A 60,948-nucleotide genomic window follows, 5' to 3' on the forward strand; every position below is an offset into this window, starting at 1 on the left:
GAGTCTATCAGGCGTCAGATGTGATGAGCTTGTGACACCTACCATTATACAAGCCCGGATTCACATATGATACGGCTGTAAAAAAAATCAGTACATTCGCAAAAATTCAATTTGGTTCAACATACAATGATTTGTCTTTGGTCGCAATATATATAAAACTTGCTTCCAAAATATCCCGCCATACTAATTTTGTCATCGGTCATATCAATGCTTTGATCATCAGACCACAACATTTTTAATTACTGACATTTCAAGTTGTTTAATTGCAAAACAACTCTTTCTATATATATATTTAAACTAGAACTGTCGCCAGGATGGCTGACTAATACCCCGCAATCTGCACGAGTCAATGGTGAATTGGGACTGTTAATTAGAGGTTATTCTAACTAAGATAACCCAGTAATATAGTGACCAGTTGCCATAGAAACCATAATTTTGAGAAAAAATAAAGTGGTGTGCATATCTACACATGGTCCTCTATATTTGTGTGAAGTTTCATTGAAATCAGCCCTTCGGTTTAGGAGGGGTTGTCCGGACAAACTTAAAGTTATGGTTCTTATAAGAAAACCTGTTTAAAGTGACCAGTTGCCATAGCAACCATAATTTTGAAATATAATACAAAAAAAAAAAAAAATGTTTATACTTTTTTGTATGCAGCCCAACTATCCATACTTTGCTTTTTATTACTTATTGAATAAAACGACTGTTAATTCTAATGAGTGTTCCTTTGAGAAAAAAAGAGAGAAATAGACGTATTAAATAACTGACACATAACTTACAGGAGCTTACGCAAACTTGTGACACAAAACGCAAGTTTATGAAAAGGAATAGAAAAAGTTGTATGATCGACAGCGTTACATATCGAAAATATTTTATTTCGGTATGTTCGATATCGATTGAATTGTCTACTGGTAATTTGTCGTTACCCCAGTTCAGATTGTTGGCATATGTCATTTACCGATTTGATTTAGGTTGGTGTAACACAGTTTGATGTTTAAAGGTGCGATGACCATGAAACAAACAGCGAATTTCACAAATGATTGCTTCCATATTCAAATTGATTTTACAACTATTATTAATCGCCAAGATAGGAGAGTTCACATTTGTACATGTTATAACAATTGCATCCCTTGGCCCCTTGGTATTATCTCCACACACCGATATAACACATGTTTATAATATTGTTTCCAATAAAGCAAAATATGATAACGCTTTCAGAACACCTTGTCTTTTTCCTTTGTTATTTTCAAGTGTCTCCGTTTGTAAATTTATATTTGGTATTACGTTGCTTATCGATTCATGGTATTATGATGGTTTGTTGACAATGTAGTGATATGTAGTTGTTTCAGAAGAGGGGGACCATTACCAGTATCAAACAGCTTACTTATAAAAAGTTTCTGAACTAAAGAATGAACAAATCAACTGTCATAATATGGTTATGCGAGTATGTTTAGAAAATTCCTTATTGTTTAATGACGCTTTTACATACAAGAAAACTTTTGCTATCGGTGTGTTCATTCAATAACGCAGCAATCATGTGGTGAATTCATAAAGATTTGAAATATATCAAACGAATTATCTTAATCACATATGAAATTATTTATTTCTTTTTGTTATTTTCGTATGTTACACGTGATGTCACAAATCATTAACTCTCTTTTTGGATATGGAGGCAATTCTTCAGCAATCCCGCTCATGCTGGTGATTTTGTCATCGAGTGGTTTTGTGTGTACGTCCCTTTTATCTCCAAATCCATCCGGTAGTTGACTACAACGGTTCCGCTGCTCATCTGTCGGATATCCCTCTGACAGAATCGCTATACACCAGAGGATAGGCCAAACAAAAGCAAATAATGCCATTTTTCTGAAAGAATATAACACAAAACATTGGTCTGATATTCATGTTTCAACATTAAAACTGCCCCGCAATAATTTTCCTTTTTTTGGTATTTATTTACTTCTGATCTAAACACAACTGTGAACTCTCATCCGCTTACCTTGGAGAATAAGAGTAACGCAACGTTTAAAATGGAAAATAACTGGCACATAAAAAACGTATACGTTATCGAGAATTAGCGTTTGGTTATTTTCATGCTAAATGTTTTTATAAATATGAAATCTTCTTATTACGAGTTTAAGAATCTAGAGGATTGACCTAGGAACGGACCTTTTTGGAATAACACAGAAAAGTATCATAAGTAGCCAACTTTTAAGCAAATATGAAAAATATATTGTTTTGGAAGTATATAAATTAACGTGTCCAAAATGGTAATTTTCTCATTAACAAGCGTTTTGGCTTCCATCTTCAAAGAAGAAGAAGAAGAAGAAGAAGAAGAAAATCTCTCCTGAAATAGTGTAATATTATGTTAGTTGGTATATTCATGTTGATAGTGTGCACACAATGCACAATGATGAAATAATTGTATTGTAATTGTGTTATGCAAATACTCCAGGAGGAATTAAATAACAGCTCCTTTAACACCCACACAGGTGTTGGTCAAGGAGGTCCCATTTTCCGTAGAGTTAAATCGGAAACTAACTTTTCCAGATTCAAGCTTTCATTTGTCCATACCTTCTTGTATTTATTATATTTTGACATTCCAAGCGGGGGCCTATGCTAATGACAAATCTCCATAGGCGTTACATCCCTCCTGAGGTGAGGATCGAGTTTATCATTCATTTGTTCTTAGTGATAGGGAGATATATCGTTTACATAAAAAAATCTCACGGTTCTTGATCAATACCAATAATGCGGAGTCAAATTGGGATTTTTTTTCCCGCGTACAATCATTAAATCTTTAACACGTTTGGAACTTGTTGCATCACGCCTACCTTAATATCCGTCTATTTTACAATACAGGTGTTTACTTTCTTTGTTTTTATGTAATTTTGATTCTTTTCGACTAAATAGATTGAAAGACGATGACAATACAATGTTCTTATTCTTATGTCTTTATTTTCCTTCCATCCTTCTTCTTTACCACAACACGTAGATTATTGGAAAGGTTCCTGTGAACTCATTAAACGGTGATTTCGTCTTATAAATAGCGAAATAGGTTTGAAATGCCCGAGCTTATACCATGAACCATGTTTTATATATGTTTTAGCTTTTTTACACTGTTTACCCCAATTGGTGTTTGTTAAAAATACTACACGGAGAAAACCGAATGAAGGGACGTGGGTGGATGTGACGAGTCCATGCACAGGGGCATGTCTAGTTTTATATTAAAAAATAGCTAAAATACCTATAGGTACAAAAAATGTATTTCTGGCTATTTTTCAATATAAGACTAGTCATGACCCTGTGGTCCACGTGACGTTCAGCTTACGAGTGGAAACAGGATCTACCGCGTTATAGTGGTATTGCTTTACACGCATCTAAATATTTAACGAAAATGATTACGAATACTTTTAATTTTCGTACAGACAATATTTTCAACAGTGACTTTCACAGTCGTAGGCACCTTAAAATTCCACAGTAAACACATGCATACGAATACTTTTGTAATTTATTTTTATTGTATTTATTACATAGCACAGCAATCATCGGGCGAAGTCAATTTCAACATCTCAGGGAAATTTCCGGTAACTCTCCGAGATGCTCCGAAATGCTGCGATTGGGGGCGAAGTTAGATATATAAACAAAACATCTATAAGCGATGCGATTGATCATATTTCTTTTATTATATGTGACATGTTGCACGTAATGTTACAAGTCATTATTTCCCGGGTGGAGGTAAAACCAATTCCTCAGCAGCCCTCTTCCTGCTACCAAACAAATTCATAGTTTTGACACCTTTTAAACTTCGAGCTCCAACTTCATCCTGCTGTTGTTGATCAGAAGATCTCCCAAAATGATCCTCTATAAAGTATCCCTCTGACACTATCGCTACACACAAGAGGAGAGGCAAAACGACAGTAGCCAATGTCATTATCCTGAAAAAAAAATACACAATATCATTTTATTTCTATACGTTTAATGAAAAAAACATGACTGCTAATTCTAATCTGTGTTATCTTGCCGAAAAGGGGAAATAACCAGAGGCCCATGCGCCTTAACGGCCACCTGAGTTATGATATATTTATGGACCCCCCACCCCTTTTGTTCGGAGAAAACAAATATAGCCTTAAAAAATTAAAAATGCCTTGAGGATATCTCTGCGGCTGCCTAAACAAGAAATAGATTGAAAATGGATGCTGTTCATATCTTAATTTCACAGAAAATAATGAAATTAATTTTCTCTAATGTATGCTCGCGATGATCCCATGTTGTGATTGTCATTTGTGGATTGATCTAAAAACATATATATAATTGGGAAATGGCTTCATATAAGTTTGAAAGCCTTTGCCCAATCCTTTTGTATATATTGATGCAAATAAAACATGTTTTAATCGAATCGAAAAATAATATGGCCGAAAGTTGAAGCTGAATATATAAACGATCACGCACGCGTAACACACTGCGATCTCCGATTTCTGATCCGTTAGCGAAAAAAATGTTTTAAAAGTCTTTTAATTTTTGTTTTAGTCCATGTTGACTTTATTAATTTGGTGTATTAACGAAAAGTCAATAACTTTCTCTACACGAGCAAGTTACAAACTTTCGATATTTTCCTCGCACATGAAAGTCACGTCAGATATAACTTTGAATGCTTCGATGAATTCGTGCAACTTACTCTCTAGAAAACGATCCCGAATGATTGCAAATTTCCGCCCAGGGGGGGGGGGGGGGGGGGGGCTTGGCTTTGCCCCACTGGAACCCCCAGGGCTTACCACGGACGACACACGATCCACAACCACGGCCAAAAGGCGATCAAAATAGACCAATTAATCTCAGGTAACGTAAAACCGGGTCAAACAGGTAGGCCTGATTGGGACATAAAACCTGGGGGCTTGGCTTTGCCCCACTGGAACCCCTTCATTCCTTTAAGAACGCGAGTAATGAAAAATTGGCAAACAAAATGCAAACCCTTTGATCTATAAAGAATCCTTGTTTAAATCATATATAGGAATCAAGGTCGAATCGAACAAAAAATCTACATTTACCTAAAAGTATCATATTTCCCAATATAAATACCCCACCCCCTTTTACGGATGAATATGGAGCCCGGAAAAGGGGGGGGGGGGGGGGGGGGGGGGGGGGGGGGGGGGGGGGGGGGTAATGAAATTCAGAATTCTGAATTGTTTAACAACAACAAAATATTTGTTCCAATATATCTAGGCCTGTAAAAGAAGATAGTTGAAATTTAATTCAATTTGCCCCATTTCGGCCCCACTCGTTAGCTCCTGGATGTCAGTCAGGGCCAATGTGTGCATACCATCAAATTGCCATCCCATACTGATAATGCCAACTAAGTTTGAACAATTTAACAAATGACGATGAAATGTGATTTCCCTATTACGTAAACTTTATAAAGTTTACCATCTCACTAGGGGTAATGCGAGACCCGATGGTCATGAAATTAGCAATTTTAAGCATCTTAAGACCCGTTCATATATGAAGAATACTTAATTCTACCATACAGTATGTATGATCAGTCTATTTGACTACCCTTTTTTATTCCATCACCCAGATTTCTAGGAGGCGGGGGCCATATTATTCACATTTTTGGTTGACCATTGAACATGAAGTCGAAAATGTAAATTACGAGCGTACCACGGACGACACACGATCCACAGCCACGGCCAAAAGGCGATCAAAATAGACCAATTAATCTCAGGTAACGTAAAATCGGGTCAAACAGGTAGACCTGATTGGGACATAAAACCTGGTCGAGAATGAATATTCGATTATGTTCATGAAAAAGTATGTAAAATATAAATGCACATAGTTTGGACACATGAATAAAGTTTCACTACAAATTATGTCAAGTCAGACAAAAGATCAAATCAACTCACCCAGTGTATTCCAGAAAACGTGCGCACGAGAGTCTATCAATCGTACCTGTGATGAGCTTGTGATACCTACTATTATATAAACCCCGATTCAACCTGTTGCGGCAGTAAAACTAAAGATTGTGTAATTTTATTATGTCGGTATTCTCTGATGTTTCTAATTAAATACATATCAATTTTACACAAGGTTATTTGTCTTTGATCACAACACAAATATGGTGATGTTTTCCAAAAATGAACCAGAAATCTACCCAATCGTACATCTAATAGAGCATGATGACAAGTTACCTGCTTTAATCAGAACAATTAACTGAAAATTTAGTTCATGTGATTTTAATTGCTGTTACATCTGTCTAAAAATGAAGGTCAAGCACATACTTGGTCACCCGTAGGAATTTCGATATCTGTATTATAAAATGTATACAAACGGGCTGAGTAATGTTTTGAGGCCCCGTGAATGTTTGAAGACATATAGAATCGTGTCTATGCTACCACAATGCCCGCTATTAACAATGCAACAAAAAGGGATAGCTTACATGCAAACAATATGATAAGTGCGATGATGGCAATTTCCCAAATCATAAATGTTCCATTTGATAAAGCAACATTCCTGCTTACCCAACTGATAGCGGATTCGTGTGTCGGATGATTAACTCAGGGGTTTGTTCCTAACATAACGATTTCGGTGAAATATACCGACTGCTGACAGGAGAACGGAAGCAAGGTGTTAAGGGAGGACGGTAGCTGTCAAGGAAGGACGCAATGTATCAAGGTAGATGGACAAATGTGTCAGGGGAGACGGACACTATGTGTCAAGGGAGGAAGGTAGGTGTCAAGGAGGGACGCAAGGTGTGAAGGGAGGACGGTAAGTATCAAGGGGGGACGCAATGTGTCAAGGAGATGGAGTAATGTGTCAGGGGAGACGAACATTATGTGTCAAAGGAGGAAGCAAGGTGTCAAGGAAGATGGACGCAAGGTTTCCAGAGAGATGGACGCAATATATCAAGGGAAATGGACGAAACTAGTCATAGGAGATAATTAAAGGTGTCAATGGAAACGGACGCACTTGTTTGGTGCTCCGATATATTAGTTTGCTTCTTTTAATGAAGATGAACCACCAATTAAATTTTGTTACGAAAAAAAGATTTTAGACAGGTTTCGTATTATGTGAAATAGAAGTCGATATATGGTATATTGTAAAAATCCAAATGCTGTCGTTGAGCAACGGAGAACAAACGGACATGTCGAGGGCAATGACATGAAGGATTCCGAGAGTTTGGGAGTCCGGTGGAAGTTGGCACACGGAATACCGAGACGGAAATGAACATGTACGTCATCGGAGATTGATTCCAGTTCGTTTGTAGTACCTCAGGATTTTGAACGAATATACTAAAGGATAATTACTCGAAAAGTCGTCACTGCAAAGAACTTAAAAATGTTAGTCCTCTGCAAACTTAGCAGGGAATTAGCAATATTAAAAGAATACACATACTTGGGAAGCAATCAGCGGGTACTTACGGAAAATTTTCCGTGGTAGTTCTTATCAGCAAGATGAAATTGACATTATTTTCATTTTTCTTATATAGCAAAAGTTGTTAACGTTCTGATAATACCACACTCATGACATGAAAAATAATTTTATGTAAAAAAAAATTAAATTATTTTCGTTATCCGAATAGGACAAACTCAAAGTGAAAAAAACAACCTTGAACATCGTATTAGTGTTTCAGTGAAACTTAAGGATTCAGTTTATTTCAGGACTTTTGGATAATATTAGATAACTTTAGAACATATTTTAGATATGGATATAGAGGCTTCAGGCCTGCGTCCATCGTTATCATAACATAAGCATGGTTTTGCATGTTGACGGTGGGAAATAGGTCGACATCATGATTTCGTTGGTGAGAATTCCTTATGTGATATAGGATCATACATATTCGATGCTTGTTAATGGTATGTCTTGGTCCGTCGTCACAAATCATGCTCTTATTCTGAGACCCTCCATTTTCTTATTTGATTTTCCTGTAAAATAAACCGTTATTGCTATATGGTAGAACACGCTATGATATCCCGGTTAAAGACGGGTCAATTGTCCTCGGGAAATGACTCATTATCAGAACGAATGATTTTATATCTTAAACACTTTATATCATGTTTTCAGAAAACATGTTAATGCTCTAGCATTTCATCTAGTTTTTCAATCTATACGAAAGCTAAAGTTGTCTTTTATTCAAAACATCAATATAGTCTAGCATGCTCAATTCAATTTGAAGAGTTATTCATAAGTTCGATAGTTAGTTAATAGATTAATCTACTTCAGAAGCATTCGCATAATTTTTTGGTAAAATGGAAGCTGCGATAAGCTCGTGGCATCCATTTTTTCATAAACCTTGACTAACATCTGACATGGCAGTAAAAATTCAGGACAGTCTCATTAAAACTTACTTTAATTTGTCTTTGATCGGCATATTGTATATGTTTCCAAAAATCTAGTCAAATTTTTTTGACATCTGTCTGTAGTATATATTCCCAGCTAACTGAATCACAACATTTCCAAAGACTAAATAAAACACAATATATAAAACGGCTTTCTCAGTCTATCGGTGGTAGATGTAATGAGCCTGTGACACCTATTATATCAACCTTCTTAAAAACTTGATCACGTATTTGCTACAAGGGAGCGATTGATTTTGTACATCAACAAAAACAGACACTAAAGTTCATTTTTACAATGAAATAACGCAAAATATATAGGACCTTAATATTGAATAACTGGATTATTTAGTTTATATTGCTAGGGGTACACTGCAGTATCATGATGGAACAAGGGCTATCAGTTTGAGTCTTATTTAAGGCCTTCGTTTGACCCTACTTTTAACGCATGATATCAAACTATGTGTGCTTTAATATGCTATCAAAAAACAGAAGATGCCTTTACTCCTTGAACATCAATTCTTATTCTTCCCGAATTCCTTTCAATCATTTTCTCCTTGTTTGGAATTCACATTACAAATCTGTTTTGACGTCTATTTTCTTTTGATTTTATTTAGTATTATTTATTGAGGTTTCTACCATTAATCATATTAATACCAATGATTTGAATCTTTTCATGATATCGCTAGATTTCCTAAATGATCCTGTTACTTCAGAAATATACAGCAGTTGGCAAATGAGTTGTTTTACTCTATTCATCTCTCATTCCGACAGTTTGCATCAATTAATAACTTGCGACAAAATTTGAAAACTCATTATGAAATGAACCAGCATTACGAATATTGTTTCCTCTGCACTTTATCTGTAAGTATGTGAAGTCAATTCATTAGCCTTTAATGATGTCAGTATATGCTATATTACCCATACGAACGTTTTGTAATTAGTGTGCTCAAGCAATAACATAGCGATCATATAATCAAATTAGATATGCTTATATATATATATATACAGGAAAACAACATTTTCAGTTTTGAGATAATTTATTCCTTTTGCTACAAGTCATCATTTCCCGGCCATTGGAGGTGCATTTAATTCTTCAGCAGCTCTTCTCCTGGTGATTTTGGCATCGAGCGGTTTCCTTCGAGGTTCAAAATCAAATCTTCCCTTACTCATTTGTGGTTGATCAGCCGGTCCTGAAACCTCTGTCAAATATCCCTCCGACAATAATGCTACACACAAGAGGTATGGTAAAATCATAGCAACCAATGTCATTTTCCCGGAAAAAAATACAACATAAAATGTCTTGGTATCGGTTTTTGAACATGAATTCTTCCCCTATAGATATTTTGGTTTTTCTTATTTGCTTACATAAATACGACTGTTGATTGTAATATGTGTTACCTTGGCGAATAGGAGAAATAAAAGCCACATTAGATAGAAGGAACTAACTGCCAAATAGCAACGTATACTTGATTGAGAATCAGTGTTCAATATATTACCATGTTCACGTATGTAATTGAAACATAATGTATACGTTATTATTACATTCTGACAGTGTTTGGATACATTGATAAACTTTTACTAAAAATTGGTGATGCCAAGTCATTAAGATAATGAATCAAAACTACTCACCCAGTATAATTATTCCAGAAATGTCCGCAAAGGAGTCTTTCAGTAGTAGATGAGATGAACTTGGCACTCCAAGTATTATATCAGCTGACATTCACATCTGGTACGGCAGTAAACTATAGATCATGGCTGATAAAATTCAATTTGATTAACATACGATTATTTATCTTTGATCACAACACAAATATGGCAATGTTTTCCAAAATTGAATTCGTATTATTGATATTATACAATCGGACATCTAAGAGATCCTATTTGCATGCAACCTGCTTTGATGTGGTAAATTAAGTCCAAATTTAGTAATCGTTACTACATCTACAGCTGTCTTTAAAATTGTCTATGTTTACACCAAAAATATGATTATGTTTTCCAAATAATTCTTGTCATTTGTATTACATTATCTAATATCTAATAGAACAGAGGCGTGATAGCTGCTTTTATCAGATCAATTGTGTCCAAAAGGGTTAATTGTAATTGCTTCTGATAATATAATAAGCTGTCTGATAATTGGTCACTCGTAGGAACAAACAGCAATTTATATATACGAGATTTCATGCCTTCTTAACATCGACAGCTTACAACAAAACTGAAAGGTAGCGTGCAAACGTCGTTTTCCTTAATGTAATTTTTTATCTCTAAATATGTAAGGTATCTGCTTCATCAGTATATGGCTGTGACCCACACGCTGTTTTAGACACTGAAAGATTCCGGTGGGTGAATTTGTAGAGGGGAAGACGGAGTCCAATACAGTGTTTATTAACGTGTAGGTCTATTCAATACAGACCCTTTGATTTAGACAAAATTAGTACAAGCCATAGTCTTATATAGTCTCTAAGTAACAGTAATGGGTGATTGATACAAAGTTACGTATGACAGCTGTCCTAACTCATTGTCATTAACACGATAGGTGTCAGGAACTGAGGAAATCAAAACTTTTAACACAAGGTTTCGAAAGAAGTTGATGACAACAAACGGTAAAAGCTATATACTAGTAATTGACATCCTTATAGAAAGGGTATATTCTACATTGTATTTCTTATTGTCAGTTGGATTGTCTACTGGTTGTGTGTCGTTACCCCAAGATGCAACAGAAGTCTTGTTCCCTTTCTACAATTTCAAGTGTCTCCGTATGTAAGTCTATAGTTTGTGATACGTTGCCTTTCGATTTATTGTATAGTGATGTTATCGGTCCAATTTAGATATTTTCCTGTTACTTAATACTTGCCAGAAAATAAAGATCATTACTAATATCACACAGCTTAATGTAAGCAGTCCCTGAACTGAATAAACTTTAATGAACAAATGAGCTGACATTACATAATCAATGTGACCATTATTCCGTATGACCATTATATTATTTCCATGGAGTCCCTCTCACAATATATCACATAATGTTTCAATGTGGTACCATCAGAAACGAGTCGTGGGAAGGGATAGGCACTTTTTATTCTTATTTTATTTATTTATTTACTTTTTTTTAAATACCGGTTATAAGTTGTGCATTTGAGATCTCAACTTGCATATGGCTACGCCGAAAATCAAACAAAGTATGTGTACCGGGGAACATGTTTCCCGTTTTAATAATGTATGTTTCCACTGAAATGGACGCTGTGAGGTCTGTTATATCATATCTATAAAAGCTCTTCAGCAACAGTGTTGATGGTATGCGTCAAACTCTTTCCGGACAGAAAGAATATTAGTTGCTTCATAAAGATTTTGAATTTCATAACACCAAGGTCGCTTGTTCGCCATAAGTGAAGATTAAATAAAACTGCATAACGGAGAAATGACACTTCGTATTGAGTTTTTAATAAAATAACGTCGAATCTTATTCAGAATTATTGGATAATGTAGTATATATTGCTTGACCAAAAACAAGTTGGAACAAAAGTTTTGAGTTGAGTCTTTGCCCTCTTGGTCCTACTGTTATAACCACGTTAGCACAATGTATGAATAATAATCGCCCTCAATACAGGCTTTATTTGATTAGATCAAACAACCTGTGTCGTTAGTACAGCAGATGATGCTTACACACTTGGAATGTGATTTCTTATTCTTCCCGAATTTCTTTCATTAAATGCATGAGCCTTTTATGACGTCATTATATGCCGTGCCACATATATTCACGCCAACACTTTAAAAATTGGTAAATTAATTTAAAATAAACACTGCAATCTACTATGAATTTTTTTTTTTTTTTTTTATTATTTTGTTTACATGTTACACGTGATGTTACACGTCATGATTTTAGAGGTATAGGCAATTCTTCAGCATTCCTGCTCCTCCTAATGATCTTGTCTGTGATATATTCCGTACGTACTATCCCTGCACATCCTCCGTTTCCATCCTGTAGTTGACTACATAGCTCTATAGCCTATAGTCAAATATCCATCAGACAATATTGCTACACAGAAGAGGAAAGGTAATACTACCACAACCAATGTTATTGTTCTGAAAGAATATAACACCAAAAATGTTATTATTATAAGTTTTGGACTTGTATACTGCTCCATTGTAAATTATTTGCTATTTAGTTATTTCTTATCATCAAGTATGTGAATTCTTAGCTTTGTCTCCTTAGGGAATGAGAGAAATAAAAACCACATTTACTATAAGGAACTAACTACTACACAACGCATACGTGATTGAACATCACTTTTCGATATTTTTTTATGTTCACGTATACATATATAAAATCCTACATTTCGTTTACCAAAATAGGGGATGTCAAACTACAGAATATACCCAGTATATTCTGAAAATGTACACACAGGAGTCTATCAGCAGTACATGTGATGAATTATCCTACCGACCTACCTAAATGAGTCTTGTTTCCGAATCCCATTCGAATTTTTGTTGTATAATTGTGTATTGTGTATGGATGGAATGAGTTAATTAAATTAAGTTAATATTAAGGAAATATGTCAAATATCCATCAGACAATATTGCTACATTGAAGAGGAAAGGTAAAACTACAGCATCAAATGTCATTGTTCTGAAAGAATATAACACCAAAAATGTTATTATTATAAGTTTTGAACATTTGCTATTTAGTTATTTCTTACATCATCAAGTATGTGAATTCTTAGCTTTGTCTCCTTAGTGAATGAGAGAAATAAAAATCACATTTACTGTAAGGAACTAACTGCTACACAACAACGCATACGCGATCGAGAATCACCGTTCGATATTTTTTTATGTTCACGTATGCATATAAAAAATCCTACATTTCGTTTACCAAAATAGGGGATGTCAAACTACTCACCCAGTATATTCTGGAAATGTACACACAGGAGTCTATCAGCAGTACATGTGATGAATTATCCTACCTACCTAAATGAGTCGGTTTAATACTTGTTTCCGAATCCCATTCGAATTTTTGTTGTAAAATTGTGTACTGTGTATGGATGGAATGAATTAATTAAAAAACTTTAATATTAAGAAATATTTAAAAGTCATATCCTTTAAAAGAGATATTTGTATTGAAAATTAAAAACAACAATGAAATGAAAAGTAAACATTTTGTGTTAGAAACAACAAACTTGTGAAAATCCCACGCGGAAGTATTTTAGGTTTCTCTTTTTCACTGTCATCATCAGAATATTTCGCGCAGAAAATGCCAGGCTTGCTTATGGCGCAACGATGCAAGGTACTAATTTGCATGTGTTTTTGTTAACGAAAATACTGGCTTCCATGTACATTTATTGGGGTTCTTTGGTAGAATATTAAATATTATATGCGACAACGAATATGAATAATACGATATGCGATTTCCGGAATGATAAGCGTCTTAAGCTAAATCGAAGTAATTTGACGGACACTGTTTTTACCTCCTTTGTGCAATCTTTCTATTACGATATTAAGAATCTAGCAGAATGAGGGACGGAGCGATTATGCACTTGATCTTACAGGTGGAATCTAATAGTAATGTTTCTTACAACGAATCTTAAAGTAATGAGTGGCTGCCACTGGTAAAGATCCTAAAGAACTTGTTGACATGCCTGGTGAATACGTTTGGTTTTGGTTTTATATTATTTAACGTCCTAACAACAGCTGTGGCCATTTAAGGGCGGCCTCCGATGCGTGTGATGTATGTGCGTGCGTGCGCGCGCGTGTTTTCGGGAGGCTGCAGTATGTTCGTGATAGCGCCAATCTGTATCCAACTCGTAATATGACGAGCGTTGAGCAGGAATAGAAACTACCATTTCAAAAGACTAGTATTTCTCGACCTGTGGACAGAACCCAGAGACTTCCTCACATGGGCGAACGCTCAACCATAGACCAAAAAAATGAGTCAGTCTCAAGGAAGACATTAGGAGAAAGAAACCATTTGATAAGAAGAGAACAATCACCACCCCAGTTCTCAATTTGAGAACGTACGTGACAACATCTGGATTTGGCCGAAATATATGACGATGTCGGCGATCAAGTTTACGGAACAGCTGGTTTATTGTTCGTATCCTTTTCAATTGTATCCGTATACATCTATATTTTGTTCATGTTTTGTGTTGAATATGGTTTAACTTGCATTTTTTCATTAATCTTTTTCATATTTCCATCATCAAGGGCAAATTCTTCAAATATTTTAGAACAAATATTATATAGCAATTATTCGCTTCGTGCTCAGCCACAAATACCTGTTGTCATTTTTTTTCATAAATACTTTTGTTCCAAAATATCGTTAGTAGCAAATATGAAAAATATATTGGTTTCGGAAGTACAGTATATAAATCAAAGTGTCCAAAATGGTAGTTTTCTCATTTACAGGCTTTTTGGGTTCAATCTTCAATAAAAAGAAAAAGAAAAAAAAAGAAAAAAAAGAGGAGAAACAAATCTCTCCTGAAATAGTGTAATATTTGGTACCAAAATGTTAGTTGGAATATTCATTGTTGATATTGTGCACACAAGATTTCCGAGAGTTGCCGGGAATTTTTCCGAGATGCTGCGATTGGGGGCGAAGTTAGATATATAAACAAAACATTATTATCAACGATGCGATTGATTTGATTTCCTTTATTATATTTAACTTGTTGCACGTAATGTTACAAAGTCATTATCATCCGACAGGAGGAGGTATAACCAATTCCTCAGCAGCCCTGTTCCTTCTACCAAACCAATTCATAGCTTTGACACCTTTTAAACTTCGAGCTCCAACTTTATCCTGTTGCTGATCACATCCGCCAATAGGATGAACTACAAAGTATCCCTCTGACACTATCGCTACACACAAGAGGAGAGGCAAAACGACAGTAGCCAATGTCATTATCCTGAAAGAAAATATACAATATTATTTTATTTCTATACGTTTATTGAAACATGACTTCTAATTCTAATCTGTGTTATCTTGCCGAAAAGAGGAAATAACCAGAGGCCCTTGCGCCTTAACGGCCACATAAGTTATGGTATATTTACGACAGTTTATCTTTATATTTTCTTTATCTATTTATTTTATCTTTTTTTTTAACATTAACAAACGTATTATTAAGATATAAAATTAATGTCACAAAACAATACAACTGCCTTATCTACGACCTAGCATATATATAACAAGACTATCTGTGTCTAAACAAGTGAAATGTAGAAATTTCAGCACATCTGAATATTTTGAGCTCCGCCCCACAGCTCCAGCATGACTGGGGCATGATTCAAGTAAACTATTCATATAATCTAAGTATCTTTTTAGGCATATAACATGTAATTTCATTCCATTAAGTACGCGAGTAATGATAAAATTGACAAACAACATGAATGCAAACCCTTTGATCTATAAAGAATTTAAATGATATATACGTACGAATCAAGGTCGAATTGAGCATAATATACATTTACCTAAAAGTATCATTTCCCAATATAAATACCCCCATCAGCTTTACGGTTGAATATGGAGCCCAGGGGTAATGAAATTCAGAATTCTGATATATAAGTTGATCTCGACACTTTTAACAACAAAAATATTTGTTCTAATATATCTAGGCATGTAAAAAGAAGATGGTTGAAATTTAATTCAATTTGCCCCATTTCGGCCCCACCCATTAGCTCCTGGATGTCAGTCAGGGCCAATATGTGCATACCATCAAATTGCCTGCCCGTACTGATAATCCCAACTAAGTTTGAACAACTTAACAAATGACGATAAAATGTTATTTCCTTATTACGTAAACTTAACTAAAGCTTACCATTTCACTACGGAGACCCGATGGTCATGGAATTCGCAATTTTTGCACAGCATCTTAAGACCCGTTCATATATGAAGAATACTTCTACCATATGTAGGTATTGATAAGAAGAGTTTTGAAATATCAGTCTATTTGACTACTTTTTTATTCTATCCCCCAGAGGAGGCGGGGACCATATAATTCACAATTTTGGTTGACCATTAGCCATGAAGTCGGAAATGTAAATTACGGGTATACCACGGACGACACACGTTCCACAATCACGGCCAAAAGGCGATCACAATAGACCGATTATCTCTGGTAACGTAAAACCGTATCAAAGAGGTAGACCTGATTTGCACATAAAACCTGGTCGAGAATTAATGTTCAATTATGTTCATGAAAAAGTATGTAAATAAAACATAAATGTCAAGTCAGACAATAGATCCAATCAACTCGCCCAGTGTATTCCAGAAAACGTGCGCACGAGAGTCTATCAGACGTACATGTGATGAGCTTGTGATACCTACTATTATATAAACCCCGATTCAACCTGTGGCGGCAGTAAAACTATATATTGTGTAATTTTATTATGTCGGTATTCTCTGATGTTTCTAATTAAATACATATTAATTTAACACTGGGTTATTTGGCTTTGATCACAACACAACTATGGTGATGTTTTCCAAAAATGGACCAGAAATCTACCCAATCGTACATCAAATAGAACACGTTGACAAGTTACCTACTTTAATCAGAACAATTAACTGCAAAGTTTAGCTCATGTGATTTTCATTGCTGTTACATCTGTCTAAAATGAAGGTCATACACATACGTGGTCACTCGTAGGAATTTCGATATATATATTATAAAATGTATGCTAACAGACTGAGAAATGTTTTGAGGCCCCGTGCCTGTTTGAAGACATATCGAATCGTGTCTATGCTACCAAAAAGCCTGCTATTAACAATGCAACAGAAATGGACAGCTTACATGTTAACTATATGATAAGTGCGATGATGGCAATTTCCAAAGTCATAAATGTTCCATTTGATAAAGGAACATTCCTGCTTACCCAACTGATAGCGGATTCGTGTGTTGGATGATCTAATACTCAGGGGTTTGTCCCCAGCATCACGATTTCGCTGAAATATACAGACTGCTGACAGGAGAACGGAAGCAAGGTGTCAAGGGAGGACGGTAGGTGTCAAGGAGGGACGCAAGGTGTCATGGAGGACGGTAGGTGTCAAGGAGGGGCGCCAGGTGTCAAGGGAGGCAGTAGGTGTCAAGGAGGGACGCAAGTTGTCGAGAGAGGAGGCAAGGTGTCAAGGAGGGACGCATGATGTCAGGGGAAGACGGTAAGTGTCAATGGAGGGACGCAAGGTGTCAATGGAGGACGGTAGGTGTCAAGGAGGGACGCAAGTTGTCGAGAGAGGAGGCAAGGTGTCAAGGAGGGACGCAAGATGTCAGGGGAAGACGGTAAGTGTCAATGGAGGGACGCAAGGTGTCAATGGAGGACGATAGGTGTCAAGGAGGGAAGCAAGGTGTCAAGGGAGGACGGTAGGTGTCAAAAAGGGACGTAAGTTGTCGAGGGAGGACGGAAAGTGTCAAGAAGGGACGCAAGGTGTTAAAGGAGATGGACTAATGGGTCAGGGGAGACGGACACTATGTGTAAAGGGAGGACGATAGGTGTCAAGGAGGGTCGCAAGGTGTCAATGGAGGACGGTAGGTGTCAAGGAGGGACGCAAATTGTCGAGAGAGGAGGCAAGGTGTCAAGGAGGGACGCAAGATGTCAGGGGAAGACGGTAAGTGTCAATGGAGGGACGCAAGGTGTCAATGGAGGACGATAGGTGTCAAGGAGGGAAGCAAGGTGTCAAGGGAGGACGGTAGGTGTCAAAGAGGGACGTAAGTTGTCGAGGGAGGACGGAAAGTGTCAAGAAGGGACGCAAGGTGTTAAAGGAGATTGACTAATGTGTCAGGGGAGACGGACACTATGTGTCAAGGGAGGACGGTAGGTGTCAAGGAAGATGGACGCAAGGTTTCAAGAGAAATAGGCGCAATATGTCAACGGAGATGGACGCAAATAGACATGGGAGATAATTAAATGGAGACGGACGCATTGTTTGTTGCTCCGATATATTAGTTTGCTTCTTTTAATGAAGATGAATCACCAATTAAATTTTGTCACGAAAATAGATTTGAACAGGTTTCTTAGTATGTGAAATAGAAGTCAATATATGGTGTAAAAAAATTAAAAATCAAAATGATGTCGTTGAGCAAAGGGGAACACAATGACATGACGACGGGCAATGACATGAAGGATTCCGAGAGTTTGGGAGACCGGTGGAAGTTGGCACACGGAATACCGAGACGGAAATGAACATCTACGTCATCGGAGATTGATTCCAGTCCGTTTGTAGTACCTAAGGATTTTGAACGAATACATATAATAATAACTTGAAATGTCGACACTGCAAAGAATTTAAAACTGTTAATCCTCTGCAAACTAAGCAGGAAATTAGCAATATTAAAAGAATGTGCAGACTTGGGAAACAATCAGTGGGTACTACGGGAAAACTTAGACAAATCTTTGTAAATTTAGGCTTTTTAAATTTACCATGCCGTTAATTTTCCGTTGTATGTCTTATCAGCAGGATGAAATTGACACTTTTTTTTTTTATTTTTCTTATAAAGCAAAAGTTCTTAACGTTCTGTTTATACCACAACCATCATCACATGAAAAGTAATTTTAATTAAAAGGAAATTAAATTTTATTTCCGTTTAAAATGAAACAATTGGTGTTTCAGCGAAACTATAGGATTCAGTTTATTTCAGGACTTTTAGATAATATTAGATGACGTTAGATAATATTTTAGATATTGATATAGGGGTTCCCCTTACCCTTACCTTATACGTGGTCTTATTCCCTGGTATTTTGTTGTTATATTGCCATCGTTTCATTAATTGTTTTAGATATAAGCAAAATGGAAATCATCAATCTTATCATACAGCTAATAGAACTCGGAATAGACTTTTTTGATTTCTTTATTTGTTCATTTGTCACGTGACAAGCAACAAAAAAAAACCAAACAAACAAAAAACAAAACAAAAACATCACGAAAACGTTTCATTTTGTTGTACTTTCGTTTTCAGCTGGTCATCAATGCCAGAGACGATGTATTCTAAGCCTTGATAGTTATTTTCAACTAGGATGTCTGACCATTTGTTCAGCAGCCCTAATGCTTCTCCGAATTACCCTATCACGGTTGCTTTCGATACGCTCCATCATTTCAGTTTTTTCCTCATGGTGTGGAGTTGATTAACAAGTCATGAAGCCTCTGTCAAATATTCCTCTGACATTAGCGATACACACACGATGAAAGACAAAACGACAGCAATCAATGCACTTTCTTAAATAATATGAACATAATATCATTTCCATACGTATTCTGGCCATCTAGATCACTATAATTTGTTATTGCTTATTTCTAACACATGTATATCTTAATGAAAACGGAGCAATGTAAACCATAATCAAAAGATAGAAACGGTTCCTGAGAACCAATGCTTATTGAGAAATGATATACATTGTAGATCAGAATGCTTTTCCTATTGGTGTAGGTAATGTGTAGTTCCGTTCAATGAAGACGGATACACCACCATGAGTAAGAAGATATTGATAATAAAGTAAATCTCTGTTATAAATTACATTCCTGAATGTATTCCAGTATAAATTTAAGGATACTGTAAAAAATACACCGTTGCTATATGGTAGAACACGCTATGATATCCCGATTGAAGACAGGTCAATAGCACTAGGAAAAATAACGGATTATTAGAACGAATTAACTCACATCTTAAATACTGTATATCATGTTTTCAGAAAACATTTAAATTATCCAGCATTTCATAGAGTTTTTTAATCTATTCAAAAGCTAAAGTTGTCTTCCATTCAAATATATTTAAACAGACTGATTCATAAATATAGTCTAGCATGTTCAATTCAATTTGAAGAGTAATTCATAAGTTTGATAGTTAGTTAATAAGTAAAACTACTTAGTGTATCGCAGAAAGCATTCGCATAATTTTTTTTTAATTTTTTAATTTTTTTAATTTTTTTTAGTGGAATCTCCGATAAGCATGTGGCATCCATTATTTCATGAACCTTGACTAACATCTGACATGGCAGTACAAATACAGGACAGTCTCATTAAAACTTCTTTTTATTTTACATACGGCAATTTGTCTTTGATTGGCATATTATATGTGTTTCCAAAAATCTTGTCATAATTATTTTAACGTCTGTCCGTATCAGTGACAATTTGTTTCCAGCTGTCTAATCATAACATTTCCAAAGGCTAAATAAGACACAATATATAAAACGGCTTTCTCAGTGTGTTACATTGGTTTGCTTGTTTTTGTTTAACGTCCTATTAACAGCCAGGGTCATTTAAGGACGTGCCAGGTTTTGGAGGTGGAGGAAAGCTTGAGTGCCCGGAGAAAAACCACCGGCCTACGGTCAGTACCTGGCAACTGCCCAAGGTAGGTTTCGAACTCGCAACCCAGAGGTGGAGGGCTAGTGTTAAAGTGTCGGGACACCTTAACCACTCGGCCACCGCGGCCCCAGAAGTGTGTTACAGAAAATGTGAAGCAAGATTCTATCGGTAGTAGATGTGATGATCAACCTTCTTAAAAACTTGGTCACGTATTTGCTACAAGGGAGCGATTGATTAAAATTGTACATCAACGAAAAAAACTGACACTGAAGTTCATTTTTTCAATAAAATAAAATATATAGGACCTTAATATTGAATAACTGGATTATTTAGTTTATATTGCTAGGGCTACACTGCAGTATCTTGATGGAACAAGGGCTATCAGTTTAAGTCTTAATTAAGGCCTTCGTTTCACCCTACTGTAAACGCCTGATATCCAATTATATATGCTTTAATTGGCTAGATCAATCAACAGAATATGCCTATACTCCTAGAACATCAATTCTTATTCTTTCTGAACTTCTTTCAATCATTTTCTCCTTGTTTGGAACTCACATTACAAATCTGTTTAGACGTCTAGTTTCTTTTGATTTTATTTAGTATTATTTAATGAGGATTCTACCATCAATCATTAATACCAATGATTTGAATCTTTTCATAATTTCCTTAGATTTCCTAAATTAGCCTGTTACATCAAACAGAAATATACTGCAGTTGGCAAAGGAGTTGTTTTACTCAATTCATCTCTCATTTCGACAGTTTGCATCAATTAAAAACTTGCGACAAAATTTGAAAACTCAATATGAAATGAACCAGCATTACGAATATTTTTTCCTCAGCACTTTATCTGTCAGTATGTGAAGTCAATTAATTAGCCTTTAATGATGTCAGTATATGCTATATTACCCATACGAACGTTTTGTAATTAGTGTGCTCAAGCAATAACATAACAATCATATGATCAAATCTGATATGCTTAGATATAAACAGCAAAACAACGTTTTTAGTTTTGAAATAATTTATTCCTTTTGTTACAAGTCATCATTTCCCGGCTACTGGAGGTACATTTAATTCTTCAGCAGCTCTTCTCCTGATGATTTTGGCATCGAGCGGTTTGTTATCTACTATCCTTCGAGGTTCAACATCAAATCCTCTCTTACTCATTTGTGGTTGATCAGCAGGTCCTGAAACCTCTGTCAAATATCCTTCCGACAATAATGCTACACACAAGAGGAATGGTAATATAGCAATCAATGCCATTTTTCCTGAAAAAAATACATGTACAACATAAAAATGTCTTGGTATCGGTTTTGAACATGAGTACTGCCCCTATAATTATTTTGGTATTTATTATTTGCTTACATAAATACGACTGTTAATTGTAATATGTGTTACCTTGACGAATAGGAGAAATAAAAGCCACATTAGATAGAAGGAACTAGCTGCCAAATAGTAACGTATACTTGATCGAGAATCAGTGTTCGATACATTATCATGTTCACGTATGTAATTGAAACATAATGTATACGTTATTATTAAATTCCTACAGTGTTTGGATAAATGAATAAAGTTTTACCAAAAATTGGTGATGTCATTAAGATAATGAATCAAAACTACTCACCCAGTATAATTATTCCAGAAATGTCCGCAAAGGAGTCTATCAGTAGTAGATGAGATGAACTTGTCATTCCTATTATTATATAAGCTAATTTTCACATCTGGTACGGCAGTAAAACCATAGATCATGACCGTTAAAATTCAGTTTGATTGAACATACGATTATTTATCTTTGGTCACAACGCAAATATGGCGATACCATTATTAATATTGCACAATCGTACATTTAACAGATCCTATTTGCATGCTACTTGCTTTGATGAGGACAATTAAGTTCAAATTTGGTATTAGTAAAGCATCTACAGCTGTCTTAAAAAGTGTCTATATTTAAAACAAAAATATGATTGTTTTCGAAATAATTCGTGTCATTATCGAATATCAAATAGAACAGAGGCGTGCTAGCTGCTTTATCAGATCATTTATGTCCAAAAATGTTAATTGTTATTGCTTCTACAGCTGTCTGGGAATTGGTCACTCGTAGGAATGAACAGCAATTGATATATACGAGATTTCATGCCTTCACAGCATCGACAGCTTACAACAAAGCCGAACGGTAGTGTGAGGATGTTGTTTTCCTTAATATTTTTTAAGTACAAGACATAGTCTTATATAGTCTCTAAGTAACAGTAATGATTGATTGATGCAAGGTTACAGCTTTCATTCGTAGTCTTGTATAAATCACTCATTTAGAATATGCTAGTATGATTTCATATATAATTTGTAATAATTTTTGACAAAGAGACGAATGAAATATAATAAATTATTTGGAAATTTATTATATATGTCATGGCGGAAATATGTCACAGCTGATTTGATATCGGAAGACTTGTTCCAAATATTACCACTTCCGTGATCGATGGCAAGTTCTGACGGGGTGAAACTTAAAAAAATAAAATTAGTCACTCCTTGGAATTCCATACCAGTATTTAGTGTATGAACGGTATTTTAAAGCTTAAATCCCTTTTTAGGACAGGTCAATTATATCCATATTATCATGAAACCGCTGCCATCTGGAGTGGCTTACAACCGATGGTATCGACATTCCTATTGTTAATTTTAATTACTAACTTTCCCATGCCCTAACTTATTTTCAATAGCACGATTTTCTTGATAGGTGTCAGGAACTGAGAAAATCAAAACTTTAAACTTTAAAGATTCCGGTGGGTGAAATTTGTAGAGAGGAAGACGGAGTCCAATGCAGTGATTATTAACGTGTAGGTCTATTCAATACAAAGCCATAGTCTTATATAGTCCCTAAGTAACAGTAATGAGTGATTGATACAAAGTTACGTATGACAGCTGTCCTAACCTATTGTCATTAGCACAACAAACGAAAAAAACCTGTATAATCGACATCCTTATCGATAGGGAATATTCTACACTGTGTTTCCTTTTGTCGGTTGGATTGACTACTGGATGTTTGCCATTACCCGAAGAAGCAACAGAAGTCTTGTTCCCTTTCTACAATTTCAAGTGTCTCCGTATATAAATCTATAGTTTGGGATACTTTGCCTTTCGATTTGTATAGTGATGTTATAGGTCCAATTTAGATATCTTCTTGTTGCTTCTTGCCAGAAAATGAAGATCATTGCTAATATGTGTACCGGGGAGCATGTTTCCTGTCTTGATAATGTTTAATTTTTCCTTTGATAAATCATAAATGGACGCTGTGAGGTCAGTTAAATGATATCTATAAAAGCTCTCTCCAGCAACATTATTCATATTTACATATCATGATATATATACCTACACTTCAGAACGGATTCCATGAACACATATCAGTTTCTCAAAATGTCAACATTATGTTGCTGGTAGGCTTCAAACTGTTTTCGGACAGAAATACTAGTTGCTTCATAAATGTTTTGAATTTCATAACACCAAGGTCGCTTGTTCGCCATAAGGGAAGATTAAAATAAAGCTACATAACGGAGAAATGACACTTCTGAGTTTAGTTTTCAATGAAATAACGTCGAATTTTACACGGAATTATTGGATAATGTTGTATGTATTGCTGGAGCTAAAACAAGTTGGAACAAAGATTTTAAGTTGCATCTTTGCCCTCTCGGTTTTACTGTTATAACCACATTAGCACAATGTATGAATAATAATCCTCACCAATACAGGCTTTATTTGATTAGATCAAACAGCCTGTGTCGGCTGTACAGCAGATGTGCTTACACACCTGGAACATGATTTATTATTCTTTATGAATTGCTTTCATTCAGTTCATGAGCCTTTCATGACGTCATTATATGCTGTGTCACATATATTCAAGCCAACACTTTTTTAATAGGTAAATTAATTTTTAAAAATACAGCAATCTACTATGGATTTATTTTTATTTTCTATTATTATTAATATTATTTGACGTGTTACACGTGATGTTACAAGTCATTATTTTAGCGGTATAGCCAATTATTCAGTATTCCTGCTCCTCCTTATGATTTTGTCTGTGATATATTTCGGACGTACTATCCCTAAGCATCCTCCGTTGTAGTTGACTACAAAACTATATAGCCTCTGTCAAATATCCATCAGACAATATTGCTACATTGAAGAGGAAAGGTAAAACTACAGCAACAAATGTTTTTGTTCTGAAAGAATATAACACCAAAAATGTTATTATTATAAGTTTTGAACATTTGCTATTTAGTTATTTCTTACATCATCAAGTATGTGAATTCTTAGCTTTGTCTCCTTAGCGAATGATAGAAATAAAAACCACATTTACTATAAGGAACTAACTGCTACACAACAACGCATACGCGATCGAGAATCACCGTTCGATATTTTTTTATGTTCACGTATGCATATAAAAAATCCTACATTTCGTTTACCAAAATAGGGGATGTCAAACTACTCACCCAGTATATTCTGGAAATGTGCACACAGGAGTCTATCAGCAGTACATGTGATGAATTATCCTACCTACCTAAATGAGTCGGTTTAAATCCTTTAAGAGATATTTGTATTGAAAATTAAAAACAAAAATGAAATGAAAAGTAAACCTTTTGTGTTAGAAACAACAAACTTGTGAAAATCCCACGTGGATGTATTTTAGGTTTCACTTTTTCACTGTCATCATCAGAATATTTCGCGCAGAAAATGCAAGGCTTGCTTATGGCGCAACGATGCAAGGTACTAATTTGCATGTGTTTTTGTTAACGAAAATACTGGCTTCCATGTACATTTATTGGGGTTCTTTGGTAGAATATTAAATATTATATGCGACAACGAATATGAATAATACGATATGAGATTTCCGGAATGATAAGCGTCTCAAGCTAAATCGAAGTAATTTGACGGACACTGTTTTTATCTCCTTTGTGCAATCTTTCTATTACGAGATTAAGAATCTAGCAGAATGAGGGACGGAGGGATTTGAGTGACACAGGTCAAAGTGTCTAATAATTATACACTTGATCTTACAGGTGGAATCTAATAGTAATGTTTCTTACAACGAATCTTAAAGTAATGACTGGCTGCCACTGGTAAAGATCCTATAAGCTCATTGTTGGCATTGTGACCTCATTACTAAATATTATTTCTCTGTATGCGATATGAAGTTTTAAATGTTCCATGCTTGTTGACATGCCTGGTGAATACGTTTGGTTTTGGTTTTGTATTATTTAACGTCCTAACAACAGCTGTGGCCATTTAAGGGCGGCCTCCAATGCGTGTGATGTATGTGCGTGCGTGCGCGCGCGTTTTTCGGGAGGCTGCAGTATGTTCGTGATAGCGCCAATCTGTATCCCACTCGTAATATGACGAGCGTTGAGCAGGAATATAAACTACCATTTCAAAAGACTAGTATTTCTCGGCCTGTGGACAGAACCCAGAGAGTTCCTCACATGGGCGAACGTTCAACCATAGGCCAAAAAATGAGTCAGTATCAAGGAAGACATTAGGAGAAAGAAACCATTTGATAAGAAGAGAACAATCACCACCCAAGTTCTCAATTTGAATGTCGGCGATCAAGTTTACAGAACACCTGGTTTATTGTTCGTATCCTTTTCAATTGTATCCGTATGCATCTATATTTTGTTTATGTTTTGTGTTGAATATGGTTTAACTTGCATTTTTTCATTAATCTTTTTCATATTTCCATCATCAAGGGCAAATTCTTCAAATATTTTAGAACAAATATTATATAGCAATTATTCGCTTCGTGCTCAGCCACAAATACCTATTGTCATTTTTTTTTCATAAATACTTTTGTTCCTAAATATCGTTAGTAGCCAACTCTTAAGCAAATATGAAAAATATATTGGTTTCGGAAGTACAGTATATAAATCAAAGTGTCCAAAATGGTAGTTTTCTCATTTACAGGCTTTTTGGGTTCAATCTTCAATAAAAAGAAAAAAAAAAAAAGAAAAAAAAGAAGAGAAACAAATCTCTCCTGAAATAGTGTAATATTTGGTACCAAAATGTTAGTTGGAATATTCATTGTTGATATTGTGCACACAAATAATTGTATTGTAATTGTGTTATACAAATACTCCAGGAGGAATTAGATAACAGCAAGGTGTTAGTCAAGGAGGACCCGTTTTTCATAGAGATAAATCTGAAACTAATTTTTCCAGATTAAAGCTTTCTTATGTTCATACCTTCTTGTATTCATCGCATTTTTACATTCCAAGCGGGGGCCTATGCTAATGTTAAATCTCCTTAGGCGTTACACCCCTCAGTCGTAGGTACCTTAAAATTTCAGAGTATATACATATATAGGATACTTTTGTAATGAGTGTCTGTATTTATTACATAGCACAGCAATCATAGGGCGAAGTTAATTGCAACATCTCAGGGAAATTTCTGGCAACTCTCGGAGATTTCCGAGAGTTGCCGGGAATTTTTCCGAGATACTGCGATTGGCGGCGAAGTTAGATATATAAACAAAACATTATTATCAACTATGCAATTGATTTAATTTCTTTTATTATATTTAACTTGTTGCACGTAATGTTACAAAGTCATTATCCCCCGACAGGAGGAGGTTTAACCAATTCCTCAGCAGCCCTGTTCCTTCTACCAAACCAATTCATAGCTTTGACACCTTTTAAACTTCGAGCTCCAACTTCATCCTGTTGCTGATCACATCCGCCAATAGGATGAACTACAAAGTATCCCTCTGATACTATCGCTACACACAAGAGGAGAGGCAAGACGACAGTAGCCAATGTCATTATCCTGAAGGAAAATACACAATATTATTTTATTTCTATACATTTATTAAAATATGACTGCTCATTCTAATCTGTGTTATCTTGCCGAAAAGAGGAAATAACCAGAGGCCCTTGCGCCTTAACGGCAACATAAGTTATGGTATATTTACGACAGTTTATCTTTATATTTTCTTTATCTATTGATTTTATCTATTTTTTTAAACATTAACAAACGTATTATTAAGATATAAAATTGTCACAAAACAATACAACTGCCTTATCTACAACCTAGCATATATATAACAACACTATCTGTGTCTAAACAAGTAAAATGTAGAAATTTCAGCACATCTGACTATTTTGAGTTCCGCCCCACAGCTCCAGCATGACTGGGGTATGATTCAAGTAAATTATTCATATAATCTAAGTATTTTTTTAGGCATATAACATGTAATTTCATTCCATTAAGTACGCGAGTAATGATAAAATTGACAAACAACATGGATGCAAACCCTTTGATCTATAAAGAATTTCAATGATATATACGTACGAATCAAGGTCGAATTGAACATAATATACATTTACCTAAAAATATAATTTCACAATATAAATACCCTCACCCGCTTTACGGTTGAATATGGAGCCCAGGGGTAATGAAATTCAAAATTCTTAAATATAAGTTGATCTCGACACTTTTAACAACAAACATATTTGTTCCAGTATATCTAGGCATGTAAAAGAAGATGGTTGAAATTTAATTCAATTTGCCCTATTTCGGCCCCACCCATTAGCTCCTGGATGTCAGTCAGGGCCAATATGTGCATACCATCAAATTGCCTGCCCACCGTTTGAACAACTTAACAAATGACGATGAAATGTGATTTCCCTATTACGTAAACTTTCTAAAGTTTACCATCTCACCAGGGGTAATGCGAGACCCGATCGTCATGAAATTCGCAATTTTTGTACAGCATCTTAAGACCCGTTCATATTATGAAGAATACTTAATTCTGCCATATGTATGTATTGATAAGAAGAGTTTTGAAATATCAGTCTATTTGGCTACCTTTTTTTTATTCCATCTCCCAGATTTCTAGGAGGCGGGGACCATATTATTCACAATTTTGGTTGACCATTAGCCATGAAATCGAAAATGTAAATTACGGGTATACCACGGACGACACACGTTCCACAATAACGGCCAAAAGGCGATCAAAATAGACCGATTATCTCAGGTTTACGTAAAACCGTGTCAAACAGGTAGACCTGATTTGGACATAAAACCTGGTCAAAAATGAATATTCGATTATGTTCATGAAAAAGTATGTAATAAAATATAAATGTCAACTCTATTAATACCTACATAGTTTGGACACACGAATAAAGCTTCACTACAAATTATGTCAAGTCAGACAATAGATCCAATCAACTCACCCAGTGTATTCCAGAAAACGTGTCTATCAGACGTACATGTGATGAGCTTGTGATACCTACTATTATATAAACCCCGATTCAACCTGTTGCGGCAGTAGAACTATATATTGCGTAATTTTATTATGTCGGTATTCTCTGATGTTTCTAATTAAATACATATTAATTTAACACAGGGTTATTTGTCTTTGATCACAACACAAATATGGTGATGTTTTCCAAAAATGGACCAGAAATCTACCCAATCGTACATCTAATAGAACACGTTGACAAGTTACCTACTTTAATCAGAACAATTAACTGCAAAGTTTAGCTCATGTGATTTTCATTGCTGTTACATCTGTCTAAAAATGAAGGTCAAACACATACTTGGTCACTCGTAGGAATTTCGATATATATATTATAAATTGTATGCTAACAGACTGAGAAATGTTTTGAGGCCCCGTGCCTGTTTGAAGACATATCGAATCGTGTCTATGCTACCAAAAAGCCTGCTATTAACAATGCAACAGAAATGGACAGCTTACATGCAAGCTATATGATAAGTGCGATGAAGGCAATTTCCCAAATCATAAATGTTCCATTTGATAAAGCAACATTCCTGCTTACCCAACTGATAGCGGATTCGTGTGGATGATCTAATACTCAGGGGTTTGTTCCCAACATCACGATTTCGGTGAAATATACCGACTGCTGACAGGAGAACGGAAGCAAGGTGTCAAAGGAGGACGGTATGTATCAAGGAGGGACGCAAGGTGCCAAGGGAGATGGACGGAAGATTTCAAGAGAGATAGACGCAATTTGTCAAGGGAGATGGACGCAAATAGTCATGGGAGATAAATAAAGGTATCAATGGAGACGGAGGCAATTGTTTGGTGCTCCGATATATTAGTTTGCTTCTTTTAATGAAGATGAATCACCAATTCAATTTTGTTACAAAAAAAAATATTTTGATCAGGTTTTGTATTATGTGAAATAGAAGTCGATATATGGTGTAAAAAAAATAAAAATCAAAACGCTGTCGTTGAGCAAAGGGAACACAATGACATGACGACGGGCAATGACATGAAGGATTCCGAGAGTTGGGGAGACCGGTGGAAGTTGGAACACGGAATACCGAGACGGAAATTAACATCTACGTCATCGGATATTGATTCCAGTTTGTTTGAAGTACCTAAGGATTTTAAACGAATATGATAATTATTTGAAAAGTCGCCGCTGCAAAGAACTTTAAAATGTTAATCGGGTACTAACGGAAAATTTTTCGTTGTAGCTCTTATCAGCAAGATAAAATTGACATTTTAAATTTTTTTTTCTTATATAGCAGAATTTGTTAACGTTCTGTTAATACCACACTCATGACATGAAAAATAATTTTAAGTAAAACGAAAGTTTATTTTCTTTCATCTGAATAGGGCAAACTCAAAGTGAAAAAAACAACCTTGAATATCGTATTTGTGTTTCAGCGAAACTTTAGGATTCAGTTTCAGGACTTTTAGATCATATTAGATAACGTTGGATACTATTTCAGATATGGATATAGAGACTTCAGGCCTGCGTCCATCGTTATCATAACATAAACATGGTTTTGCATGTTCACGGTGGAAAATAGGTCGACATCATGGTTTGGTTGTTAATGGTATGTCTTGGTCCGTCGTCACAAATCATGCTCTTATTCTGAGACCTTCCATTTCCTTATTTGACTTTCTTGTAAAATAAACCGTTATTGCTATATGGTAGAACACGCTATGATATCCCGGTTATAGACGGGTCAATTGCCCTCGGGACATGACTCATTATCAGAACGAATGATTTTATATCTTAAACACTTTATATCATGTTTTCAGAAAACATTTTAATGCTCTAGCATTTCATCTAGTTTTTCAATCTATACGAAAGCTAAAGTTGTCTTTTATTCAAATCACCAATATAGTCTAGCATGTTCAATTCAACTTGAAGAGTTATTTATAAGTTTGATAGTTAGTTAATAGATGGATCTACTTTGAGTATCGCAGAATAATTCGCATTATTTTGTGTTTTGTTTCAATGGAAGCTGCGATAAGCATGTGGCATCCATTATTTTATAAACCTTGACTTACATCTGGCATGGCAGTAAAAATTCAGGACAGTCTCATTAAAACTTCTTTTTATTTTACATGCGGCAATTTGTTTGATTGGCATATTGTATGTTTCCAAAAATCTAGTCATAATTATTTTAACATCTGTCCGTATCAGTGACAGTATGTTTCCAGCTGTCTAATCATAACATTTCCAAAGACTAAATAAGACACAATATATAAAACGGCTTTCTCAGTGTGTTCCAGAAAATGTGAAACATGATTCTATCGTTAGTAGATGTGATGAGCCTGTGACACCTACTATGACATCATCCTTCATAAAAAACTGGATCACGTAATTGCCACAAGGGAGGGATTAATTGAAATGGTATCTCAGAAAAATGACACTAGAGTTAATTTTTTTTTTACAATAAAATAACGTAAAAATATATAGAACCTTTATACGGAATAGCTGGATTATTTAGTTTATTGATGGAACAGGTGCTATCTGTTTGAGTCTTAATTAAGGCCTTCGTTTGACCCTACTGTAAACGCATAATGTCCAACTATATATGCTTTAATTGGCTAGATCAATCAACAGCAGATGCTTATACTCCTTGAACATCAATTCTTATTCTTGATGAATTTCTTCCAATAATTTTTTCCTCGTTTCGACAGTTTGGAATTCACATTATGAATCTGTTAAGACGTCTAATTCACATTCTTCCTGAATTTCCTTCATTCATTTTCTCCTCGTTTGGAACTCACATTACAAATCTGTTTGGACGTCTATTTTCTTTTGATATTATTTAGTATTATTTAATGAGGATTCTACCATTAATCATATTAATACCAATGAATTGAATCATTTCGTAATATCGTTAGATTTCCTAAATGAGCGTGTTACATCAAAAAGAAATGTACAGCATTTGGTAAAGGAGTTGTTTTACTCAATTCATATCTCATTCTGAAAGTTTTCATCAATTAAACACTTGCGACAAAATGTGAAAACGCAAAATGAAATGAACCAGTATTACGAATATTGTTTCCTCAGCACTTTATCTGTAAGTATGTGAAGTCAATTCATTAGCCTTTAATGATGTCAGTATATGCTATATTACCCATACGAACGTTTTGTAATTAGTGTGCTCAAGCAATAACATAGCGATCATATAATCAAATTAGATATGCTTATATATATATATACGGGAAAACAACATTTTCAGTTTTGAGATAATTTATTACTTTTGTTTCAAGTCATCATTTCCCGGCTACTGGAGGTATATTTAATTCTTCAGCAGCTCATCTCCTGGTGATTTTGGCATCGAGCGGTTTGTTATCTACTATCCTTCGAGGTTCAACATCAAATCCTCCCTTACTCATTTGTGGTTGATCAGCAGGTCCTTGGCAAATAGGAGAAATAAAAGCCACATTAGATAGAAGGAACTAACTGCCAAATAACAATGTATACTTGATTGAGAAACAGTGTTCGGTATATTATCATGTTCACGTATGTAATTGAGAAATAATGTATACGTTATTATTAAATTCTGACAGTGTTTGAATAAATTAATAAAAAGTTTTACTAAAAATTGGTGATGTCAAGTCATTAAAGGGACTAAATGGCTAGATTTCCACTTAAATAATATATAAAAAAGGGTATACGATTTAAAATGATGTAAAAAGTTAAGCACTTTATGTTAATTATACATTTCAAAAGTGTCCATAACAATTTGTTAAAATTTAATGAAAAAAATAAAATAAATTTGACTAACCTAGTAGTTATTTCATATTATTATTTTTCGATGTGTGTAAACAAATACCTCTGCGTACCTTTGCGCATGCGCGATGCGGGAAATTGGAAACATCATAACAAAAATGGCGAACACCCGATCTAAGTGGAAGGGTCCTGAATCAGTTTTAACCGAGAGCACGAAGAAACGAATAATCGAGAACGTGATTTTAACTTCACAAAGACGAACACGTATCTTAGAGACAGAGCAAGCAGATGGCATCAGTTAAAAAAGACCGAAGGGATTAAAACAGACCCTCCTTTGGCCAAGCTAATGCCTTGAACAGGTTAGTTGACAGCACTGGACTTCGATGTTTCGTAGATCAACTGTCGTGTACGCCCAGATGATGACTTGATAGTACTTGATGATACATAATTATCATAAATGGTAACAACTGATATCGAGATTAAGCTTAAGAAAGGTCACGTAGTGTTAACACGGCATGAATCGCTTGGTATTGGCCTCAACATGTCCTAAATGGGAATACAAATCAAAGGGGGCGCCCAAGAGGGAATTTTGACATTTGTCAAATTAATCGTATTATACCAGAAAGTAAACTTGATGACTTTATGCTTTTGTTAGACTGCCTGTATATTACACATTAAGTTTACATTGTGTTATTAATATTCCGTTGTACAGTTTTGAAAGCAAGCCTGAGATCTAGAGCGTACGTAGATCTGGTCATAAAGAAACTGAAGCCAATGAAGATGACCACAGGCGACATGGAGTACATGCAGCCACTACGGACGACACTATTACTAGTCGCACTTAGGTATTTTTCATAGTTAATTAATTACTAATCCTTGAGGCCATTAATTAACAAATATTTATATAAATCATTAGCATTTGGATGCGAAGGAAGAACATTATTTATTTATTGAGTCGTATAATTAAAAAGTCGTGGAATAGTTTCTGTCGATGCTAATTAACATTCAAAATTCTCATAATTATACAACACAAGTCATGTATCACTGTGAACTGTTATTACGTTATGATTTGCATATTGATATACAAAAAAATGTAGATATATATACGTATATAGGCGTCAAGTTTGATTACATGTTTTGGTCTATAGTATATGACACATATTGTATATAATCAGTTTGAAAACATAACCAATTCCTATACATGTATTGGTTTGTAATCAGATACCACCAACCGATCAATTTTCGATAACAATTTTTTTTTCTAATTAAAATGAATGGATTTGAAATATTGTTTTTGTTTAGCAGCTACCAATAATGGATTTTTTTTGTAATTAATAATTTGAATCAGAATAAGTGAACCAATCAGTTTTGACCACTATAATTCATGCATGAGCTGCATGCATGTGTAGCGGGACTGGACTGAGTCGATCATCAGTGACCAGGTAGCTCAATAGTTGGTAGAGCATCCGGCTGGTGTTCGGAGGCCCGGGTTGGAACCCCGGTCTGGCCGCTTACGCTACATTATCTCCTGATCTCCTGTTACACATGTATCCTCTACTTTTAACACTTGTTGAAAATTGCTGAATTCTTAGTGTATTTGGTAAGATATTGTGCAATTGGAGATTGAAAAACTTCTGGAGTATCAATTTCGTGAATTTAGTATTTTTTTTTTTTTTTGCATTATATATTGATAGTGATTGATTCACCAAATTAATGCAATAACACCATAATTAGTTTAGTTATTTCCCATGGTGTTTTCGGGCCTAATGGCCATCTTCATACGCTTCATTTATTTGACGTCTTGGATACCACATTATGATGTCACATATATACAATATCATGCCTTAAGATAGTCATTAGGCCCGAAAACGTAAGCGAAACACAACATATGTTGTGTTGAATTTACATTTTTCAACTATTGATACTGGTATACATATTTAAGACCCAGCAGAAGCCTTGATTGTGTGTAGAGGCTAATTAAGCTTGAATGTGAGTTGAGAAAATGTTGACAGGCGAATTATTTGATGAAAAATCAGACAAAATATCGTGAAGAGCCATCTTTGCATGATAAATAATGACTGCTATGTTTCAATATAAGGCATGATTATAATATTGCCAATTTTGCACATTTTGTTGGTTTGTGTAACTGGAAATTACATTGATTTTGTGTAAGAAAATATCTTTTCTTCTTCTTATAGATATCACAGGATTTATAACACAAAAGTTCTTGGAGGACAAAAAGTGCCGTACAAGGTGGAAAGGACATACCAACACATCCAGGGACTCATCAATCTGATAGTGGCCAACAGAATAACAGATAGAACTGGAATATCTAGCCAAAACCCTTGCATCAAATAGATCCCAGAAGATTCAAACTCCTAGCCCATGCTCCTCCACCATCTACTGCCCAAATGGTAGAGGAGAAGAAATCCCAATTAAGATGAATGGGAATAATTGACATTTTGAGACTAATCACGTTCCAGAGACTATTACTTTTGAATATCTGTCCTTACGTTTAGTAGCTGACCTGGTCCGAAGGACCAAGGTGAGTATGCCATACTGAGGCGTCCGGCATTCGTCTGTCAACATTGTGAACACAATATTTGAATAACTTGAGTAAATGTCAGAATATACCAAATTTGATAAAACTTTATAAGCAGCCATATATCGACAAGATCTCAGACAACTTCAAAAATAGAAATTATTGGACAGTAGTTTTTGACAGTAGTTTGCAGAGTTATTGCCCTTTGTAATGGTCTTATTATTAACATTTTTTTAGTTCACTGGTCAGAATGGAAACTCTTTTAGAAATTCTACTAGTCCTGAACAATTAAATGGATTTGATGAAATTTGGTCAGGAGAATTATGTGGCAATGTTATATGTTGCATAAATGAAGCGTCACCATCATCTGAGTGGCACCTTTCGGGGCAAAATAAGAGAATTACCTGGTATAGCAAAAAAAAAAAGGATTTAACTCATTTTTTTTTCAAGAATTACATCTAGTCCACTTGTAGTTTGAACCATTGTTGGGAGAGGTAGTTCAAAAGTAGAAAAATGTTTGAAATGTAACTTAAATTTGAGTATTATGTCATCATTACTGAATTATCCAGGTTAGCGATGCAGGCCCTCTGGGCCTTTAGTTTATTGGTATAATGTTACTATAATAGCTTAGCTGTTATCCATTCCATTAATGTCATATGATAATCAGTGCAGCCTTAATTTCAAAATTTATATAATCTCAAGAGACAAACAACATTGTCTGGTCTGAAATTTAAATGCTTAGTCAAAAATGATTATTCATAGCTGTACATGTGTGCACTATTGAAATATTCATGTTAACACTCACAAGTAATTTATAAACTCTCAAAATTCATTGATGTCAACACCCACTAGTGCTCAATAGTCTTTAATGTCAACACACACTAGTACTCAATAGTCATGGATGACAACACTCACTAGTAGTAGTACTCAATAGTCATTTATGTCAACACTCACTAATACTCATGTCATATATGTCAACACTCACTAATACTCAATAGTCATGGATGACAACACTCACTAGTACTCATTAGTAACGTATGTCAACACTCCATAATACTCAAGTCATGTATGTCAACACTCCATAATACTCAATAGTCATTGATGTCAACACTCAATTATCACTGATGCCAACAATTGTCATTGATGTTAAGTCACTAGTCATGGCAGTCAACTTTCTCTAGTCATTGATGCCAATGCTTACATCTGAGCAAGACAATAAATACAATGTGGTAAATTCTTTATTTGCATGTTTGACTTTTCTCAGTGTTTTCTATATCAAAACTATTTGTGAGACAAATTGTACTGTGCATTTACTGTTTAGTGTATTATCAACATCATAAGTCACTGTTCTGTTGATATTCTGATAAATTAGGGTTGGATCTTTAGGTCACCTGAGATGAAGTATGAAGTGACCTATTCTAACTGACTTTTGTCCGTCGTCTTTCGTTGTTTGTCTTTAAACAATTTGTCAGTAAGCTTTCATGGTCAAAAGGTCAACCAAAACTGTGGATTACATAGTCCCAACCTCCAGGGACCTGAGGGGCAGGGTCAAAAAGGGTCAAATTGACTAAAATTTGAAAGATCTTCTCAGCTCGCAGATATGGTAGAATCATATACTGGTGTCTTTAACAAAAATTGTGAATTTCATAACCCTGATGGGGGACTAAATTTATATAGGGAAATCACAATTTTGATCAGCATTTGTTTGATTTCTATTGAAATTCATTCTAACTTCATTAACATTATCAGCATGGGATGACAGCTTGATCGCATGCACATGTTGGCCCTGACTGACCTTCTGGGCGAGGCTAAAAAGGGTCAATTAAATTGAATATTTCAAAACTCAGGTGACCATTAAGGCCAATTGGCCTCTTGTTTTACATAAGCCAGTATCAGTGAAAACTGATGCATATGAAATATGGTACATAAAACAAAAGGTTTCCATGAATTCAATGATGTAATGTAATTTATTTTGATTTTATATCAAACCTTTTCACTGCACAGGTGTCAAAACAACTTCCTTGAAATAAGATAATTCAGCTTATGTGTATGGGCAAACAGACAAAGTGATTACCAATAAAATGCTTAAATTTTCACGATTTCTATATTTTCTTTACTCCTGTCACCTTGACCTCTACCCATATATAATTAGACTGCATGCTCTGCTGACTTGCCAATCAAGATGATATTGAGGTTGACTGAAATACAAGAACATGTAACATATAAATGAACATAATTGTACATGTAGGTAAACTTGAGAATAGTCCAATTCCTCAATCCATGACTGTCATTGAGACTGTCAGCTAATCATTGAATTATTAAAACAGTATGGACATCAGTATTGTGAATTAAATATCTCATTTATATCGATGATAAATTGATATAAGTGAGATAATACATTATTGATATAAATGAGATAATCAACAATACTCATATCCATCTTTTACCATGTATCAGTGTTATCCATTTCTTAACGTACATATTTAATTATATAATTCATTAAATAACGTACAAGGCTTTCAACAACATTTTAACTATAATCATTAAACAGAAGCAAAGTTAAGTGCAAAAACTACTAACTCAATGAAGGTTCCGATTTTTAATTAGGATGTCAATCTGAAAGGCCGAGGGATTCAAACAGTCGAATAAATTACAATTTCTGTGTAAAACTGAATTATTTTTTCTTATATCTAGACCTACAGTTTGTGTATTGCTCTCAGTGCAATCAATTTACAATGTAGATCTCCATTAATCAGATTTAAATCGAATTCACATTTGGGTAGGCCTATCACGTTAGTGATCGGCATTTTTTTTGTATGTTACAACAGAGACATATATGTCTGGTTACAACTGTATAGCTGTTACGTCGTCACAGCACTTACGGTCATACAAAATAGCAATTCCAATTTGAGTTTACACTTCGATTTCTTACATTGGGACGATATTGAATTGAATGAACACTTCAAAGATGAATAATAATAATATTTTCCTACATCACAATAAACGAAACGAAGTCCCCTTTGGAGGCCCCATTGCCGAATGTCAAAATTTTACATGCTACTTCTGAGGGTTATACGTACTTTTATCTGTTTGAGCTCTCAATCAACAATAGTGAATAACGATCGGTACTCCTCGAGACCGTATAAACCATCCGATTGCAAAGTAATCACGTTCTACATCCACGTGACAAAATGTTTACACTTACCTCGATTCCATTTTCGTCGGGTGAAAGCGAGGATACTGAAATCATGTGACGCACTCGGCTCTCTCCGATGTAAACAACAAATGTTGTTCAGCGATAATTCGAAGTTGATAAACATTGCCAATATTTCACAAAAAGTGTCATAATTTTGTAAACAATTTAATTTCAAGTATCACAACGCTTTCCGGAAATCAAATGCATGTAGAAATTATTGAAATCTAACCATTTAGTCCCTTTAAGATAATGAATCAAAACTACTCACCCTGTATAATTATTCCAGAAATTGGTACTCCAAGTATTATATCAGCTCATATTCACACCTGGTACGGCAGTAAACTATAGATCATGGCTGATAAAATTCAGTTTGATTAACATACGATTATTTATCTTTGATCACAACACAAATATGGCAATGTTTTCCAAAATTGAATTCGTATTATTAATATTACACAATTGGACATCTAACAGATCCTATTTGCATGCTTTGTTGTGGTCAATTAAGTCCAAATTTGTTTACACCAAAAATATGATTATGTTTTCCAAATAATTCTTGTCATTAGTATTACATTATCTAATATCTAATAGAACAGAGGCGTGATAGCTGCTTTATCAGATCAATTGTGTCCAAAAGGGTTAATTGTAATTGCTTCTGATAATATAATAAGCTGTCTGATAATTGGTCACTCGTAGGAACAAACGAGTATATATACGAGATTTTATGCCTTCTTAACATCGACAGCTTACAACAAAGCCGAAATATTGCGAGAAAATGTCGTTTTCCTTAATGTTATTTTTTATCTCTAAATATGTAAGGTATCTGCTTCACCAGTATATGGCTGTGACCCACACGCTGTTTTAGACACTGAAAGATTCCGGTGGGTGAAATTTGTAGAGGGGAAGACCAATGCAGTGTTTATTAACGTGTAGGTCTGTTTAATACAGACCCTATGATTTAGACAAAATAAGTACAAGACATAGTCCCTAAGTAACAGTAATGAGTGATTGATACAAAGTTACGTATGACAGCTGTCCTAATTTATTGTCATTAGCACGATAGGTGTCAGGAACTGAGGAAATCAAAACTTTTAACACAATGTTTCGAAAGAAGTTGATGACAACAAACGGTAAAAGCTATATAATCGACATCCTTATAGATAGGGAATATTCTACATTGTATTTCTTTTTGTCAGTTGGATTGTCTACTGGTTGTGTGCCGTTACCCCAAGATGCAACAGAAGTCTTGTTCCCTTTGTACAATTTCAAGTGTCTCCGTATGTAAGTCTATAGTTTGTGATACTTTGCCTTTCGATTTATTGTTAAGTGATGTTATCGGTCCAATTTAGATATTTTCCTGTTACTTAATACTGCAGGAAAATAAAGATCATTACTAATATCACACAGCTTAATGTAAGCAGTCCCTGAACTAAATAAACTTTAATGAACAAATGAGCTGACATTACATAATCAATGTGACCATTATTCCGTATGACCATTATATTATTTCCTTGGAGTCCCTCTCACAAATAATGTTTCAATGTGGTACTATCAGAAACGAGTCGTGGGAAGGGATAGGCCCTTTTTTATTCTTATTTTATTTATTTATTTATTTATTTTTGAAATTCCGGTTATAAGTTGTGCATTTGTGATCTCAACTTGCATATGGCTACGCCGGAAATCAAACAAAGTATGTGTACCGGGGAACATGTTTCCCGTCTTAATAATGTATAATGTTTCCTCTGAAATGGACCCTGTGAGGTCTGTTATATATCATATCTAAAGTTTTTCAGCATCAGTGTTGATGGTAGGCATCAAACTCTTCCCGGACAGAAAGAATATTAGTTGCTTCATAAAGGTTTTGAATTTCATAACACCAAGGTCGCTTGATCGCCATAAGTGAAGATTAAATAAAACTGCATAACGGAGAAATGACACTTCGTATTGAGTTTTCTATAGAATAACGTCGAGTCTTATTCGGAATTATTGGTTTAATGTAGTATATATTGCTCGACCAAAAACAAGTTGGAACAAAGATTTGAGCTGAGTCTTTGCCCTCTTGGTCCTACTGTTATAACCACGTTAGCACAATGTATGAATAATAATCGCCCTCAATACAGGCTTTATTTTATAAGATCAAACAGCCTGTATCGGCAATACAGCAGACGATGCTTATGTCACAAAGGATTTTATGACATTTGTGTTATTAGCGGACATTGATTTAACATCCCAATGTCATACATTTGTAAATCGGATGTTTCAACTGAATACTCATTTAAGTTTCTATCTACAAACTTTTGCTATTTAATCTTGCTCTGTGAAGTTATATATTTTAATTACATCTATTTATCATTTGACTTTGACATATTATATTCCTTTTAGCCATTAATCGGATCAACTCAGTTGCAATATCATTTAATACGCGTGTCCATTTAGCCTTTGAAGTTACGTAACTGATCTGACCAGGTATGACACGTAAGTCTCGGAACAAATATGAGCTAATTATCTCACCGTCTGTTCTGACAAACAATGTTTTGCCTAATATCTAATTTAATGTAACAATTGTAATTTAAGACTATGTATGAAATGTTTGTGAGACAGATAGAATCTGGAGCTCGGACTGTACAGGTTGGTTTTCGGATACTCCGGAAATCGCCTGCCGACTCTTTGAACGTTCGACTTATTAAATTTTACATTTGGACTACTATTTACAATCTTTGGATTTTATATTTTTTTCACCACAAAACCCTTGTGAAAATTGGTGGAGTTATCCGGGCAGTACCCACTTTTAAGCTGGGTACGCTTTCCCGTTATCTGAACTGTCAAGCGAGAGAAATATTCCCTAGTTTACTATCGTGAAATCAAGATGACAACATTCTATCAGAGGCATACATGCACTCCTCAGCGATTCTGGAATCAAGCCGGAACTGGACGAAGCAGCTGGACACAACAGATGAACAGAAATTGCACGCGTTGTGGCGTTATATTTAAATACGGCCGTCTTAACATATGTCCTGCTATGCTATCACAGTGCTTCAAGTGTGGAAAAAATGGACACTTTTCTAGACTCTGTTTCTCTAGAGATAATCGTTTTGAGCGGAGATACGCTCGTCATTCATCGGTGCCAAGTAGAATAAGGTTTGTCGATTCGAGGAATGAATCTCGAATTCAGAACGGCAGGGACGCCGGAATTCATGTTCAAAGAGACGCCACTTTTTACCAACTTTCTAAGACACAGAATCAAATAGAGAAACAGAATAGAAGAAGAAAGTGTAAATCCCGCGCCAAAAAGAGGAGAGACAATGAAAGAATGAAGGCTTTCAAAGAAAGGAAACATCTCCAAGGTATGCTACCCTTTACCACTATTTCGGACAATGAAATACCCAAATTGTACACAACAGGTTTTAGTGCGACTAACAAAATCATAACAAATCTTCGTCAGGAAGTTTCGGACCTTAAAAAAGAGCGCGAACAACTAAAAGGTGATATTCAACAGCGGTCAGGTTTCAAACCATGCGAGCAGTGTCCCGAACTAGGAGAAGAAGTAAATGTGCTACAAATGGAAAAAATATAAATTGCAACTGGAAATCTCAGAAGCAAAGAAAAAGATGGATGAAGCGCTAGTTTATGTTCGCGATACTGATGATATCAAGAATCAGCTTTACGAACTAATAGCAAAACAAAAAGGTGAAATAATGGACTTAACGGCTAATTCGAAGAGATTGGAGGATCTTTCCCTTCAAAACAAAAGTTATGTTTCAACAAATAGCATGCTAAGAGATCAAATCAGTGAACTAAACAGACAACTGGACACAGTGCTATCCCAATCCACACCACCGTGCTGTACGTGCCCTGATTGTAATCCAAGGAATTTCGGACGACCAAGAGGACAAAACAGAAATAATTTAAACGGACGCGGCAGAAATTATCGTTAAACAAGTCGCGGGACGCGACTTTTCCGAAGCCGGAGGTCATTGTCACAAAGGATTTTATGACATTTGTGTTATTAGCGAACATTGATTTAACATTCCCAATTTCATACATTTGTAAATCGGATGTTTCAACTGAATACTCATTTAAGTTTCTATCTACAAACATTTGCTATTTAATCTTGCTCTGTGAAGTTATATATTTTAATTACGTCTATTTATCATTTGACATTGACATATTATATTCCTTTTAGCCATTAATCGGATTAACTCAGTTGCAATATCATTTAATACGCGTGTCCGTTTAGCCTTTGAAGTTACGTACAGTAAGTGGTCTGACCAGGTATGACACGTAAGTCTCGGAACAAATGTGAGCTAATTATCTCACCGTTTGTTCTGACAAACAATGTTTTGCCTAATATCTAATTTAATGTAACAATTGTAATTTAAGACTATGTATGAAATGTTTGTGAGACAGATAGAATCTGGAGCTCGGACTGTACAGGTTGGTTTTCGGATACTCCGGAAATCGCCTGCCGACTCTTTGAACGTTCGACTTATTAAATTTTACATTTGGACTACTATTTACAATCTTTGGATGTTATATTTTTTTCACAACAAAAACCTTGTGAAACTTACATACCTGCATTATGATTTCTTATCCTTCCTGAATTTCATTCAATTCATGAGCCTTTTATGGCGTCATTATATGCCGTGCCAGATATATTCACACCAACACTTTTGTAATAGGTAGATTAATAACAACACAGCAATATACTATGGAAATTATTTATTCCTTCTATTTTTTGACGTGTTACACGAAATGTTACAAGTCATTATTTTGGAGGTATAGCCAATTCTTCAGCATTCCTGCTTCTCCTTACGATTTTGTCTGTAATATGTTTCGTACGTACTATCCCTAAGCATCCTCCGTTTTCATCCTGTCGTTGACTACAAAGCTCTATAGCCTCTGTCAAATACCCATCAGACAATAATGCTACACAGAAGAGGAAAGGTAACACTACAGCAACCAATGTCATTGTTCTGAAAGAAAATAATACCAAACATGCTGTTATAATATGTTTTTGAACATGTATACTGCTCCATTATAAACTATTTGGTATTTATTTATTTATTACATCATCAAGTATGTGAATTATTATCTGTGTCTCGTTGGCGAATGCGATTAACTTTAAGGAACTAACCGCTACATAACAACATATACGTGATGGAGAATCACCGTTCGGTATATTTGTATGTTCACGTATGCAAATAATACATATTTCGTTTACCAAAAATAAGTGATGTCTCACTACAGGAAGGAAAAGCAATAGGTTAGGTGAGACAACTTTGTCAACCACATACACAGTCTGGATTCTAACTGTAGCTGAGAGGTACACGTATGTGTCATCTATATTTACGAAAAAAAAACAGTAGATAAACAAAAAAGGAAAATAGAGAGATGCGTGTCGAATAAATCTTCTCCTGCGTGAGGACACAAATGTATACTTTATTCCATGCCTGCTTTTGATAAATACAATTATTTTGAACCTGAAAAAAAGTGTTGTCAATCATTAAGATAATGAATGAAAACTACTTACCGAGTATATTCTGGAAATGTCCACACAGGAGTCTATCAGTAGTAGATGTGACGAACTTGTCACGCATACTGTTATATAAGACCCGATTCACATCTGGTACGCCAGTAAACTATATATACTGTCTGATGAATTGTTTGAACATACTATTATTTGTCTCTGATAAGAACACAAATATGTATGCTTTCCAAAACGAATTTAAACTATTACACAATCGTACATATAATAGATCATGTAACATGCTACCTGCTTTGATGATATCTATTAAGTCTAAATTTAGTAATCATTACTAAATGATTTTAGTTATTTACTAAAAAAAATTGCATAACAGCTGTCTTAAAAAATGCAACAGAAATATGGTGATATTTTCCAAAAATGAATTCGTATTAGAAGCATTAAATTATTGAATATCTAATAGAACAGAGGCGTGTTACCTGATTTTATCAGATCAATTAAGTCCAAAAATGTTAATTGTTATTGCTTCTACAGCTGTCTGGGATGAAGATTTAATGACTTGGTCACTCATGGGTATGTCCATATACGTATTACATGTAAACAAAGGGACATTATCATACATTACCCTTTCGGAACACTTGGTCGTATCCCTATGTACATGTTCTAGTGTCTCCAAAGTGTAAATCTATATTTAAGTCCCTCAAACAAAGTGTGGGGACTTATTGTTTTTACTCCATTTCTTATTATTATTCTTCCGCCAAGTTTTGTCCGACACGTTTCTCGAACACTGTAAGTTGGATTGAAATGAATCTTTGTGTGAACATCTATGGTAATCTGAAGTGTGCAACGCATTATTTATATTACGATCTGACATCCAATATGGCCACCAGAGCCTCTAATTGGCTTAACTGTAATGGGCTTAAATTTATAGTCGCAACAATTCAATTTGGTTCAACATACAATTATTTGTCTTTGATTGCAATATATATATATAACTTGTTTCCAAAATATTATGCCATAATTATTTTGTCATCCGTCATATGGATGCTTTGATCATCAGACCACAAAATGTTTAGCTGATGATATTTCCAGTTGTTCAATTACAAAAGAGCTCTTTCTATATTTGTTTTTAAACAAGTTTCCTTCATAACGGCACGGCTATAAAATGACTTTTAATTACATTTGTATATAATAGATTGCCTTCAATGTATTTTTGTACTGCAGGAGAACGCAGAAAAGAAAAAAAAAAAACAAAGAATACCGATATCAAAACCAAACCATGATTTTAATCTCAAATTCGATTGAACGAGGGTAAAATATAAACAAATAGACTTGCAAAAGTAAAGTATAATACGATCAGGTGTTCTGGAGAGAGAGAGAGAGAGAGAGAGAGAGAGAGAGAGAGAGAGAGAGAGAGAGCCCTACTACTTCATGGACGACACCCGCCATAAAAATTAGGTCAAAAGCGGGTTAAGTCACAATATCAAACAGGAAATAGGGTGGTGACCACGGAACCACTAGGCATATCGTCAAACACGACTTTATGTAGTAAGGAATGAGATCATGATGCCGATCATAACACGTTTTCATTGTCTTCATCAACCTGCATCTAACGAAAACTTTGTCTTGTCGGCAGTAGTCAACATCTGTAATGGAAATCGCGATAACTGGAACGAATTCCTGAATATCGAATCAACTGAGACATGTAATTGATCTTAATTATTGATATTGCTTTAATCAAATAATGCGTGTATTTGAATCATGATTTGCATCAGTTATATGTTTTAAAGATGTCGTAAACGTTTAAAAATACCACGTATCTTGATGTCAATGTGGTCATTCGGTAGTGATACAGCATCAGAAACATGATTCTCAAACGGTTAAGTTGTCATATTGTCTAATGTGGTAAAACATTTCAACACAAGATATGGCAACGAAACAGGAAGTTTGCTTGTTGGAGTGGTTGGTTGTACTGGCCAGTTTATCGTCAAGTCGACTAGAAGTCAATCTACCTACTACATCAAACAGAAATTTACAGCAGTTGTCAAAGGAGTTGTTTGACTCAATTTATTTCTCATCTCGGCAGTAAATATGTCAGAGGTTGCTAATTTGCCAATGTCATTTACGTCTACATCATTTATGACAAAAATTCCAGGCTGTGTAAAGTTAGCTCAACATACAACATACGACATACGACATACGACATTCAAAATTTCATATCTTGTGTTTTTACCAGCCAACGAGGGAACTTTTGAATGTTCAGCGGCTGAACATTCAAAATATGAATGTCGTATGTCGTATGTCCAGCCGATGAACATTCAATAGTTCCCTCGTTGGCTGTTAAAAAACACAAGATATGAAGTTTTGAATGTCGTATGTCGTATGTTTAGCGGCTGAACATTCAAAATCTGAATGTTGTATGTCGTATGTTGAGCCGCTGAACATTCAAAATCTGAATGTCGTATGTCTAGCCGCTGAACATTCAAAATCAAAATCTGAATGTCGTATGTCGTATGTTCAGCGGCTGAACATTCAAAATATGAATGTCGTATGTCCAGCCGCTGAACATTCAAAAGTTCCCTCGTTGGCTGATAAAAGCACAAGATATGAAGTTTTGAATGTCGTATGTCGTATGTTGAGCGGCTGAACATTCAAAATATGAATGTCGTATGTCGTATGTTGACCCGCTGAACATTCAAAATTTGAATGTTGTATGTCGTATGTTGAGCGACTGAACATTCAAAATCTGAATGTCGTATGTCGTATGTCGAGCCGCTGAACATTCAAAATCAAAATCTGTATGTTGTATGTCGTATGTTCAGCGGCTGAACATTCAAAATCTGAATGTCGTATGTCGTATGTTCAGCCGCTGAACATTCAAAAGTTCCCTCGTTGGCTGGTAAAAACACAAGATATGAAGTTTTGAATGTCGTATGTCGTATGTCGTATGTTGAGCTAACTTCACACAGCCGAAATTCCAACTTCAACTTCAAATTAATCAGAATTCCGATTTTTTAGCCAGTGTCAAATGTTTCTTCATACGATTATCTGCAAGTATATAAAGACAATTCTTCAGCCTTTTATGACGTCAATATGCCATTTTACACGCTTTCCTTAGCAAACTTTTGTAATTGATGTGGTTTATTAATAAATAGCAACCATGTGATGAAATTCCATTATATTTAAAAAAAAATATATATATATATATATATATATATAACAAGAATACATTTGCAGCTTTGATATCTTTTATTCCTTTTGTTATTTGATATTTACAGCTGATATTACAATTCATCTTTTTTCCGCATGGAGATACAACTAATTATTCAATTATTCAGTTTCCCTACTCCTTTTAGTAGGATCTAACTGGCACATAACGTATAACAATCAGCGTTCGATTATTTTCATGTTAAATAAGCAATAATTTATAGTGTTGAAGAAAGGATAAGGCTTTGCCTAGAATGGGTAACGACAAGCCATACAATTGATAAAAACTACTAACCCAGTATATTCTGGAAATGTTACTAACAGGGACAGCTTACAACTAATGATACCAATTTTCCTATTATCAACTTCAATTTTTAAGTAAGTAAACTACCTACTTTCAAGATATATGGCGTAACATGGCCCAACTTGTTTTTAATAGCACGTTTTTTAATAGGTGTCAGGAGCTGACAAAAACAAAATGTGTGACACAAAACGCAAGTTGATGACAAGGAATGGAAAAAGTTGTATGATCGACAGCGTTACAAATGGAAAATATTTTATTTCGGTATGTTCGATATCGGTATTTACCAATTTGATTTAAGTTGGTGTGACCCATTAAGGTTGATGTTTAAAGGTGCGATGACCATGAAACAAACAGCGAAGTTCACAAATGATTGCTTCCATCTTCAAATTGCTATTACAACTATTATTAATCACCAAGATAGGAGAGTTCACATTTGTACATTTTATAACAATTGCATCCCTTGGCCCCATGGTATCACCTTCACACACCCATATAACACATGTATACAATATTGATTTCAATGAAGCAAAAGATGTTTACCCTTTCGGAACACCTGGTCGTTTTCCTCTGTACATGCTCAAGATTCTCCATTTGCAAATTTATATTTTGTATAACGTTGCTTATCGATTCATGGTTTTATGATGATTTCTTGACAATGTAGTGATACTTTGTTGTTTCAGAAGATGAAGACCATTATCTGTATCAAACAGCTTACTTATAAAATGTCCCTAAACTAAAGAATGAACAAATCAACTGTCATAATATAATACTGGGACCCTTATTACGTGTGCATATCATATAACTTCTCATACCTAACATATATGATTGTTCAAGCAGTTAAACTACAGAAGGCAATGCTTTTTTTCTAGAAAACGGATAACAAAATGCGTAATAAATCTGATAATTTTATATTGCGTACAAAAACATATTTATTGATTTGATGCTATATTGTCCTTATGGGAAGATTAGAATTCCATTCATTTCTCATTATTTACTTACACATGTATATAGTTAATTACAAAATTCGTATTATGCCCTTGTTTTATTGAGTTTTATTATCGTTATATTTGGATACATGAAGGTAAACCACCCACATAGACCAAAACCGTGATACTGAAATACATATATGAAGTTGAGCTTACAGGAATGCCTTTTTATAAGAAATCTTATTCTCACCCCAGGATCATATTCAAGGTTTTCTTGAGAACGTGCTCTGGTATCATGGGCTAGAGACCGCTCGATCGTACATGGAAAACGGTCCTACTTATATTATCACAGCTTATCTTCAATATTTATCATATTTTGGGAAACATATACATGTCGGGGTTATCAATTATTGGAAATGTTACGAGAGAACTTTACAGGTACAACAGGGAAAAGTCACAATATCAACCGAGAGTTACGGAGGTGACAAAGGAACCGCAAAGCATATAAACATTAATCAAACAATATTTTACCTTTTAACATATATCTCTTTTCCTGTTTTTAATTTGTTTTCCTCACTGCAGGAGAACGAAGAGAAGAAATAACTAAGAATACCGACAACAAAACCAAGGCGTAATTCAAAGTTGATTTAACAAGAGCAAAATATAAACAAATATGTAGATTAGCAAAAGTACAAGGATAATACGATCAGGTGTTCCAGAGAGAGTAAGCGCTTATTGCTTCATCGACGACACCCGCCATGAAAAAAATCTAGGTCAAATGCGGGCTACTTGATATTCAAGGAGTCCTGTTGTCATAATAACTAATGTGGTTCCATATTGTAGCATAAAATATGGTATAAAAACAGGACGTTTGCTCGTTGGTGTGTTTAGACAGCACTGGTCAGTTAATTGTTAAGTCTGCCAGACATTCATTATGTTTTATATTTTGCCCATATTTTATTGATTTTGAGATACAAATAAGGTTTCGTCTACACGTTTGTATCCATATTTTATCGTAGTCTGGTTGTTTGTCTAGCTTTAATTCATACCCATTTTATAAAGGTTCGTTAAAATTCAAATATTGAAATTTGCTTCGCCTCTCTTTAAAATTTTGATGGCACTTTTGGTCGCCTCCTATGTTCATTTGAGACAACTAGCATCACTGACGAGTCCTAGAGTTATGTGATTTAGTTCATTTTGGCTCTACTTTATCTAACTTGAAAATTTCTTTTGAATTTTGCCAATGTCTGGAAGTATGTGAATCAATTTATTAGCCTTTAATGATGTCAGTATATGCGATATTACACACATGCATGCGAACATTTTGTAATGGGTGTGTTTAAACAATAAAAATAACACAGCAATCATATAACCAAATCAGATATGTTTCGATATATACAATAAAACATTTTCAGTTATGATATCATTGATTCCTTTTGTTACAAGTCTTCACTTCCCGGGTGGTGGAGGAAATACTTCAGCAGCCATCTTCCTAAGGATTTCAGCATCGGGAAGTTTGAGATACACTATCCCTCTATGACTAACGTCCTCTCTTTTTAGATCGGCAAGTCCTGAAACTTCTGTCAAACATCCCCCAGACAGTATTGCTAAACACCGGAGGAAAGTAAAAAACACAGGAACTAATGCCATTTTCCTGGAAGAATATAAAAATGTTCTGGTATCGGGTTTTGAACACGAATCCTGTCCAACTATAAATACTTTTGTATCTATTATTTTCTTACACAAACGCATCTGTTATTTTCAATCTGTGTAACATTGGCGAATAGGATGAATAAAAGCCACATCAAATAGAAGGAACTAACTGCCAAATAGCAACGTATACTTGATCGAGAATCAGTGTTCGAGATATTATCATGTTCATGAATGTAATTAAAACATAAATGTAGACTTAAGTATTAAATTTCTACATCGTTTGAATACACGAAGAACGTTTTACCAAAAATGGGTTATGTCAACTCATTAAGATAATGAATCAAAGCTACTTACCCAGTATATTCCGTAAATGTCTGCACTGGCGTCTATTAGTAGTAGATGTGGTGAACCAGTAACTCCTATTATATAAGCTCACATTCACATCTGGTACAGCAGTAAATTACTGATCATGTCTGCTAAAATTCGATTTTAGCATACGATGATTTGTTTTTGATCACAACACAAAAATATCAATGTTTCCCAAAAATAGAATCGTATTATCGATATTGCACAATAATGTATATAGTAAATCATTATGACATGCTACCTGCTTTTAGAAGATCTATTAATTTTAAATTAAGTAATAGTTACTGCGTCTGCAGCTGTTTCAAATAACTTATCTATGTCAAAAAACAGATATGGTGATGTTTTCCAAAAATGGATTTGTACTATAAGCATTTCATAATCAAATATATAACAGAACAAAGGCGTGTTCCATGCTTTTAACGGATCAACTATGTCAAAAATTATTCTTTGTTGTATGTTTCTCAATCTGTATGGAATAAAGGCTAAATAAATAATATTGCGTCACTTGTAGGAATGTCCGTATAATGTAAACAAAGAACCATTGACATACACAACTTAAAACAAATCTGTACGGTGGCGTGAAGATGTCGGTTTCCTTATTGTTGATTGTTGATCTCTAAATAAATAAGCCCCTCGCTTCACCAGCATATGACGGTAACATGTCACAGCTGATTTGATATCTAAAAACTTGTTCCAAATTTTGGCAGTGATTAATGTCAAGTTCCGACGGGAGGGACTCTAAAAAGATTAATAAGCTAAAAACCCTAAAGCATGAATAATCTTTAGCTGTCTAAAAAGGAGACTTAATACGCAATATTCCGTCACTCCTCTGAATTCCAAGCCGGTATTTAATGTATGAATAGTATTTTTAAGCTGTTATTCCCGTTTAAAGTAAGTCATATCTGTGTTATCCTAGAACGCACTTTTACAGTGTTGCCAACAAGAGTAGCTTAAAACCGATGGTATCTACTTTCTTATTATGAATTATCAATTTCAAAGTAAGCAAACTCTCTACTTTCCCAATACGTGGTCGTTGAATATGTCCTTACTTATTTTCAATAGATAGATGTCAGGAGCTTACGAAAGCAAAATTAATGACACCAGGTTTCGAAAGATACAAGTTGATGACGACGAATTGAAAAAAGTTGTATGGCTTTCTAATTGGAATTACTAATTCTATGTTGGTATGTCGATGTCGGCTGAGTTGCCTTCTAGTTGTTTGTCGTTACCCAAGCTCTGATTCTGAGGACAACCCCTTATGTGTTCGTAGTATCTACATTGTAAAATTACATGTAAATGTGTATATTATTTGAAATCAAAATTATAGCATTTGACTTCAATCATATTCTTCAAGAGCTATATCAAATAATTCAATCGAAATTTCGTAGGAATCAGGAGACAACATAAGGCATTTTTTGGTAATAGGATCAATCTTACATGATCAAAATATTTATTTAATGAATCATAACAGGACAAATCGTGCGGCACGCTTGTATTTCTTCAGAATGTTGTCGCCCGATTTCTTGGTGTACGTTATGATTGAAATATTAAAAAAAAAAAAATAACACATATCAGTTTGTTTATTTGGATACAGTTGTCCAGTAACAAGTCATTATGCTTTCTTTTTCAGACAGACATTTTTCATTATTAAATGCGGTATATACCATTTCCCCAGAGGTCCAACCATTTCTTGACAGCCTTGTCTCTCTTTGTTACTGTTGAATTCCTAACGTTTTATCCCTAGCAATACATCAATATCTCAGCAAGTCTTGAATCTTCTGCCAAATAACACTCTAACAATATCGCTACACACTAGAGAAAGGCAAAACTTCATGTATATAGTTAATGTACGAAGTTCGTATTATGTCCTTGTTGTATTGAGTTTTATTTATAATTACGGTTTTGTTTAAATGTTGTTATTTTGTATACATAGAGGTTACACAACGAGTGGATGTTGGATATGGAATTTATTTCACACTCGTAAGTTATTTTTTAAAAGTTGCAAGAAAAACTCGCTAAAACTCTTGTCTTTTGTAACTTTTAAAAAATAACTTACTCGTGTGAAATAAATTCCATATCCAACATCCAACAATTTCGAGTCGTGTGACCTGTTTCTACCAGAATAATATCGGCTTGAATCAAAGGGAAACGTGGCAAAGTATAATTTCGCGTATGCAAATAAAGTGTACCGGTGACGTCCGGGACCCGGTGATGTGACGTCATTAGATTATTGATGACGTCAATAACAATTGCAGCCTAGGTCAAAGTTCACCGTGTTAGCCAATCAAAATGCGTACAGAGTTTATACCACGTGTGGTATAAACAGATTGTTAATCAACAGCTGTAATGATTAACTGATGGTCTGAGAGTTGAATAACACAGGGTATTGTGGTAGAAATTAAGGTAAATCACACACATCAAACAAAACAGTATTACTGAAGTACATATATGATGTTACGTTCACAGGAATGGTTTCCATGATATGTGATATCCTCGCACAATTCGTCCTGTTTTACAAAAGAGTCGCTCTTCTCTAGAATGTGTTTGTTATCACGAGCTTGAGACGGTTGGATCACAACTGGAAAAGCTGTTCTATTTGCATTATTATCAATAAATTTACATATTACATACATGTTATTTTGGGAAATTGTTACGAGTCAGCAGCCTTCTACCTTTAACTTCACGTAACCATGAATTGAATCGTACACGTAATATTACATTTTACTTTAATATTAACTTATAGGATATATAGACAGGAGTCTATAAGTCGTAGATGTGATGGGCTTATGACATATACTATTATATAATCCAAGATTCATATCTGGTCGGCAGTTAAAGTTCAATACAGTCGCATTATATTTGGCTTGGTTTGATACACTATATGGTATGATTTGATCACCTGTTTTATCACTGCTTTGCTCATTAGACTACAAAAACTTTAATAGCTAACCTTTCCAGTTACTTAATTGCACAATTTCCAAAGACTACATGATATATGTGTATTAAACAAAAGATCCCCTCATAACGGTATGGAGTATAGAAAGAAACGTCTTTCAATTACATTTGTGTAACGTATTTTGCCGTTCAACGTATATAGGCTATATTTCACTGTTTTTAATCATTTTCTTGTTTCAGAACAAAAACAATAAACAAAGCGAACATAATAATCGAACAATAATTCAAACTCAAAATTAATTTAACGAGGGAGCACTTGGTCGTGTTCGGAGCGAGAGTAGGCGTCTTCTGCTTCATCGACGACATCCGCCATCTTCTTTTAAATTCAAAATGAAATAAAATCGATTGCATCGATTGCATTCCTAAGAAACTCGACCGTGACCTGCCTCTATCGTTAGTCTGTACAAATGAAGCTTCCGGTCGATTTAGGGCACTGTATTTCAGTTCTTGAATTCTTATCAAGATGCATTGAGCCATTTATATGTAAACGGCAAATATTAGTGACAGGATAACATTTTGAGTGAATTTCCGTTTTGGGGTCAAATACCGAAACAGTGCTCTAGAACTTGAAAGGTTAGAGTATTTTTTCCAAATTTTGACATGTGTTCATAAAATACGATTAGCACCGTGTTTTTAAGAAGTTGTTTATATCAGTATCGTCATTATTTACTGTTATCGGGGGAGGGGGGATTCGTTAAGCTCGATTTCCTAAATATATTTGACTTTGTTTTTGATTTCATACTGTCTTTTTATAAGTTTTTCTATCCTTTTATTGGGGGAAGTTTGAAAAGAAATGACAGTACAATCGTTTTCAGACCTTCGTCCTTCTTTTTTAGTTCAAATTACGTTTCCATTATAATATTGGTGTTCTCTGTTGCTTTTGAGATGCTCATTTGATCTTTTGAAATGCCAATTATTAGTTATGCACATGTGATCTAGAGTTGATGAACATTTTCCCGTATGTCGTCATCATGTTTGAATTTTCATGGGAGACATGTGATTATCTCTGTCAAAGCTTTCTTAAACCACAATGATTATCTTCAGATATGTTATGTAGACATACATAATACAACGTTTTTCATGGAAACATATCTGCCCTATTGCAGGTAGGCGTCGAAATGTAGAAACGTACAATCAATGACTCTTCTTCGATATAAAGAACACCATTTGCTTCCTAAAAAGTTGTTGATTCCATAACACCAGGGCCAAGTATTCGCTACAAGGAAGGAATAAATTGAAATAAAGAGAAATAGAGAGAGAGATAGAGAAATAACCCTTTGGCGTTTATTTTATCAGTAAAATATTCGAAAAAACTGGATCATGTAATTGCTATTTTTAAAGCTATTGTATCATGTTGGAACAAGGGAATGCAATTTGAGTCTTATGTTCATAGTTTGGCCCTGTTGTAAAACATAATAGGGCACATTAGAATCTTGGAAACCAATTAGATCAACTTGGCGGTATCGACAAAATAGCGGAAGATGCTTACACATTAAACATTATTTCTTTTTTCATCCCGAGGTTCTTTCATTCTGTTTTCTTCTTGTTTCAAATTTGTTATATTCATATTACGAAAATGATTGGACGTCGATTTTCTCCTGATCTTGATTAACAGTACTTGATGAAGAGTCCATGTTTATCTATTTGCATTGGAAGAGGTTTAATTGATTGATTGATTGATTGATTGATTGATTGAAGGGGCTTAACGTCCTTGTTCCGGTTATAACTGATCCTAGGACAATGAGGGGGAATGGAAGTAATTTAGGAGTGTCACTGAATTGCCTTAATACGTACATAAACCTAATCTAGACCTATATAAAACTAGACTTTGTGGCGGCTAGCAATAAGCCTACGAATACAGAAGAGGATCTTTAACGTGCACGGCGAGCTTACCGAACACCTGACCCCGGATCAACGTACATTCCGAAGGACAACATTCGAGGTTAGATTCCCATTTACCATCAATAACATTACAGTTGAAACGAATAAGTTTTTTTTAATTCATATGAAATGAACCCGAATTACGATTCATTAGCCAGTGTCCAATGCTACTTCATATGGTTATCTGCAAGTATGTGAAGAAAATTCCTTAAGTTTAATGACGCTTTTGCATACAAGACAACTTTTGCTATTGGTGTGTTCATTCAATAACGCAATAATCATGTGATGAATTTATAAAGATTTAAACATATCAAACAAATTATCATTATCAGACATGAAATTGTTTATTTCTTTTTGTTATTTTCATATGTTACACGTGATGTCACAAATCATTAACTCTCTTTTGGATACTGAGGCAATTCGTCAGCAATCCCGCTCATGCTGGTAATTTTGTCAGCGAGAGGTTTGGTGTGTACGTCTCTTTTACGTCTCATTCCATTCCCTCGATGACAACAACAAACGTTCATGTCATCTGTCGAACATCCCTCTGACAATATCGCTACACACAAGAGGATAGGCCAAACAAAAGCAAACAATGCCATTTTTCTGAAAGAATACAACACAAAACATTGGTCTGGTATACATTTTTGAACATTAAAACTGGCCCGCTATAACTTTCCTTTTTTTTTGTATTCATTTACTTCTGACATAAACACAACTGTGAACTCTTATCCGTTTTATCTTGGAGAATAACACAACGTTTTAAATAAAAATAAAAGTGATACATAGCAACGTATAATAAATTCAGAATTAGCGTTCGGTTATTTTCATGCTAAAGTATGCAAGTTGAAAGAAATGTAAACCTTATACCTGCATTGTTTGGAAACGTGAAAAAATAATTAATAAGTCATACATGCTTTGGAAAATATCTACTTACCCAATGTATTCCGGAAAACGTTCGCTCAGGGGTCTAAACGTGGTGGATGTGGTGAGCTTCTGACAACTGTCATTATATGAGCTCCGATCCACATCTGGTACGGCAGTTAAACTATAAATCATGTCTGATAAAATCTAGCTTTATTTAGCAACCGCTAATTTGCCTTTGATCACAACATAAATAGTGTGATGCTTTCCAAAAATGGATTAGTGTTATTGATATTACACCTCGTACATCTAAAACAACACAGTGGCATGTTACCTGCTTTGATGATATCTATTATTAAGTCCAAATGTAGTCATCGTTACTGCTTCCACAGCTGTTTCAGATCGTTTACCTATGGTCACGTCACAAATATGGTGAAGTTTTCCTTAATTTGGTTCGAATTTTAGTACAACATTATCAAAAATCTAAAAGAACTGGAGGTGTGTTACCTACTTTTATCGGTTCAATCTAGTCCAAAATAGTTCATTGTTAATGTATCAACATCTGTCTGAAATGAAGGCTAAATTAATAATATTTGGCCACTCGTAGTAATGTCCAGGTACGTATCTTATGTATTCAATACATGTTCAATAATGTAATTAAAGACTGATTGAAATACAACAGGCACCATTACTACATGTCATTGACAGCTGACAACAAATCTGTACGGTAGCGCGAATATGTCAATTTCCCTATTGTTTATTATTAGTTTTTTATAACTTAAGGTTCCTGGTTCTCTAGCAAATGGCGGTAACAAGTACCAGATGATTTGATATCCGCGGACTTGATCCTAATATTAACATTGCCGTGATTCATGATCAATTAACTACAAAAAAAATAGTATATAATTCTTATTTATTCTTTAGCTGTCTGAAATAGGGATACAATAGATGATAGTTCGGCGTTCCTCGGAATTCGATACCCGTTTTTTTATATATGAAGTGTATTTTTAAGCTTCATTACCCTTTTTAAGACACATCAATCATATCCATATCATCACGATGCCCACTTTTACTGTGTAACCGACAGGGGCAGCTTACAACTAATTATATCAATTTTCTTTTATTAATTTCCCAGTGCCAAGTAAACAAACTTCTGGGTTTTCCCACATATAACCGTTATATGTCCAAACTTGGTTTCAATAAAACGATAATCTTTACAAATGTCGGCAGCTGATGAAAGCAAAAATTGAAGCACAAGGTTTCGAGAGTCGCAAGTTGATGACAAATTGAAAAAGTTGTATGATCGAATTCGCTATCAATGGGATATGTTTATTTTGCAGTATGTTCGATGACGTCTTCGATTGGATTGTCTACTGGCTGTTTGTCGTTACCCAAGTTTTGATTGTGAAAACATGTCACTTACTGATTTGATCTAGATTTGGATAGCGGTTGGTTCAACGAAGAAAAGGGCGTTTACCCTTTCCGAACACATGGTCTTTTTTCTTTTTACATTTTCAGGTGTCTCCGTTTTTGAATCTATCTTTTGGAATACTTTACCTTTCGATTGATTGTTTCTATATTTTGTGTTGTTTGTCCTATTGGATAATTTAATAGAGAACCCAGCTTATGAAAGTGAAAGCAGTTATAGGCGGCCGGTGACAGAGGAAAGGCCAACGTTTACCAGGGGTGTGTCTGGAAAAAACAAAATCGAAAGTGGTGCTGCACTTCAAACAAGCCCCTGAACAAAACCGGTTATATTTGTATTATCATAACGGACCTTACATATTACATATATTTCGGGAAAACATTTACCTGCGAAGCATATCAATTATTTTTTCAGAATTATTGAAAATGTTATAAGAGTTCAGTATTTTACCTTAACGTCAGGGTATATCTATGATATATAAAACTACTTACTCGGTGTATTCCGGAAAACGTTCATACTGCAGTCTAAGGGTCGTAGATGTGATAATCTTGTGACACCTGTTATTATATAATCCCAGATTCAAATGCGGGCTACATGATATTCCCGTTGTCATAGTGGTTTAATATTGTAACATAAATCATGGTATCAAAACAGGAAGTTTGCTCGTTGGTCTGTTTAGATAGCGCTGGTCAGTTGATTGTTAAGGCTGCCAGATATTCATTAGGTTTTATATTTTGCCTATATCTTATTAATTTTGAGATACAAATAAGGTTTCGTCTACACGTTTATATCCACATTTTATAGTAGCCTGGTTGTTTGTCTAGTTTTAATTCATACCCATTTTATTAAGGTTCGTTAAAATTCAAATATTGAAATTTGCTTCGCCTCTCTTTAAAATTTTGATGGCACTTTTGGTCGCTTCCTATGTTCATTTGAGACAACTAGCATCACCGACGAGTCCTAGAGTTATGTGGTTTAGTTCATTCTGGCTCTATTTTATCTAACTTGAAAATTTCTTTTGAATTTTGCCAATGCCTGGAAGTATGTGAATCAATTTATTAGCCTTTAATGATGTCAGTATATGCGATATTACACACATGCATGCGAACATTTTGTAATGGGTGTGTTTAAACAATAAAAATAACACAGCAATCATATGACCAAATCAGATATGTTTCGATATAAACAATAAAACATTTTCAGTTATGAGATAATTCATTCCTTTTGTAACAAGTCCTCATTTCCCGGGTAGTGAAGGTAATGCTTCAGCAGCCCTCCTCCTTGTAATTTTAGCATCGGGAAGTTTGATATACACCATCCCTCTATGACTAACGTCCTCTCTTTTTAGAGCAGCAAGTCCTGAAACTTCTGTCAAACATCCCCCAGACAGTAATGCTACACACAGGAGAAAAGGCAAAAACACAGGAACCAATGCCATTTTCCTGAAAGAATATAAAACTGTTAAAAAGTTTTTGAACACGAATACTGTCCAACTATATATACTTTGATACTTATTATGTACTTACACAAAAGCTACTGTTAATTTCAATCTGTGTTATATGGGCGAATAGGATAAATAAAAGCCACATTAAATAGAAGGAATCAACTACCAAATAACAACGTATACTTGATCGAGAATCAGTGTTCGAGATATTATCTTGTTCATAAATGTAAATAAAACATAAATGAAGACTTAAGTATTTAATTCCTACATCGTTTGAATACACGAAGAACGTTTTACCAAAAATGGGTTATGTCAAGTCATTAAGATAATGAATCCAAGCTACTTACCCACTTTATTCCGGAAATGTCCGCACAGGAATCTATCAATAGTAGATGTGATGAACCTGTCACTCCTATTATTATATAAGCTCATATTCACATCTGATACGGCAGTAAAACTATAGATCATGACCGATAAAATTCGGTTTAAACATACGATGATTTGCCTTTGATCACAACACAAATAAGGCAATAATTTTAACAAAATTGAATTCGTATTAATTATATTACGCAATCGTACATCTAACAAGCTATCTGCTTAGACGATATCTATTAAGTCCAAATTTATTAATCGTTACTGCGTCTGCAACTGCTTTAAATAACTTATCTATGGTCAAAACACAAATATGGTGATGTTTTCCAAAAATGGATTCGCACTATAAGTATTTCATAATCAAATATCTAACTGAACAAAGGCGTGTTCTCTTGCTTTTAACAGTTCCATTTTGGCAAAAATATTTTTTGTTATTTTTTTCTCCAGCTGTATGGAATAAAGGCTAAATAAAAAATATTTGGTCCCTCGTAAGACAAAAAGCCATTGATATACACGAGTCTGTATGCCTTCATAGCATCGACAGCTTACAACAAAGCTGTACGGTAGCGTGAAGATGTCGGTTTCCTTATTGTTGATTGTTGATCTCTAAAGAGGTAAAGTCTCCCCCAGCATATGGCGGTAACATGTAATAGCTAATTTGATATCTAAAGACTTTTCTATGTGTTAACTACTTCTGTGATTGATGGTTGATGAAGTTCTGACGGGAGAAAAAAATAGCTAAAAAAATATATATATTGATCATCTTTAGCAGTCGAAAAAGTCTAATAAGGAGACTAAATGCATTAATTCCATCACTCCTCGGATTGTTTGTCGTTACCCAATCTGTGATTCTGAGGACAATCCCTTATGTGTTTGCAGTATCTACAGTGTAAAATTGCATGTAAATATGTATTTTATTTGAAATCAAAATGACAAACCGTGTTGCCATTTTAAATTCAGAATGTTTTCGCCCGATTTCTTGTTTTAAGTTATGATTGAAATAAAAATGTATTAAACAAACCAATAGCACATACCAGTTTATTTTGATAATTTATTTGGATAGAGTTGTCCTTTGACAAGTCAGCGGTATTATTTTTAATGTGCTTACTTTTTTCAGACAGACATCCTTTATTATAAACGGCTCAAGCATGCAAGTTTAAATAAACACAAACTATATAACTACATTATTTGGAAATATGAAGAAATAATTACCAAAGTCACATGCATTGGAAAATATCTACTTACCCAGTGTATTCCGTAAAACGTTCGCACAGGAGACTATCAGTCGTAGTTGTTATGAGTTTGTGACAACTGTTATTATATACGCTCCGAGTTATACCTAGTACGGCAGCTAAACTATAAATCAGGTCTGATAAAATCCAGGTTTATCTAACAACCGCTGATTTGCCTTTGATCACAACACTAATATTGTGATGCTTTCCAAAAATGGATTCGTGTTATTGATATTACACCTCGAACATCTAAAATAAATTACGGGATGCTACCTGCTTTGATGAGATCTAACATTAAATCCAAGTTTAGTAATCGTTATTGCTTCTAAAGCTGTTTTTGAAGAATTTGTCCAATGTCATGTCACAAATTTGGTGATTTTTTTCCTAATTTGGCTCGTATATCATTATCAAATATCTAAAAGAACAGGAGGCGTGTTACCTGCTTTTATCTAAAATAGCCCATTGTTATTGTATCTACAGCTGTCTGAAATGAAGGCTAAATGA

The 60,948-nt window shown here is 34.8% G+C and overlaps 1 protein-coding gene and 4 long non-coding RNA genes across 5 annotated transcripts; 1 reads left to right on the forward strand and 4 right to left on the reverse strand.

Annotated features, from left to right (window-relative positions):
* The first annotated feature begins 32,592 nt into the window (after positions 1-32,592).
* On the forward strand, positions 32,593-37,230 carry LOC117342418. Its single transcript, XR_004535860.1, has 3 exons — positions 32,593-32,953; positions 33,307-33,439; positions 34,793-37,230. It is a non-coding gene; the product is annotated as an uncharacterized LOC117342418 (long non-coding RNA).
* On the reverse strand, positions 37,085-38,562 carry LOC117342419. The gene is made up of 2 exons (XR_004535861.1): positions 38,217-38,562; positions 37,085-37,334 (listed from the first exon to the last, which is right to left on the reverse strand). It is a non-coding gene; the product is annotated as an uncharacterized LOC117342419 (long non-coding RNA).
* A 4,474-nt stretch (positions 38,563-43,036) lies between these two features.
* Positions 43,037-43,914, reverse strand: LOC117341673. The gene is made up of 2 exons (XR_004535695.1): positions 43,863-43,914; positions 43,037-43,305 (listed from the first exon to the last, which is right to left on the reverse strand). It is a non-coding gene; the product is annotated as an uncharacterized LOC117341673 (long non-coding RNA).
* Positions 43,915-55,431: 11,517 nt separating this feature from the next.
* On the reverse strand, positions 55,432-56,216 carry LOC117343017. The gene is made up of 2 exons (XM_033905342.1): positions 56,044-56,216; positions 55,432-55,712 (listed from the first exon to the last, which is right to left on the reverse strand). Exons 1-2 carry the CDS (start codon positions 56,163-56,165, stop codon positions 55,499-55,501), a joined length of 336 nt encoding a protein of 111 aa, XP_033761233.1. The 5' UTR covers positions 56,166-56,216; the 3' UTR covers positions 55,432-55,498.
* Positions 56,217-58,572: 2,356 nt separating this feature from the next.
* LOC117342059 lies at positions 58,573-60,531 on the reverse strand. The gene is made up of 3 exons (XR_004535741.1): positions 60,458-60,531; positions 59,188-59,219; positions 58,573-58,838 (listed from the first exon to the last, which is right to left on the reverse strand). It is a non-coding gene; the product is annotated as an uncharacterized LOC117342059 (long non-coding RNA).
* Between the last annotated feature and the right edge of the window lie 417 nt (positions 60,532-60,948).

Source organism: Pecten maximus, chromosome 14 (genome assembly GCF_902652985.1).
Source record: "Pecten maximus chromosome 14, xPecMax1.1, whole genome shotgun sequence".
NCBI classification, from domain to species: domain Eukaryota; kingdom Metazoa; phylum Mollusca; class Bivalvia; order Pectinida; family Pectinidae; genus Pecten; species Pecten maximus.

Coding starts and splice junctions, on each gene's coding strand:
- LOC117343017 (XM_033905342.1), bottom strand. CDS start 56,165: ATGATTTATAGTTTAACTGCCGTACCAGATGTGGATCGGAGCTCATAT. Junction 55,713..56,043: donor CGTTTTCCGGAATACATTGG/GTAAGTAGATAT, acceptor GTATTCTTTCAG/AAAAATGGCATTGTTTGCTT.